The sequence below is a fragment of the Castor canadensis genome, chromosome 10, assembly GCF_047511655.1.
Source record: "Castor canadensis chromosome 10, mCasCan1.hap1v2, whole genome shotgun sequence".
Classification (NCBI taxonomy): Eukaryota; Metazoa; Chordata; class Mammalia; order Rodentia; family Castoridae; genus Castor; species Castor canadensis.
The window spans coordinates 43,552,912-43,625,000 of NC_133395.1; positions in this window are offsets into that span (position 1 = coordinate 43,552,912).

Here is a 72,089-nt window from a genome sequence, read left to right on the forward strand (position 1 = left end):
AATACATTAAAATTACTTTTAATTAAAAGTGACATGATTAAATATCTGAAAATTAGGCATTTACCTGCCAACAGACATATAAAAAGTATGATTAAATATTATGATTAACATGATTCAGAACATAAAAGAATAAAAGATAATGTAAATGAAATTAAGATTCAATCAGAGAGCACCATAAGAGTTTAAGAGGAAAAGTAAACAAGAAGGAAAGAATAAAAGGAAAGAGGGAAGAAAAGAAGGAGAGTAGGGATGAGAAGGAAGGAAAACATAGGAAAAAAAGGAAAGAAGGAAGAAAGGGAGGGAAAGAAAAAGAACTTATACATACTAGAGAAGAATACATACAAAGAAACAAAAGTCTAGAAGTAATAAGAGAGAAAAACCCATTACCTTTAAAGGAGCACTAAGACTGACAACGATGTTTCAGCACAGACAAGGAAAGAGTATAAAATAAATGACTTAAACAACTACTTGATGATTTGAAAGAACCATTGTTGTGAATGTCCTACCTAAATGAAAATAAGTTTTGAAAAAATAGAGAAAAATATTAACAAAAGTAAGAATATATCATAACTTTAAAAATATGAGAGGAAATTTTTCAGGCAAAATAAAGGGAACCCAGGTAGAAGCACAGGAACCTAGACAGGTTGGAAGAAAAATGGAAATAGTAACCAAGAGCCTTGCTTTTTTTCTATGGCTACATGCATTCACCTTTGTTATACTTACTGGATTATCTATATGGCACACAGGAATTAACCTCCATTAATAACAGAGGCTTTCCATGTTTCACTGTTCCTCCAATAATATGTGTAACCATTTAGTGATCTTTATAATTTTTATATTAATGCTTTTTTGTCACAGATTTCCTTATTTAAAGTCATAGTATGGCAAATATACAGCTAAAACTTACCAAATACCCATGTGATTCTTCTCCCTGTTAACCTCTCTTGCCCTTCCTTATACTAAATCTTGTAGCTAGTGTTGATCAGTGCAACATGAGTATATGATTATGTTCCAACTTCTCACCTAAGGCAATCAGCCCTCTCTGCACATCTTCTCTAGCTGAAAATATGAAGGCTATGGATTCAAGATGGCGTAGATATATGCATTTGTGAGAAATCAAATATTAATATGTTAAACTACTATGATTTGGAATTTATAAACAACGTAGTATAACTTAATGTACTGATATATATGCATTTAAGGTATTCTCTCTTCTCTTTCTCTCTCTCCAAACCATCATATCCAAGCCATAAATAGTAGCATTGGAATAATTTCTGAAAATAGGAGAATGTATACTCAAACTAGAAAAGTGTAGTATTCCCAAATTTTGTAAATTATGATGTAATGGAGGTAAAAACAGCCATAAGCAAACTAAAGTGTTATTAGAACTCACTCCAAGATTTTGACATTCTGATCTGCTCTTAAGGTTTATTGTGTTCCAACACATTTTCCAATGCAATATTTTGGTAAAATAAATAGACATTTTTATTGCACAATGTTGAAAGTTTCCCTTCTACAACAGAACGAAGATAATTTATGTACAATGCCATTATAGTGGTGCCATTTTAGTCATATAAATAAGTAAAAATGAATGTTAGGTATAAGTACCACATTATAGTTTCAGAGATATGGCTGTGTTGTAATGGCACTTACTGTATATGTTGCTGTGGAAGCAAAGCTAGTGATTATTATATTTTTGTACGTTATCTATCAATTTATAAATAATTATACATATACTAAATATTATAATTAATCAAATGCAAAATGTTATACACTATTATCCTAGGCGTAATTACAACTTACCAGAAGGGACAGAGAAATTTAACCAAGTGTAACAATGGTAAGTGCATCTTGAGAACTCCAAATGCTCAACCCTGAAGCAACAAATCAGCCCACAGCCCTTTATATATTCAATAAGTATGAAGTGACTTAAGGGTCAGCAGTGCTACAGACTTCAAAGATCATTTATTTAGAACATATTAATCTTGTCAGATATATGTTAAACTTTGTCCCTGACACTGAAGCTGATGTAAATGAGAAAAATATGCAGTCTGTATAATTCAAGAAAATGAAACAATGTCAAGAATACAAATACAGAAAAATATTGATAGCTTTCACTTTAACCTCAAAGATATGTATGATTTAAGAAATTAAAACTGCCAATATTTAAAAAGGAAAAAGATTTTCCTACCATGACTGACACTGCATATCAATGCAATGTCAATGATAAATGCTGCTTATCATTTAGTATATTTTTTCAGATATTTTGCATGGATTTTGAAGCCTGAACAAGCACATATTTAATAAGGAAAACTATACTCAATGTTGCACATTATTTTTATTTCTAAAATATCATGAACATCCTTATCAATTTTAAAAATAGAACTACTTTATATTTGATAAACATTGCATATTATTTCATAGCTTGGGATCATTATAATTTAAGGAATCACAAGTTGATGAATATTTAAAAATCCTATAATTAATCTCTCTTGAAAATGATGCAGGAATTTATATGGTTATATACATTTCCTTGCCTACTAGCATAGTTCTGGACAGTTTTTGAGATCACAATAATATGGAATTTAAGTTTTGATAAGTACTAATAAAACACCTTCACAAAGTTTCCATTATATGTAATTCTGTCTAGAGTCTTCCACTGGTCCTTTGCCCTATCTGCAGGATGTTTGTGTATCTTCAAACCATTATATCAGCTAGCTGTAAAGTTTTGGGACCTTGTAGGAAAGTACTTATTTTTGTTTTCCCTGTCAAACATTAGAATAAGCTTATCAACAAAATTATCATAATTGGAATCTCAGTTTTAAAGTAATTATCTTGTGGAAAAGAAAATTTGTTTTGCATGTTATCCACGATTACTACCTTTGGATTACTGTTTCCTCTGTTGAACTATTGCACTTGCTCTCACTCTCTGACATTTGTTTTATGTCTATAGAAAAGAAGTTTTCTTAGTTTTATAATGACAATCTTCCAAGTTTTCTAATACACCAGGGATCATATATTTATTTTATAAACATCTTTCATAATTCAATGATGAATTAAGGAGAAAAGTGAGCAAATATGCATAGAAACTCATCTTTTATTAGCCTAAGAATGTCCATAAAATGTAAGCACTTCCAAAACCTTAAATACTTCTCATGAAATATTAAAAAATATGTATTAACTATCTCTAATACATAATAAGCTTGTCTTTGAAGAATATAGAAAATATCTTCAGAATTTCCAAGATTTTCAAAGTAGGACAAATAGTATAATATGCATATTCAATGTGAGTATTCTCATGATTTAAACATCTATGGTTATACTAAATGGTGAATTTCTGATTTAGTGCTTAGATATTAAATTATTACTTTCTATATTCTCTAGAAATATGCATATATCTGAATATATGTAGAAATTTATAGATGACGTATATTTTCTGAATATAACAGATAATAACGATTTTTTTCTTTAAGCATTAAATCAATGTCATAACTTAAGTTTCTATGTTTTTTCTCATATGTTTATACCAATGATAAATTTTAACATAATTTAGATGAAGTAAGTTGTTAAAAATATACATAGTAATATAACAATTACAACAATATGCTATAGAGAAATCTGTGTAAATGTAGTTTGTTCTTTCTCTTTCCATATCTCTCAAAATAATCTCATTGTATTTTATTTTTACTTGTCATGACATGAAATGTTATAATGCCTACTTGATAAGGTGAAATAAGTCGAATAACAGGCATTGTGATTTCATGTTAAGCTACAACCTAAGATTATCTGAACATAACACTGTAATATCATTACACAACTTGGTAACAGTGATGGCTACTAAAAAATGGAAGGATAACATATACAACATGGACTTAGTGATAAAGGGTATGACTCACATTCTGGACAGGACAGAGTAGAACAGTACAAGATTTCAGTATTCTACTCAGATGGGACTCAAATTAAAACTTGTTTATTTTTGAAATTTTCTATTTAATATTTTTGGATCACAATGGATCATCTTTAAATTGAAAGCACAGAAGCCGAACCACAAGTAAGGGGGACTACTGTATAATAGATTAGTCACATTTTTCCACCTAGTATATTTGAGGTAACAGAAACTCAGAGGTATATGTCTCTTTCAACTTCACATAGTTAACTAAAAGGAGAAGTTAGATTGAATCCTTAGTGTAAAGTGTGTTTCTGCCTATCCACCAACAGGCACTGCAGTATTTTTTCACTAACTATGATGTGTTATAGAGAAATTGTTTTTATAGAGCATTAAAATAAAATTAAAAAGTAGGTAAAGAATGATAAAGCATGACTCCCTCAAAAATACATGCTCAAAAATAAATGACAAAAACCAAATTTGTTCAACTGTTCAATAAAATAGAACATAGTGCTTTAAAGAGAAATTTAAAAAGCATGACATTAACAGAAAGCATTACTAACTCTTTGCTTTAGAACTTTATATTAGATAACTTGTGTAAATTTGCAGTCTTGTTTTTTGATGTTTGCATAAGAGACTCATCTTTGTGAATTTTAATATTAATTCTATTCATTTAAACTACTGAGCACCTACTTGTATAAGAAATTATTCTAAATGCTGACCATATTGATGATGAAAGCACTTAATAATAAGAGAGACAGACAATATACAAGTAATAAAATATCAAATTATTGTCTTTCAAATATAGAAATATGAATGAGAAAATGAAGCAAGATGTGCATGTGGTGGCATATGGGCAAGCTGATGATTGTAATCAACAGCCATTCTCAGTTATTGTTGCCATTGTTTACTAGAGCCTGACAAATATATGTGCTCACTTTGTCAGATTTCTCTTTCTCTATCAATGAGAATTTGATATATAATATCTCCATGGTCACCAAGTAATATGAATGTAATTGGCTGAATTGGTTTATAGACTTGATTTTTCCCACACTCTTTTCTTTCTTTATTCATTTATTCATATGTGCATACAATATTTCCCACGTTCTTAACATAAACATGGACATGATATCTAAAGGCAGATACCTTGTCTGCTTAACATAGGAAAACATGATGATAGAAGTCAATATAAGATTGGAGGCGAAAAACACAAATAATTTTAGTCTCTGATAGCATCACTACTTGACAATTACCTTTTATTGTTTAAAACCATACGTGCACAGGTATCCAAATCTAAAACTAGTTTGACTTTATCATTGTCAATATCATGAGAAAATATTGCTCTATTTTATACAGATATAAAACTGTCTAGAACATTCATGCCTTTGGTAAGGTCATTTGTAATTACCATTGTTGGCATTTTTAATCAAATTTAGTAGCATGACAGGTAAATATAGCCTTTGTATTTATGGCAAGGATTTCTATCCTTGCCTACAATGGACATCTGTGATCATGTAGCAAAATAAACCTCTTACAGACTGTGTGTTGGAGAGTGAGTCCTTTATTTCTATTCTTTCTGTAACTTTATTTTTTTATACTTTTAATAGGAACTTTCAGCATACCAAGTGTTAAGTTTTTAAAACTCTTATTTTTCACATAAACTTGAGATAAAGCTAATGAAATTATTTCTCACACAGTTGTGTAATAAATTTCTAGCACAGTGAACTTTAAAATGTTAATTATGGCTCTTTGCTCCTTTGAGCAGTCGCCCACCATTCTGTCCCCTTTTAATGGCCTCCTAATAAATCTGTTTTCTCTTACAGAATCTCAGCAAATCCTGCTGGGAACTTGTGGCTCCCCAAATCCATGGCATAAGTAGTGGTATTAATGTGGGGAGTCCTGTACCCCAAAAAGGAGTTTGGAGAGCTCCTTTATTTTTGTATCAAGAACTTTGGTAATACTGCACAGGGGCTTGGAGACAATTGCAGGTCTCTGACCAGGGTGATTTCCTAGGGAGAACCAAAGGATACCTCTTCCTGGATGTCTGGAACCCATTTCCTTTAAGGGTGAAAAGCCTGTCTGACCTTTCTACTTTCTAATCCCCACTTCCAACATGGGGAGCACATGGCAGTGGAAGCTCACTAGACCATGGGATCCTGACTTCTCTCCTCACACTTTAACTTTCACATTCTTTCATGACAACATTATCTTTGATGTTGAAGGAATTTTTGTCCTGTCAAAGGAGCTCCAGAAAATTTAACAAATAGTGAAAATTGCTAAGTTATTCTTACTCATCTTTTTAGATGACCTAAACTAAACTTTCCTTTTGAATAATATCTTTACCCAAGAGATGTTACCAACCACTTTTTCTTTGAACATGTGATGTTTGACCTTGAACTGTGCATGCTTAGGAATGTGCCTGCATCTGGTGGTGATAATGACTCCTTTTTACAAGGACATGTGTACATTTCACATATAAAAAGCCTTTTCTTTAGTTTAGGGAGACACTGCTTTCAGCATTATCTCCAGTGCTGTCATTACTTAATAATAGTAATAATAATAATAATAAATATTTTTAACTCAAAAAAAGAAAATAGTTAATTACCAGTATGTCCTCAATTATATGCTGCTGCTTTTGATTCCTCTAATTATTAAATAAACTGCATGTTGACTGAGAAGATAAAAAAACCCATGACTATACAAGTGTTGACAACACTTCTTATTGTCTTTATTTAAAAGTAGCAATAACATATTGCAATTTTTTTAAACAAAATTTTAAGCTAAACATTTAATACATGTGGAATACAAAGTCATTTCATTAACTAGAATTTTCTCATTCAGAAGAAAATTTGGAATTCATTTTAGTAGAGAAATGCTTTCTATCTAATTATAGGAAATATTTTAGAATATGTGGTTTTTGAGAATTTATGATATTTGAAAAGTTTTAACCCATTTGCTTTCAGTTGTCAGGGTCACTAAATAAAAGCTATCATCAATTTAGCATATGAAGTAATTTTGACATAATTAACAATTTGACTAATCCATTTTAAAGGGTATGTGTGACCGGCCCTACATCTACATAATAGCTGCCATGTTGCTATCCTACACATGATGGACCTCAGCACTTCCAATGGTACTTCATCATATATGTTGCCAATTATGTGCAGCAAAGTAGTATAGCAAACAATGGCATAGAGTTCACAGATGCTTATCACTCTAAATAAAGCAGATTTTATGGCAAAAGTCCCCTCAGAAGGCAATGAAAACCACTGGAGGTGTCAAACATATATATTGTACAACAATGAAATATTCCTTTGCAATCACTTTATGTGAAAGAAATCCCTAAAAAGGCAACAATTTAAAGGGAAGAGTGCGTTATGGAGATGTAAAGCTGCTTCAGCTCAGATATATATGATATATTAGAGAATTTAACTGTAACTGAGGGAATGAGTCTTATAGAACATGATCTCCAAGTATTTCCATATATCCTAACCGGGTCTCCTCCTATCAAGCCAAACTATATCATATATTTTCATAGGCAATATTCTTTACACACCCACAGTGATATCTCTTTGTTTCTGAGAGTTTGGTGTGTTATAACTTTTTAAAACTGAAATTAAGTCTATATCATTGTGGAATACTTGTTACTTCCCTAAGGGTGAGGTGGTAGCCATTGCACTGTGCAGAAACGAATTTGTACCTCTGTGAGGAACCATACCTGGTTAGGTAGTCAGTCCAGGTTAAACAGATTTTGCCTCAGGGAAGAGAGTTGTCTAGTTGTTAAATCAGTTCCCACTGTTTGAATCTGAATCTCAATCAGGGAACTAATAAGGTCAACTGGGAATATGTGAGGAATAACTCACTTAGATCCTTTTTCTATAGAAACCAGGCCTACCGTGGGACTACAGGCTTATACGGGCATTTAAAATGAGCATACACATAGTAGAATCTGCTATATGTGGCACATTTTTATCAGTATTTTTTTCAGTTACAACTATATTTACAGACAAGTTTCTCTTTTCTATAGGATTCTAGTTTTTTTTATTTTTCAATGATTTTACTAGCACATATTAGTTATACAGAGGGATACATTGTGATATTGTCATATATGCTTACCAATCCTCACCTTTCTTAGAACATTTCAACAGGTTTCATTCTTCTATTTCCATGTATGGATTCAAAACACATCCATCATATGCACCTTCATTCCCCCTTTCGTTGTGCCTATCACACTTCCACTGGCACCACTCCTGAAAAGATTTATTTTCCCTCCGGCCCTTCATTTTTTTAAAATTAAATGTATGTTGATAGGCCAAGGGAGTTTTGCCTTGGTACTGCAGGTCTGTATATATCGTGCTTTTATCAAACTATCCCCCTCCCTCTGTTACTTGCTCATTCTCTATCATTATGCTTTCTTAATATTCAACACCTTACCGTGCAGTGCATTATATTTTATTCGTGTATAGATGGGTTGTTTCAATATTTTTCATTTTCTAATATTTTCTTTCTCTCTCCTACCTCCTGTAGCCACCTCAGACAGATTCATGCTGGGACGCTCCAAGTTTTTCCTTCTTTCTCAATTCTGATATTATACTAAGTTGTCCAAAAATGACACCATTTTTGACATCAATAAGAGATTGTGTGTATGAAGTTAATTTATAAATACAAATCTTTCAGTAAGAATTCTCTGTTTTCCCATGTCAAATAAAAACAAATCCCGGACACAAGCTAGGAGAAACTTTATTCAAAAAAACAATTTAAAAAGGGTAATATGGAGGCTGACATGTAGTTCAGTTGTAGAAACCAGGCCTACTCTGGGAGGCTTTGGGCTCAATTCTCAGCATTGGGGGGAATAAAATAGAGTAAATAAAAAGAGAAGTATGAGATTTTGAGAAAGTTGAAAGGAAGGTATCACAGTACAACCACCATTGACAATGAGATCCACATTTTCTCAAAGGCCAGACACAGAAGTGATTTTCTTTGATAAGGAAAATAAACAAAGTGAAAAAGAGCCAGTATCAGTCAGTTTGTCAGAAGTCTTTCCACAACTTATTCTGGGGAGAGGGTTATGAAGGAAGGTGACTCCGCATTCCAGGCTTGCTCAAAATAAGAATAGGCCTAAGTTCAGGGGCCTAAAGTGAAAAAGAGAAGTCTGACTAAAAACCGTTCAAGTCATATACTAGTAGGAATATTTTTTCTGATGGATCAGTGAGGATAGCAATTTGGGTAATCATTTATGAGGCAAAAAAAAAAAATAACGAAATAAGAACTTAATGGGCCTGCGTTTGGTTTTGTGATAGATTAAAAAAAAATGGGGAAGAATCCACTAGTCTTCTCTAACTAATACAGAAAAAAGACTTTCTCCATTTCAGTTAACAGTTACAAGCCCCAGATTATGAACTGTATTTCCTGGCAATAGGCTGCAAATCAGGGTTTTCTTGAACCCTACTGATACGTGGGAATTTTCAGGTATTCTGGGTTCTTGGGTCCACTCTCAGTGAAAGAACAGGCGACTCCAGCAGCAGAGGTCAGAAAGATTTTATATGTGGAGAAGAGAAAGGCTCACGCAGCGTGCAGCGGGACCCGGAAACCCGGTGGTCCTCTGAATCAGGTTGGAAATTGGGTTTTACAGCCTTTTTGTATGCCCGAGGAAAGAGATGTCTCTGATGTGCAGGCAGATATTTCCTGGGAAGGAGAAGTGTCTCCTTGGCCAATTATCACCTTTTGGGACCTCCTGCAGTCAGTACTTCATTACTCAGGTTTGACTGATTTTCTAGAATGGCTCACAGAACTCATGGAAATATTTATACTTATTATAATGTCTATTGCAGAGAATACAAATGAACCAACAGATCAAAGAGTTACCTTGGGCAAAGTATGTAGGAAGGACCACAGAACTTCCATTTCTTCTCTGCTAGGCACCTCCATGCATTCAGTATCTCCAAGCTCCTAGAATCTGGTTGCTCAAGTTTTTACATAGCTCTTTGTGTATCCTCACTCCTACAGCACACACAATTCCCAGACGTCAGTTGATGGGGTTGAAACTTCCAACCCTTTAATCACATAGCTCGTTCCCCAGGCAACCAACCCCCTTCCTGAGGCAACTAGGAACTCATCAAATGTTTCCTCATTAGAACAAATATTGTTCAAGAAATTTAGGACCTCTCTGTCAGATGCTTCCATCCCTTAGGAAATTATAAATATCTTAAAAGCCTTTCAGGAATAAGAGTCAAAGAACAAATATTGGATGAAAGGTTTTCTTAGTGCCCTTGTCTGAAAGGGTTTTAGGAGCCCTGTGCCAGAAAACACATTTCATATTTTCACTTCAGATGTGTTTCACACATCTGAAGACCATATACATATATGTGTATATATTACCTCATATTCTTTAATGATATAATGGCTTTTAAGCATATATGGGTAAAATTGAATTATATGTTGACACTGCCAGATGTGGCCCAACTCAAGCTTTCTTATTTCTACTGCATTAAAACCTGCCACCTGCATCCATGGTAAATACAATGATACACTACACAATTATGAACATTGCAAATCTTTTTGTTATTTTGCATGTAGTAGTCATTTGTCTTAAAATCATTTCCTATCTTATGGCAAATTCTTGTACTTTTAAAAATAGGCTTCACTTCATCTCATTTGCAAAACCCCTTTTTTTGGGAATTCAATGAGATTTACAGACACCTTCTGTTCTTTCATATAATTTGAGATACATTACCATTAAATAATATTATACTTGTATTGTAATGTCTCCAAAAATATAATAAGCATTTACATTTCAGAAGTCATGTCTTCTTATCTATGCCTGTATCCTAAAATATTTGCCAATGCATAACTGAAAAAAAATATGTATATATTTCATGGGACTGGGATTTGAGCTCAGGACATCATGTTTGCAAAGCTGGTTCTCTACTGCTTGAGCCATAACCTAAGTCCATCTTGCTCTATTTATTTTGGAGATGGGGGTCTCAGGAAGTATTTGCCAGAGCTAATCTTGAACTGCAATCCTCCCAATCTAAACCTCCCGAGTAACTAGGATTACATGTGTAATTCCAGTTTTCAATTTGTATATTTTTAAATGACAGAAAATATATTAACCTCTCTTCTTTAATTAGGCAAAAAAACATCATCAAGAAGAAATGTCATTATCTATATGGGTGTGTGTGTAGATATATATATATAGAGAGAGAGATAAATATTGATAAAGATCCACACACATACCCTGAAATATTACTTAGTCATAAAGAAAATGGAATTATGTCACACACTGAAAAATGCATAAGAATGGATGTTGAGTGAGATAAGCTGAGGTCAAAAATCCAAATATCATATGTTATCACTCATTTGTGGTACTTAGACACAAAATGATGATGATGATGATGATAATACTGATAATGAGACATGAATTTGAAAGGCAATGGTGTGATGGGGGATCAGCAGGAGAAAGAAAGGGTGAACTAAAGGATACCAAGGGAGAAAAGGATCAAAATATGCTACACGTATATGTTCAAGACAGGATAATGAAACCCCCAAACACTGTGCAATAAGGGTGCAGGAGGGAGAGAGGAATGGGAATATAATCCATGGGGGAACTTGTTCAGAGCTCATTGTACACATGTATGGAATTAACACCATAAAAAAATTAAAAAAAAGAAATATCTTTCTTGTTGAAGATATCTCTTAATTTCCTAAAATAGAATCTTTATAATTGAGAAACCAACATGAAAAATGATCTTCATATGTACAACAGTTATTTTTCCTTAATTTTCTAGTGCTCTCATATATGAAAATGGAGAACAATAACATGATCAATTTGCTAAAAATAGAATAAACTAATATTAAATTTTTATTATGCACTAAATGTCCATTTTCATCCTTGTACTGACAAATATATTCACTACTACTTTACACTTTTGGGGATCTATATGCTTAAAGCAGCATTTTTTAGTATTTAGTAGAATTTTAAAAATATTACTCAAACCTTGATGGAACACATTTGTATGCTTTTGACTAAAGACGAATGATTTAGAAAGTTTAGTGTCAGATATACACTTCTCTCTCTCTCTCTCTCTCTCTTTCTCTCTGAATGTTTAATTATAATAGATTTTTCTCACAACGTGGAAAACCAGAGAAACCTGTAGTGTGGCTCAGTCTACTTAGTAAAAACTGAGAACTAGGAGGATTGATGATGCAACTTTCATTCTGACATTGAAGGCCGGATAAATTTGTAGTCTACTGGAACAAATTACAGAGTTCAAAAGCAGAGAACCTAAAGTTCTCATGTTGATGGGTAAGAGAAGATGGTGTCCCAGTTTCAAAATAAGGACAGAATGGATTTGCTTTCCTTGTGTTGTTTGGTTTGTTTCAGGTCCTCAGAGGATTGGATGGTGTCCACCCACACCAAGTGAGGTGATGGCAGATCTTCTTTACTCAAAATGATTCAAATGTCTATGTCTTCCATAAACAGCCTCACTGACATGTCCAGATGTAATGATTTACCAACTATCTGGTATCCCTTAGTCTAGTCAAGTTGACACATGAAAATAACACAAAGAAAAAACTTGTTATTTGTTTGGACTATAATATGATGTTTTTTCTCCCCATCTTTATAATTTACATTTTTATCCATTCTATTTAAATAGGACATGTGTGTCTTTAAAGTCACATACAGATAATATTTTTCTTCTGAAGTCTATCAATTTTCACTTTTGTTGAAATTTCATACTAACCTGGGTACTTCTTTCATGATATTTATTTTCCAGACCTAGAATTTCATTTTATGACACAGATTCCAATTAAACTTAATTTATAGCCATATACAAATTTGAAAAAAATGCTTATGTTTAACAAGTATGATAAAGAAAATGAACATTTATTAAGAAGAGCTCACAAATAAAAATCCCTTATATGTAAGACTATATTAATTGCACCATATTTTAGTATTGAAAATGTGACTGACATATAAATTGATAAAAATGCCACATGTCTCATAAAATTTAGAAAATTATATTGTCTCTTTACCAGGACTATTGTATTATATTAGTTAGTTTCATGTAATATGTAAGTTTCCACGTTTTTGTTCAGAAGAGAAAATCCATCGCTATTGACATGTCACATTTCAGAATAACAACTGCTAGGCCAGGCACCAATGGTTCCCACCTGTAATCCTAGTCACTTGGGATGCTGAGTTTGCAGTTTGAGTTGTCTGGGTAAATAGTTCTTGAGACCACCATCTTTAAAATAACCAGAGAAAAATGAACTGGAGATGTGCCTGAAGTGGTAGTGTCTGCTTTGTAAGTAAAAATCTGAGTTCAAATTCCAGTCCCCCCCTCCACACACAGAAAAATTAACTGATAGCAAATAAGAAAAATATCTCCTCTAGTCTTTATTTGTCTTTCATTGCAAATTCAAATACATTATCATTATTTATATAAGCTATTTTGTGGTGCCAAATATTAAATTTAAGCTTACTCATAAAACTAGCAATATAGTATAATGTTCTCTCTATACAATTTTAAACTAGTCTAAAATATGTGCACAATAAAATAAGTTATTTAGGAAGATGTTACACTTTCTGAAATAATAAACATTTTGACATTTAAAAATATACAAAAAATTTTTATTAAAAAATGGAATGCTATGTATACAACCAAATGTAGTCAAAATTTTATACTGAATAATTTCATACTCACAGTGTCATTTATTTTATTTGGTATTTATCTTCAATGCAGATTGGGGTATTTTCCTATATGAACACAGTTCAACTAGAGATATACAAAGTAGGGGCTATAAATTGCTTTTTAAAATAGCAGCATATGTGTGACATACACAAAAGCTAAGAACTAATCAAGGAAGTAAAACATTCATCCATATTGTCATGTATTCAACATACAATTTTGAGTGCCTTCCATGTTCTGAGTAGTGTATTGGACAGCTGGAACCAATGTTAAACAATGCAAGGAATAATCTACACAAGTTGCTATGGTAACAAAATAAATATTCTACCCTATTGGGAGGTCAAAGAACAGTTCACCAAAGCTAGGTTTTTGCAACTCAGTTATGAAGTATCAGAGGGCAATTATATATGAGGATAGAAAATAGTTCAGAGCAAAGAGAACAGAATGTACAAAATCTTTTATGTGAAATATTCCGGTACAGTTTAGGACATCAGTCGTTGTCAGATCCTGGCATACAGTATGAAGCAACAATGTAAAATATACCTAAGGAAGAGAATGTGAAGAATATTAATAGCTAAGCTAAGATTTTCAAAGTGTTTCTGTCATTACTACATATTAAGCAAAAGAATCTCACAGATAAACATTTTAGAAGAAGCATATGTCATTATTAGAAGACAGACTTGAGACAGGATAAAGTGAAGGAAGGGAGATACGTCAGGAAGCTATTACAATGATATATGTGATAAAGAATGGGCACATGAAGTCATCGTTCTACATGGGAACAGAAAAGGAGAAAGTTTACAAGAGATCTTGATGTAGTAAAACCTGTGGAAGATGACTGACTGGTTCAGAGTTTATGGTGAGATAGAGAAGCATATTCATAACAACTTCTTTCTGGAGCCAGTGACTGGAAATAAATAAATGTGATTCACAAGGATTTAGAATGAAGAATGGGCAATAGGAGGTGAGGAAAAGATGATTTTAGATTGAAGCACTTTTGAGATATGTAGGTGGAAACACTCATATACACAAAGCTATCATATTACAAGATACAGGTATAATGAAATGCATATTATCACTCAATTCAGATATAAAAATTTCTTGTTCTTGATAACATTTTAAACAATCATGGACGTAAATAAAATTTCAAGCATTTAAAAAACTTTTTGAAGTTCATGTACATTTCATGAGGGAGAGAAGGAAAGAGAGAGAGAGAAAAAAGAGAGAGAGAGATTGAGAGATGAGAAATTTTAGTAGCATGAAGTATTCACATTTCCATTCAGGAAATTCTTCCAGATAATGATTACCTCTCATTTGACCTAGAAAGCCAAAATTATTTTGGATCAAAAGTTTGCATAGGTTATAATTTACCCATTAAGTTGGTCAGTTGGTACTTGACCTAAGCATTGAAAATGTCACAAAATATTTAGTGCTTTATTGCCATTAAGGGCTGAAGGTATGACTAGGACTTAGGAAATTGGAAGTATTGCTTAGTGTCATTACATTTTCAGAGGGTAATGAAAGAGTGTGTAAAACTTAAGTCTGCATAATTTTTCTGTAATGCATATGACTTAGATGATAATTATGGAGTATATTTCCTATAATAAGAATTCTGGCTACTGAACAATATTTTCACTATGTACTCTTCTTCCCTTAGAATCAAGACCTTTGTCTTCACTCTGTGGGAATGGATGACACAACTAATAGCAGTACAGCTCTAAACAAAAAGATGAAGAAAGGAATCTTTGCCTTTGTTTGTGTTTCTTTGCATGCTGCATAATTTTCTTTTCTTTCTGAAGTTCCCCAGCCATCTCCTGCTCTGTGTTTCAGATTCATCTCAAATACATAGCATTAGGGTTCATGGCTCCATTGAGGACACATGGAGGCTTGGCACTGGGGACAACAGAGAATAATCTACTGAAGCACTAAACTTGAACAAATCTTGGGTTATAAATAAAATAAGTAAAAATGACTGATTAGATGGCAAACAAATGTGTCTGCCATACCTCGCTATATTGAAATTTATTTGAATATTAATTTTAGTAATTGTACATGTTGTTTGGACAAAATTTCTCTTAAAACACTAAAAATATTCAGAGGAAACATCTTGTTCTCTTCAGTTTCAGGTTCACTGGAATTTTAACACAGGACCTGACTTATAAAAAGTACTGACAACATGTTTTTTAGTGGCACAAAGGTTTGAATTCAGGGCTTTTCACATGCTGGGTAAGTGTTTTGTCACTTGAGCTACACTCCAGCCCTTTTTGCTCATCTTATTTTGGAGATAAGATCTCTGTTTTTGCTTGTTTTATACTTCACCACTGGGATGACAGGTACACTTATCCAAGATCAGATTTTTCCACTGAAGAGGTCTCACAAATGTTTGCCCAGGCTGGCCTGGAACTGCAATCCTGCAAAGTAGCTAGGATTACAGGCATGACCCATTAGTGCTGGGCTGTAATAACTTTTTAAAACAGTGAATAAGTATATCTATTCCTTCGTTTCCTTCTTGGTGATGTATGATTATTTTATACGATATTTGATTCTATACTCCTCCTACTAAATATAGGAAGATAACCAGAATATTTTCATTGAAAATAATCAGAGCATTTCTGAAAACATTATTGCAAATTTACCATTGTCAACTTCTAATCTTTTAAAATTCAAACTTAGCAGACACCATTCTCAAAAATATTTGAGATTTCTTGTTAAGATAGAAAGACTTAGATTGCATTTGCCCTCTCACCCGAACAAATCAAAGAACATAGAAATAATACAAGAAAAAAGAGCTTACAAGATACTGGACATCAGTTAACAAAGAATAATGATCCCTAAGAGATAAGCCCAAAATAAGGTAAGCTGTAACATTGGTTCAGAAAACAAAGAACTATTTCTAATAACTGGGTCTTACCATTTTTAAAAAAAATTTAATTTCTTTTCTGATCTCTGCTTATCCAGCCAGAACTCCATGGCCAACAGTTTTATAATTCTTTAGCATATTACTCAGATTTTATTTCTTTTGCTACTCTGACTTCACTTAAAAGAAACATAGCTCTGTTGTTACAAGTTGAAATATGTTCCCTTCCCACAATTTATATATCAAAGTGATAAAATCAATACTTAAGAATTTCACATTATTTCAAAATGGCTTTTGAGGATGCAATTGGCCAAGCTGAAATCTTTACAATGGGTTTTTAAGTACTATGGTTAATATCATTATGAAAAGGGGAAATCTGTACACAGACAATTTGCAGATGTAGAGATAGCAGCAGACGTCAGGCAGTTGCTTCACAGCTCCTTCAAAAAGTGACAAAGGATCTGGCATGGTGGTATACACTGAGATTCCTAGCACTTAGGAGGGTGGGGCTGGTGGATAGTAAGTTGAAGGGCAGATTAGGCTACATACAAAGATCCAAGATAGCCAGGTCATAGATTAAGAAACACAACAAAGAAAACTAAAAACAGAAAAGAAAAAAGGAAAAAAATGAAAGATATGTTAGATCAGAAAGTAGGTAAAAGATATGTAATAGATTCTCTAAACTCCTGAGAATGAACCACCCGTGTCCTTATCAAGATCCTGATTTCTAGCTTCCTGAACTCAGACATATTATATTTCCATGCCTTCAGCCACCTGAGAATGCTGCTTTATTATACCAGGTCTAGAAAATTAATACACCTTGATGCACATAACAACTTGTCATTTTATTCTTGTAATGATACGGCTAAATACATATGAAGGAAACAGTATTGCTTATTACATTACGACATATATAATAATCATATATATACATTATATATCTATACTATTTGTAATTGAAGGTCATCAAAATTTATTAATTAATAATAACAGAAAGTCTATAGAAAAACATTATGGAATATTGCATTGAATAATTATTTCAACTTCCCACTTTCCAAGCAATCCCATTCTCTTCATTCGCTTATTTTTAGTTTCTGAAATTTTTTGTACTCTGTTCATGGAATATAATTTTTAATTAATAAATATTTATGGATTTTTCTAATGGATGCTAGACCTATGAGAGCTGATGAAAAAGTACTTATTAATGAATTTTTATTTAGCAAACATTCCAGAAGGGGTGTTGACGAGTGATAGATAAATGGATAACTGGTAGAATAATTATTAATTACATTAAATTTTCAACAATACATCTAGAGAATAATCATGTAGAGAATAATGTGGATATACAAACTTACAGACAGGCTTTCAGGGAAGTCACTCTGAAGAGTTAATATGTGTTTGATCACATGATAAAGCGAGAACACACAAGGGAGGTATGAGGATAGGTAAGACACCCAAAAAACTAGATAGCATTTGTTGCCCTTAACGCAGAGAAACCAAAGTAGATACCTTAAAAGCAACTGAGGCCAATAGGAGAAGGGGACCAGGAACTAGAGAAAAGGTTAGATCAAGAAGAATTAACCTAGAAGGTAACACACACGCACAGGAAATCAATGCGAGTCAACTCCCTGTATAGCTATCCTTATCTCAACCAGCAAAAAACCTTGTTCCTTCCTATTATTGCTTATACTCTCTCTTCAACAAAATTAGAAATAAGGGCAAAATAGTTTCTGCCAGGTATGGAGGGGTAGGGGGGAAGAGGGAAGGGGCAGGGGGATAAGGGAGATGGTGGGGGAAGGGAGGAGAAATTACCCAAATATTGTATGCACATATGAATAAAATAAAAATTAAAAACAAAGAGTTAATATGTAAGCAGAGCTAAGGGTGAAATAGTATGAAAATCTTGGCAAAAGAACATGTAAAGAATGAATACTGTTTGATAGTTCAAGGAACAAAATTTAATCTTTCTAAAGAAAAACTGGGTGCTAAAGAAAAAGGTTGAATGAGAGAAAGAATGATGAACATTTGACTAAAGCAGAAACATTTTATTAAAAGGCCTTATAGAACAGAGTATGGGTTTTATTATTAGCATAAGGGTAAGTTATTGAAGTCTTTTTTTTATGAACATGACTTAATATAGTTACATTCATGGTCACCTTTGTTGATATGTGAAAATTTTTACAGTTAGTAAATAGTAGGAAAAAAGAAGAAATTTGCAAAGTTTTCAATAAAGTGGAATAGGAATGATGACTTCGTATACTAACATGATGAAAGTAGGGATGATGAAGACTGAAAGTCAATATTTATTTTGGAGTTACTATTCCTATGGATAGATGGTGGGTTTTACAGAGAAGGACAAGAAAATGAATGAAGACTGTCTTCTAAGTTTTGTTTTATACCATGTGAAATTTTGGGAAAGACCTTTGAGGCATGAAAAGTATGCAATGGTATATTGATGTTTTTATGGTGAGATTCCAAGAGTATTATATGAAATGCTATGTCCAGAGCCTAGACAAATTTCTTAAATTTAGGGATTAATAGATGCATACTCACTCCTATTTCCTTTTCCTTTTTTTCTGTCACATTTTTTGTTTAGAACCTTATCCATATTTTCTTTCTTGACTTTCTTACTTTTTGTTTGTTTTGCTAACACAGATGCTCACTATACAGTTCAGAGTGGACTTGAATTTGCAAGCATCCAAAGTTGGCCTCCAACTAAGTACCTTCCTGCCGGAGACTCCCTAGTCTAGAATTACAAGTATGATCCACCATGCCCAGATACCTTCTTACACATTAATACTTCTTTAGGGAAGCATTGATCATTTATCACCCAATGAAACATCAATCATTCTATATTTATATACAGAGAAAATATATATTCTATATACTAATATAGTAAATTATCTGTTTATTTTAAATTTGCCTCATACACTATATTATTCCTTTGTATATTTTATCTTCAGTCTTTCCTCTACTGGATAATTTTCGTCACTGTTAAATCATACTTTAATTCAGGGATTCATATTGATTGTTTTTGTCTTCTTACAATGATTATTTGAAAGCCTAATAGGTTGATATATCAATCATATGTCATTTATTCTCAAATTCATGTTTCTCATAAGATACTATAGTTGCCTAACTAAAATTACCATTTCAATGATGCACAAGAAATCTTCAACTTCGATCTAAAATAATGATTTTCTTAAATAATTTTCCTAAATTTGCATGTCAAAGTTTGAAAAATATCATCTACCCACAAATTTAATCAAGTTTGTTGATCATGCATGGCATAACTTCCCAAAGCCACACCTGGCCTTGATTACATATGAGACACGTGACTCATTGTTCTGCTCCTTAGAACCTGGGAGGTACTTATGATATTATAATTATGTCAAGATTATGTTGTCTGGTGCTGAGATATCTCTTTTACTGAAGGCATCACACATATGGAGTGCTAGACTCAAGAATTTTTTTGAGTATTATAGCCACAAATTCTCAGAAGTACACAAAACAAAGATTATTATGCACTTTTATATTTTTTGTAGTTGTCTATCACTTCTTGTTATTTTTTTTTTTACTCTGGAATATATGTAGAAGTAGTGTCTGTCATGGAATTATGCTTGTAAAGAAGAGGGATAAAATGATGGAAGAATTTAAAGTTGACTTTTAAAGTGTCTTCTTGAAAGAGAAACATATTTCTACTCAATTTTCATTGGCCAAAAGTTGTTTCTGAAAATACTAAGGCCAGATGTACAGTCTCTCCACAGAAATGAGCTTGGCAGTAACAGTGATATGGAAGAAATGAAGTTTTATTATTGTATAAAATTCAAAGCTCAGAAAAGACAATTTTACAGTGAACAGCCACAAATTCACTGTCAGTCTTCTTGGGCTGCCATAATAAAATACCATAGTCTCTGCAGCTTTAACAACAGCAGTTTTTTTCCCATTTTCCTCTGTCCTTCCAATTTTGTTGGTTGGGAAGTCCATGAACAAGGTGCCAGCCAATTCATTTCCTGATGATGGCTGGCTTCTTGGTTTGCCAAAACTATATTATTTCCTATCATTTTAGTAACAAAATAGATGATGAAATCAACATGGAGGAGGAAAGATTTATTTTGGCTCAAGTTTCAGAGGTTTCTGACCAAGAATACTTGGATCTAATGCTTTTGTGACATGGTGAGGCAGACCATTACATTGGGAAGCACACAGAATAGTACAGATACTCATCTCAAGATGGCTGGGAGGCATAAATTGAATGAGAAGGACCAGAAACAAGGCAGACACTTCATTGGCAGGCCCCAGTAGCCTACTTGCTATAATTAGGCCTTACCTACTAGTTTCTACCACTTTCCTGCAATATCATCAAACTATTAACCCATCAATGCAAATATCAATTGTTTAGATCATGGTACTTATGATCCAATCACTTCCCCAAACCCCAAATTGAATGTTGCTTTGGGGACTAAGCCTTCAACACATTAATTAGGTTTTGGGGACTTTCTATACACAAACCATAACAGCTTTCTGTGTCCTCACATTGTGATGAAAAATCTCTGGTATCTTTTCTTGTTGTTATAAATGTACCAGCTCTATTACAGGAGAAGCTTCCCTTTATGACATCATTCAAGATTTATTACCTCCTGCCAGACACCATCTCCAGTCACATTGAGTGTTAACACTGTAATATAAAAATTTTGAGGGACATTCAGTCTATAATACCTATTACTGGGATCTTCCGTTAACATTTTACTTCATTTGTTTGATAACATAACTATCTCTTACTGATCTCTCATTATTGATATTTCTCAAAGTAAATCATATATATCTACACACTTCATGGTAAAATTTTTTTGCATGCAGATCATTGACTAGAGTTAAATATTTTTATAATTTTTATTTTTCTATATAATTTACATGTGAGGAAATGCAAAAATCTTAAATGTATATGCATTTTTAACAAATGTATATGCCTATGCACCATGAATCCATATCAAATTATACATCACAAGAATTTCACCAGAATCTTCATGCTCCTTTGCAGTCAATCCCCACCACTGCTGTTAGGACTTTTCCAGCAAATATTAAATTTATTTATTGTATAATTAATGTCAAAAATGTTTACTCTTTGCTATACACTTCATGTAGAAAAATGAATTTGAGACAATCCCTCTTTCCTTTCATAGCTGTTATTCTTCACTGTAGAGTGGAATTCTATTGTGTGGGTATACAACTATTTCAACATTTTTCTATTAATATATACTTGGGCCTTTTCATCAATTTCAGTATTTTTGTCTAACATTTATAAACATTCTTGTATAAAGTTTATTGTAAAGAAAAATTCATTACTCTTGGTTTGTACTTAGGATTTGAATTGCATATGTTAAGTATAGGTTTTTTAGAAGAGTAATTTCAAAACCTTGTCCAAAAATTTGTGTCATTTTATTCTTCTTTCACTTCTGTTTGGATCTTTGTATTGCTATATCTTCTTGCTGTATCTGGTATCTCACCTCTATCTAATTTAGCCATTTCAGTGTGTATAGTGATTATTATTGTGACTTAAATTTCATTTTATAGCATAACTAGTTGATATTGAGCCCGTTTTTCTACGGTTAATGGGCTTTTATTTTTCTTCTTTTCTTAAATGACTTTTCAAACATTTTGCTTACTTTACTGGACTCTTTCCCTTTCTTTTCACCTTCTACTTCTTTTATTTATTTATTTGTTCATTAATTAACATGTGCATACATTGTTTGGGTCATTTCTCCATCCTGCCCCCACCCTCTCCTCTTCCTCCCCTCCCCACCCTCAGTTCCAGGGAGGTCCTGTTCTGCCCTTATCACTGATTTTGTTGAAGAAAAGACATAAGCATAATAATGAAGATAAAGCATTTTTGCTAGCTGAGTTAAGTATAGCTATACAGAAGATTCCTACTATTGCTTTTGTGTACCCATGTGTTATGACCCATGCTGATTCAACTCTAACTGATCTTTATGTTGGTTCCTGATCCCCTGCTCATGATATCCTCTCATTTTAAGGTTTCTATATTAGTTCCTCTGGAGTGGGGACATCAAACGCTTTCATGTTTTGGGTTTTCTACCTATTCCTATATCTCCTATATGTGCTCTCCCCTTTTCTTGTAATCCAAGTCCAACTACATTGCTGCATTTGCCCTAGATCTAAAGTCCTTATATGAGGGAGAACATACAATTTTTGGTTTTCTGAGCCTGGCTGACCTCGCTCAGAATGATGTTCTCCAGTTCCATCTATTTACCTGAAAATGATAAGATTTCATTTTTCTTCTAGAATAGGTGTTATAGATTCATGATTTGATAATCCTTTTTCCAGGTATGTAGATTTTGATTCATTTTTTCCAGTATATTTTGATGAGAAGTCATTGATATTTATGAAACCTGTTATATGTGTTCATTTCAAGGATATCAATTTCTATTTGTCTAAAAATAAATTGCCAACCTTAATTTATGAGGATTTCATCCTAAATAATCATTTAAAATCTTTTTAATTTTACCTGCTAGGCTTCTTGATCTCCTGCATATTAACTTTTATAAGTAACAGATAGTATAAGTAAAGGCTTAGTTTTGTAATATGGATATACACTTCTATCAGCATTATTTATCAAACACACAATTTATTTTTTCCAATAGGGATGCTTCTGAAGAAGCAATGCTAATGTTTCTTTTCCCACTGTCCTCAAGTGAAAGTCAGACTGTCTTTAAACAACCATTGAAAGTCTAAGGAACTATTTAAACAATGGGAACTGCTCACAGACTTTGTTTTGGAAGAAATCCTAACACCAAGTACTCCAAAGAAAGGCTTTGGGTTTGTCCTAACTGGTACTTCAGAGAAGGTAGATACAGTCAAATTGATTCGCAGTAGATGGAAGTGTTGTAGAGCCAAAGTGGGCTGTCTCAAAAAGGTATTTAAAGAAAAAGTCCCCACATATCGGGGAAGATGATCTTTGCTGGTGTTATTAAAGTCACTAAACAACATCACTTGAGAGATTCTTTTAAACAGTTTAGGATAATTGAAGTGATTGAAATTATGACTGATTAAAGCAATGACAAGAAGAGGGGCTTTGGATTTTTAAACTTTGACAGCCATTATTCTATGGATAAGGTGGTCATTCAAAAACACTTTTTTAAAAATTTTTATTTTATTCATATGTGCATACATTGTTTTGGTCATTTCTCCCCACTTCCCCAGCCCCCTCCTTTACCCTCCTTCCCCCCACTCCCTCCCTTACCCCCCACCCCCAGCCCCTCGATACCCAGCAGAAACTATTTTGCCCTTATCTCTAATTTTGTTGAAGAGAGAATATAAGCAATAATAGGAAGGAACAAGTGTTCCTGGTTGAGATAAGGATAGCTATACAGGGAGTTGACTCACATTGATTTCCTGTAGATGTGTGTTATCTTCTAAGTTAATTCTTCTCAAACTAACCTTTTCTCTAGTTCCTGGTCCCCTTTTCCCATTGGCCTCAGTTGGTTAAAAGTATCTGCTTTAGTTTTTCTGGATTGAGGGCAACAAATGCTATCTAGTTTTTTGGGTGTCTTACCTATCCTCATACCTCCCTTGTGTGTTCTCGCTTTACCATGTGATCAAAGTCCACTTCCCTTGTGTTTGCCCTTGATCTAATGTCTGCATATGAGGGAGAACATACGATTTTTGGTCTTTTGGCTCAGAAACACTTTTAATGGAGCCTGGTGTGATGATATCTGTTTGCAATCCCAGTACTTTGGAGAGGGATTGAGACAGGAAGATCACAAGTTCAAGGCCAGCTTGGCTACACAGGGAGACTCTGTCCAAAAACTAAAAATAAAAAACAAAACCACCAACCAAACAATCAAACAAAATAAATGCTTTGAATTGCCAAAGATATAAAGTAAGGAAGCCCTTTCTATGGAGAGGTGAATAGTGGTTTGCCTAGCCAAAAAGTTCAGCTTGTATCTGGTAACTTTGGTGGTGGTTTTGGAAGTCATTTTGGTGAAAATGAAAACAGGTTGTGGAGGAAAGTGTGGTGGCTTTGGAGGCAGTTGAAATGGTAGTGAACATGGTGACTGGGGATAGCTATAATAGAGTTGGTGTTGATTTGAGTGATTTTGGAGGTGCTAAAAGCTTAACTTTTTGTGGCAATAACAATAAATCTTCAAATTTTGAACCTGCAGAGAGGAAACTTTGGAGGCAAAATTTCTGATCCTTATGGTGGTAAAGTCCAATCCTTGGACAAATCAGAAAATATGATGCTCCCAGAAGCAGCAGTAGCTATGGCAGTGGCAGAGGATTTTAATTACTGTAAAAATACAAAGCTCAACAGAAGAGGAGAGCCAGAGAAATCCAGGAAATCTATAGATTCCAATAAATTTGTGAACTCAGTCAAGCACACTGGTAGTAGTGCCCAGTAGCTACAAAAAACATTTATTTTAGATAGCACTCATTTGCATGGGTAAAAAACTAAAGAACTGTGTTAGTGACTAATTGTAGATAGATCATTTTAATTTCTGCTCTGTGGAATGTCTAAAGTTCCCATAGTGTTGATTTATAAATGTAGTAGTCTTATGTGATGTTGTATAAATGTATTTATACACAAAGAAAACCCAACAACAAAAAATACATCCCCTCCTTGAATGGACTAAATACCATCATTTTGAACATGTAATAAAGAGAGGCTTGGGTCTATAAGTGTTATTGCTCTGTGTTTTGTTATGTTGAGCTATTTGCTATTCCCTTTGCTTGTGTAACATGTTTATATTTTTTTTCATATAAGTCTTAAATTCAGGTGGATAATTACTCCAATTTTATCTGTTTCAACACCACATTTTTTGCCTTATTACACTATTTAACAGGTTCTATCATCAGGTACAAACAGGAATACTCACGATCACCACTTTTTAAAAAAATTAACAGGAAAAAATTGAGTGAATTAAAAATACAATATATCTCAAGCTTATAAGGAAAACACAAGTGTATGCTTGATAGTAGCCATCTTTGATGCCAGTGGAAGAGAGGCAACATGTAGACAGTAGAATACATAGTAAGAAAAAAATCTCCATGTACTTCAAAAAATATTTAATAATTCCTATATCCAAGTTGTATGTTTAAAAATATTAACCTATTAACATGTTAATAAGTATAAAATAGGCACAGTATATATGCAGGGGTGTTACTACTGGGAGGTGGAGGTTAAAGGAAGGAGATTAAGGTGATGGTATATGGTTGATGGACCTTCGCATACCTATTTGAAACAGAACTGAAAAACCTCTCACAATTGCTTTAAGTGGAGTGGGGAAAGGGTTGAGGGGGAGAGACAATGAGGACAATGTAAATAATGTGAAATACAAGACTGATCAGAATTGTCACTGTGAATCCCCTCATATAAGGAGTATATCCTAATAAAATTATCATAAAAAATAAAATATTTTGGTATCTGTTCATGCTTTTAAAAATCTATTCATCTTTTACATTTAAAATGATATGATCTGGATAAAGTTTGATATATTTCAATGTAGAAAAGCAACTAATAGTTGATCATGCATAGTGTCCCATATAACTGATACCCTCTGAGAGTATCTTTTATAACTGATGAACCTGCACTAGCACATCATTACTACACAAAGCTCATAGCTTAAATTACAGTTCACTTCTCATGCTATTCATCAATGAATTTCAACAAATGTATAATGCGCTACAGTTTCATAGGGAAATATTTTAAACTATTTTTGAAATCTTTAGTGGTTCTCAAGCACAACCACTAGAAAATTCTTTCTTTACTTACTCCTTATAATTGGAATCATAAGGCATCTAGAATTTTCAGATTGTCTTCTTTCTCTTAGCAACACACTTTGAAGATTACAGTATGCCTTTTTATGACTTGATATCTTTTTAACAATGTTCAAAGGTTGAGTATACTTCAGCTACTTAGGGTGCATCCCGTTTGGTTGTGTTGCACAATTCTTGTACATGTTGTATTTGATTTACTAATATTTTACTGAGAATATTTTCATATGTGTTCATGAGTATGGATAAAGAGTGATAGTTTTCTTAATATCTTTGTCTGGATTTGACTTTAGGATAATACAACCTCCTAGAACGAGTTTAGGAAATACTCTTTCTCTCTATTCTGAAAGAGATTGCAGAGAATTAGTGTAACTTCTTTCTTAAAAACTTTGTAAAACAAGACAGTAAGGCCTATCTAGTCCTCATGATGCTTTTCTTAAGTTTATGAAATATTGATTCAATATCTTTAATATATGTAGGCTTATTCAAATTATTTGTAGTGTGAAAAATTTAGCATATCTCTTTATATTTGAATCTTAATTTTTTCTCACTTTTATTAATGGTAAATTAATCTATTTATCATACTAATATACAAATACTTAATTCTGTGTTTCAATGCTTATGCTCTAAGTACTTAAAAGTGTTTTTCTTTTTAATTTGAAAAAGAATTTTCCATAGGATTATTTGTCAAAATATCAAAAAGAGAACACATTCTAAAACTTGGGGTAAAAGACAGTGTATAAGAAATTTTACTTAAAAACATGATTTTGTTATATAGAAAAGAAATGAATGTTGTTTAATCAGACTTCATAGCAGTGGTTTTTGAAAAACATTTTCAAAAACTATTTCTCTCTCCTGAAAGGATTTTGTGAATTATAGTTGAATATTTTATTTTGACGATGATGTTATTCTTGATATTTAGGACATGAAATATTCTTCAATTTGCATGACATTTTCCCACAATGAAAACACTCTCTGGGTCATTAAAAATTTACTTAAATTTGTAAAACTATGTAGAAGTGATTGAGCGTATAACCTAAGTTCATTTTCAAAAATAATCATAAAGTACTCTGAGACAATTTAACATATGCTGAATTTTTTACCATTCAACTTCATGATAAATTAAGAGTAACACACTATAATTTGGATCATTCTAAAATTTACCTAGAGTTATTCATCAATTGGGAAAATTTCCTCATCAAAAATTATACTGAGTACCCATCAGCAGAACAATGGAAATAGAAAATATGATGTAGATACATGATGCTGACATAAAAAAGAATGCTGTTTGCAGGAAAATGGGTGGAGCTGAAGATACACATGTTAAGTGAAAAAAGTCAGCACATAAATTACAAGTATTGCATGTTTTATCTCATACATGAAGTCTAGGAGGAAAAAAAGACATGAAAGGAAAAGGGGAAATTATTTTGAGTATGGAAAGAGAAGGGATAAAGAGGGACAGGAAAAAGAAATAATTATAGTGGAGATGAATATAACCAAAGTACATGTTCCACATACAGGTGAGGAAATTGTATGATGAAACTCCTTACATTGTACAATTAATATACACTAATAAAAAGTGAAAAATGGTGTCATTCATTGTTTATGGTGTTCAAGAAAATATTTCGTTATTCTGTGACTAAGGATGTCATATTTCTCATATTTCTTCATATTTAATAAATCCACATGGAATTATCCATTACGTGTTACTTTATTGAATTTATAAAGAAAATAAAATTAGATATAAAATTAAATATATCACATTGAAATGTATACATTTATCTTCAAGTAAACAGATACAATATGTCAACTCTTACAATGTATTTTTCCTAATAATGTAATTCACATGGATATGGCTAGAACAGTTCAGACTAACAAAGATGATTGTAGTAAATGTTAAAATGTAATTTAAAAAATAACTTTAACACTGTTGCTGGCTGTTGTAGAAGTAATTTAATCAAAATGAGATTTTTTCCAATTAAATATTTGAAACAATTGCAAAAATTTAGTAAGCCATTCAATATTGAAGAAAATTAATACGAATTATTACATAAGAGATTGATAATACTAATACGAAATGTAAATAAAATAATTTAGCTCTTCTTTTTGAGATATGTGACTGTGTCCACTGGAATCAATATGCTAAAGATGTCTAAATTCAACTATAAACAAGTACACTTCAACATCAGTGTGTGAAAGCGTTGTATGTAATATGAGCTTTATATATTTCCTACATGATTATCATATGGACTTAAAAACAACCAGATAAAATATAATTTCTGTATGGAAAGATTTTCTCAGTATTTTGAGATCAATAAAATGTATTTTACACAAAAGACATATGCTTTTCCCTTTCCATTACCTTGAAGTATGTAGCAAAAGGTACTGTTGGTTGCTATAGAAAGTATAGCCAAACCAAAACACATTACTTGTGTTCTAATGAATTCATTATTTCATTTTCTATGTCACCTATGATGTCTATTTAGAAAGTCAAATATATTAAGTAAATATTCAAATATTAGGTTACTAACTTAGATTTTAAAATATTTTCTTGTTTTTGAAAACATGCATGCCTTGAAAGTGTTTGCCTGCACACAAGGGAGGTGTGATGATAGGCAAGAAACCCCAAAAAAACAAGATAGCATTTCATGTCCTCAGTGCAAAGGAATTAATGCAGATACTTTAAAGCAAGCGAGGCCAATAGGAGAAGGGGACCAGGAACTAGAGAAAAGTTTAGTTTGAGAATAATTAATTTAGAATGTAACACATATGTACAGGAAAGCAATGAGAGTAAACTCCCTGTATAGCTATCCCTATCTCAACTAGAAAAAACCCTTGCTTATACTCTCTCTTCAACAAAATTACAGATAAGGGCAAAATAGTTTCTGCCTGGTAGCAAGGGGGTGGGGGACATGAAAGGGAGGGGGTGGGGGAAGGGGGGAGAAATGACCCAAATATTGTATGCACATATGAATGAAAGAAATTTTTAAAAAAAGAAATTGTTCTATAAACTTGTCAGATGATTGTTACCAAAATATATTAAGAACGGAATTCAAAAAATACCATTACCCTTTACCATTAAATTCAGACTTTAAGAAGCGAAATATACAGGAGATAGGTTGCATCTATTACTTAAAATATTATAGAAAAATTATTTTTAATAGGCTGGACATTAAAATATGTTAAAAAAATTAGTGTCTCTAAAATTCTCTTGAATGAATTTTCCCAATTGGTTATGCAAAATATTTAAAGAAAAGCTTGATATACACTCTCTAAAAAATCTATATTTAACTTAATTTATTTGGTATTAACAATAAAAGCCAATACAAGACTTATTTCCACAATAAACTTTTTATTTATAAAAATTGTCTGATATAAATGGCATTCATTTCACTTTAATATTAAGTTCATTTCAGTGTCTTTCTAAATTACTAGATGCTCAAAGCATGTCACTATTACTTTGCTGAAGTCCTAACACCTCTACACACATATAGAGAGTCTGTCATCTTAATATATGTTTAAATTTATAACATAGCCTACTCACCCATATGTGCAATGCTATACATCAATCTTTTAGAACTTACTAATCTTTGTATAACTGAAACTTTTCCTCTGTGAAACAGTATTTGCCGAGTTTCAGATCCCAGACCCAAGACACTACCATTTTCTTCTGCACTTCCATTAGTTTGATTAATTTAAATACTGCATTTAAATAGAGTCATAGAGTATTTGTCCTTCTGTTACTGGTTTATATCACTTAGCACACTCATCCAACGTAATTTTGGGATGATTATAAAATCTTACAATTCCAATAGGAGATATGTTTCATCCTCAATTCCATTTTTCAAAATATGTGCAATGAATGCATTATGACATGAATCTAATGAGAAGCGTATAATCAAATTAAGACTGGGAAGAATTTCTTTAATTGAATATACAAAAAGTAATTGCATTAATATTCTCTGTTGTGTGCAGAGACTTTGACATTGGCAGAATTTAATATCTCTGAAGAAAAAACATTAAATGAAAGTAAAATATCTAATGTAGTAGTAAGTGTGTTTTATAACTATGTAAGATAGTTTTATAAAACAATAAAATGATATATACATTTAGTAAAATAATAACATTAAGGAAAATGGATGAAAATATTAATAAATACAACTGTTATAGAAATTTAAAATGTTCTTTTATAGATCTCATAACATTTATCATTTCATTTTAATGAGAACATAACTTAATTTATTTTAATGAAATGTTAGAGAATAAATTAAACAAAATGAGACTTGTAATGACTGAATTTAGTAGGGAACACATAGAACATTGTGATGAGTTGCTAAATGCTTAGAAAGTAATTATTGAAATTACTTGATAGTAGATCTAAATTTCAGTATAAATCTAGCAATATTACAAAGACCAAAAGCACCTTCTGAATGTTTCCTCATTCATCAAGACTAACACTTGGTCGACATTTAGTATCAATGGAAGTTTGTTATTGCTACACTGTGTGTGTTCTACCAATTTCCCTTAATCTGAACTCAAACTCTCAGTTAGATGCTGAGATCCATCTGCTCTGTCTCATCAAACACTTCTCCTGGGTGTTTGTCGAGGTTTGAAAGCCTGGAGAGAGTTCAGATGAGTTGACACAACTTTATTAGAAGACATTTCCAAATAAAAGGCAATTGGAGACAAACAGCAAAACTTCAGATTCACATGTCCTGCTCACTGTACTATACTTGTACATTAAAGTGTGCTGCATTCTGAACCAAACCCCAAAATTTAATTATCCTCCCAAACAGGATAACAGATGTGAAGAATAAGAGTGAGTATGAAGATTGATGAAGAATAAAAATCAGGGTACAAAAGTTCCCATTTTCAATATGTCCAATGTGATATTTTAAATTGACTTGTGGTAAAAGAGAAAAAAATTAGTTTGGCTATCATACACTTCTTTGTGCATGTTTTTGACCATATGAATTTAGACATAGACCACATTCTAAATTTAGTAACTAGATATTACATACAAAAGAGAAAAGAGGTTGTATAGCACATATTTTATTTGCTTAACCATTCTGTGGGAAGAATCCTGATACATCTAGGATAATAATTCTTCACTTTTTAGACAAAGATAGTGAATTATGCAGCAAATGTTTTAAGTGATTCAGAGGCAGAAATCACAAATATTATTTACTATGTTTCTTCATTTCTTGTATTGTGTCTACTGTAAGTCACAATGACATCTCTAGAAATAAAGAAATGTCAGTTTTCTAATGCACTGGATTAGACACAAAATGAGGAAATGAAGTATTGAATTGAGATGAGTTAGTAGGGTAGGCATAGCCAAATATTCAAAAATCTAAACCTTTTAATAAAAAATGAAATATTTTAGTAACATGTTGTTGTACATCTGTCATCTTATCACTTTTTCTCCTTTACAAATATCTGCTTGTTTTCCCAGCATTAAATTACTTTAGAATATTTTGAAGTTCTTTTTATTTATTAACTTCTCCAATAAAAAAGAACTTTTTCTAAAGTTACCAATAAATATTAACTCAGTAAATTCATTAAAGAGTTATTAATTATTGCCTACACTCCAAATCCTTTTCTTGCCTGACTTCTGGCCTCCTCTCCATAATTCTTGAGTATTAATTTAAAGCATTTGTTCCAAACATTCTTTCTCTCCCTCCCTCCCTCTCTCTCTCTCTCTCTCTCTGCTTTCTCAGTGATCGTATACATTTCCAAACACTCAGATAAATGAATTATCCTTAATGCCTCCTTTCCTTCAACTTATGTTTCAAATGCAATCATAAAGTCCTTTTTAATCTTCATTACAGATAATAAATACTCTATATATCCATCACCATCACTACTGAAATATTAGTTCATTACACCATCTTCTGGTACTTGGACTAGTAGTATAGCTTCTTATATGAAGCCAGAAGTGACATTGATCCTGAAAGGGCTTACTTTCTTTCTGCTGAGGAATGTGTTATCACTGGTAAACAAGTTCCAGAAAATAATCAGTCAGCAAGACAGACATTGTAAACCAACTTCAAATATTGTAATGATAATGCTGTTACCAAAATATAATTTTCTTTAATAATAAATTTGAAGCATTTATATGGCTAATAATATGCCATCGAAACCGATAACCTCACATAACAAAAAATGCAGATAGAACAAGACCTAATGGCAATCATTATAAGATAGAATATTATATCTATATTTATTAACTAGACAATATGAATGGAAGTGTAATTGACAATAATATATATGCATATATTAATATATATAAATATATATTCACATATTTTTGTATATTTTCTCCTTACATGTCATTTTAAATGAAATCAACATCATTTTTTAATTGCTACATTTTATCACATTGGCCAGAGGTTGGCAAAATCATCTCTAAATGAGCAAATAGTATTTTAAGCTATGCTGATAAAGAGGTAACTTTGAGAATATTATGAAAGTATCATAATTCTCATGATTTGTAATAGTTATGTTCTCTATAGATTTCATGAAAATTGAATGACAAATAACGAACTACTGCTCCTAGGGGAAACCCAAAAACTAGATCCCTTTTACCCTCTAATCACGTCATGTTAATCAACCAAACAATGCATAAACTTGTTTTTGTGTTTTTCTGTGTTGACAGTCAATTGATTCTATATTTTATTGAACTCATACATGAAGAATGGTTAACATAGAACACCTGACATCCTTTGCGTAGAACTTCAGACAGTACTCTTATGGCTTTTATTATTATTATTTTTAATAGTACTAGAGTTTAAACCAGGGCCTCTATACCACTTGAGTCACATGTTTCCATCCCTTTTTGCTTTAGGTTATTTTTCAGGTAGGGCCTTGCATTTTTGCCCAGGGCCTGCCTCAGATCAGGATCTTCCTACCTATACCTCCTAAATATATGGGATTAAAGGTGTAACCCTCTACTCCAAGCCTATTCTAGGCCAATTTTAACAGCAAAATCATCAAAATTCCACAAAAATATAACACTAAACAGACTTGGAAGAAAACACTTACTTTTGGCATAAAGAGATGAAAGGGAAGATAGGCTTCTGCCTCATTAGATTGTGGTTGAGAATCTGCCTATCAAGCAACTCAAATCTATTTCTCTAAACATGTGTTTCTCTTCCATGTATATATCTTCTCATGATTGTGAAAGCAATCTATGGATTATGAGATTTTAAATACATATAAAAATATAGTATCCATAAACAATGAACATTGACTCTACTTATATACCTGACATATTTTGAAATATAAAAACAATTCTTAACTATGCAAAAACAAGTTGTGGGGCTACATTTGGTTAGTTGTCCATAGTTTGATGAACCATGATGTAAACTATTTGTGGGATGAAACAATTACTTTAAATGTGAAAAATACCTCCTTCACCAATATAAATCAAATCCCTTCTTTGTGGAATAAGCATAGTGACTCTTCATGCACAAATCTTAATTTCCAGGATTACTACAATATCATTTGAAGAAGTACCTAAAATCAGCAAAATAAAATTGAACATCCCTTTTTTTCTAATGTTCATATGTAACTATTTCTAATAGTTATACATATGAACATAATTATTCTCTAGTTGTTTGGCTAATGTTTTGACTCTAAACCAGCTAGATTGGAAAAGATAAATGATTTGTCATTGTTTTATCATTTGTCAACATAAGTTTGAGTAAAATAGAAAAAGAAACTTCAAGTTAGGAAACCCAAAACTTGAAAGTGTTTGATGTCCCCACTGCAGAGGAGCTAATACAGCCACCTTAAAGTGGCAGAGGTCAATATGTGAATGTGACAGGGAAATAGTGAAGAGGTCAGGTAGAGCTGAATCAATTCAGGTTATAATACACTTGTGCGTGGAAGCAATGCTAGGAATCTCTCTGTATAGATATCCTTATCTCAACTAGCAAAATCGCTTTGTCTTTCTTTTTATTGCTTATGTTTTCTCTTCAACAAAATTAGAGAAAGGGGCAGAACAGGTTCTGCCTGGAAGCGAGGGGGGTGGTGTGGAAAGGGAGGGGGCGGGGGTCAGGGGGTAGAAATGACCCAAACAATGTATGCACATATGAATATATGAATAAAGAGGGAAAAAAAGGAAACATTCAAGCTGTATCAAAGTATTCAAATTTATACTATCTACTCATGGTATGTCAGATTCTATAAACTACAGAAATTGTTTTAATTATTAAAAATTCTAAACACATGAATGTTTATCTCAAAAAAAAAAGAAATTTAATATGTTCTACTTTTGATACATATTATATATATGTCCAACAATCAATATATTATCATTATCCATATTTAAATACATGGCTCATACTTTTGATTTTTTCTTAGAGAACTTTTCAGCCAATATAAAAATGTCCATTGTACCATAACATATTTTCAAATACTTTCAGTATAGAAATCAAATGAAATTAAAAATAGCTATATTCCTTATTCCAACATTTCCTTTTTAAGATACATGATGTTGAAGACATTTTATTATACTTATGTCAATAAAGATACTTCAGGATTTAATGTCTTTTTAAGTCTTCTGAGTATATTATTTTGCTTAAAATAGGGAAAATGAAGAAAGTTGTCGCTGAGAATTACAGAAATAAATTATTAGATAGCTGTGTTTGTGACTTGACCTTGGATTGTACAATGCTCTGTGATATAAATTGACTAGATTTTAATAAAATTCATGTGCCAAAGTTCATTCTCCTTCAGGACACAGAAAAAATACCCCCCTGGTTTAGCATATCTTTATTGTCTCAAATATAAAAATGACCAGAAGTCACTATTCCAATTTCAATAATTATGTTTAATTACTTTAGTAAATGTTAGCTAACAAGTACATTTAGAAATAAGTAACTATTTATGTAATAAATTTGTGACAACAATTTCTTACCTACAAGCTGTAATATTTACCAATATTTCAAAATCAATTCTTACTAGAGAAAAGTGCCTATAACAAGTAGAGTGTTACAATTTTTATTGGATTTTCTTGGACTATAATCAGGCTTGCAAGTAACAACTCAGGCTTCAATCCACATTTGAGGAAAGATTTTGATATATACTCATGTCAAATACATAGTTGCAGTTCATATTTTTCATCTAGAAAATAGATTGCTATTGCAGAAACTGTTTTCTTTCCTCTAATACTTTTATTGCTTCGCTCCTACTTTAGATTAGAGTTATATAGATATATGGACACCATCACAAGTGCTTTACTGGAAATAAGTTATAGCATATAAAATTAATGGAATAATCAGATCTTAAAAAGGATGTGGGTGATTTCACAATATTTTACATATTATTTTACATGCAATTGATTCATTTATTTTCTGTTTATTAATTATTTCATTTTTGAAATGGGATTTTTTTTCCATTTATTAGTCTCACATATGCCTAACAAGCATGCTTTATTACTAGCTGACATTTAAAGCACAATTTGTCTCTGTATTTCTATTTGGAAAAAATGTTACCTAATATGATAACAGATTGTTTTTTCAATCTCAACCTTGTTGATTTTCATTGCGTATATACAGAAACTGTCAAAAAGTGAAAGTAGGGAAAATAGCACTTAGCAGATTGTAGGATAAGTGGTGAGAAGCATGTTCATGGATGAGACAAAATATTTAAAAATTCTTTGGATAAAAACTATCAGACTGGCTTTTTACTGAGTTATGTGATTCTCAAAATAGTTGAAGGTTACAATAAGAAATAAATTATATCAGCCCTGTGATTTTTTTAATATTCTAATTATGACTTTAAAGTGTAATTGTATAAACATGATAAAAGAAAGAAAAGCCTATATATTTATGCATATCTATGTAGTTTCTATTATTTAAGAGGATAAAATCTAAGATAACTTGAAAATGAAAACTTTTAACTGTACTTATTGATTGCAAAGTGATAAAAACATGAATATGAAAAACCTATGGTATAGTTAGTTCTATGAGCAACATCTCCTAATATTGAATTGAAGTGCTTGAGAAATGATTACACTAATGAGTATATAGAGAGAGCCATTCTTTTCAAAATTTTATACAGAAAATAAATTGGTGTTTCTATCAGTGTGTTGATTGAGAAGTAAAGGAGAGGGAAAGAAATGTGAAGTGCGTGCCAGAATCAAGAAAGAGCAAAGCTCAGTTTTTGGTAGGATGGAAAGGCGTCAACAGATGATAAGGAAAGGGCAGTGCTCTTAATATCCCAGAGATCCATATAAAATGCTTAGTTATTTCAGGCTTCACACGAGGTGGCTTATTTCAGAAGAGTTGCAGAGCATAATCCTCAGTAATCCTTAAGTGCAGCCTGCTCTCTGTATGGCTTTAGTGTCCTAAAAAGTAGAATGTCAGATATGCTTCTTTTTTTTCCATTTTCCCCCTGTATAGACAGCATGTTGTTTTTCTCTATGAAAGTGAACCATACTTTTTTTCATATTCAGTACTACTTTGCTGATTATGGGTCCATTTTCTTTTTCTTTTTATTCTGACCTAGAACTATGATTTCTTAATCTTCAAATTCAAGTCCTTGGTCCCTGGATTCTTTGTGCTACAGATTTAATTATATCCCAAAATACATTTTTTGCTTTGAAAAACTTTTAGATTTACATGATAACCAACAGTTAACAGTCATAGAGTCCACTATGCTTTAAATCCAAAGTTTGTTTTAGAAATTACCACATTTTTTGTTCTCTCCAGTGCTCCAACTTGATTCTATTGGTTTTTACCCATCCTATAGAAGAGAAAGTGTTTATGAGTTTTCTTTCTCTTCACTTGTTCCAAATAACCAAAGGTATATGGTAGGGGCAGGGACTTACACACAGAGGCTTGAAAATTGAGAGAAAAAAGAAACAAAGAATTTTGTTACTGTTCTAGAGATAATGTTAGAATAAAATATTCAACTATTAAGACCCAATTTCAATCTTTTTTTCTACAGACTTTGCTGTTTTACAACAGAAATGTTCACAGCATATCTACTGTCTCAAACTAGCTAAATTTCTCAGCTGAAACAATCAATAGTGATCATTCCAATTTTTAGTAGCAAGAGAATTGGAGCAAATTATATATGCCATGGTACTTCCTGCTTGCCTATTTCTCCAATCCTCTTTCTGTCTCTCTTTTTCTGTCTTCCTTCTTTTTGTCCTACTTTCTTTACAAAGCATGCACAAAGAATTAAAAAATCTGTTTATATGATAGATGAAATGTATAAATTTGGACATTACCATTTCAATATCTTCTTCAGTTTTTAGATTTCAAATTATTTTCTCAATTTCTTGTTCTTCCAACAGACAAGCTAAATTTTGCAATTAATATTTAAATTTCCCTTGGGGGTTGAACAATATAGACTCTGACTAAACAGCCACTTTATGCCAACAAATTTAAATTGAAAATGAATGTTATTTAATTTTCTCTTTGTTATAATGAAAGCACCAAGAAGGATAATAAAAAAATTTTAAACTACATTTCTCATTATTCTTCACCTAAATTGATCTTTTCCTTAAGCACAAATTTGTTAGGTTGTGTAACAGGTCATTAGTCTCTAAAAATTGAAAATATATCTTAGATATGAAACTGAAAATGGGGAAACTGATTTTAAATATGAGATGGTATTTTTATTGATTTCATCCTTATATTTTGGAAACCAAGAAGCTGTAGATTTTGAGTGTACTTCATTTTCTTTTAAAAGGACAGTGCAATCTGAATACATTTTAAGACTTATTTGTTAGAGCTTACTTCCTATTTGGCTACTGTGCAAAAGGAAGGGAAATACTTATTTTCTGCATTATACAGGGATTTCAAAACTCTCAGGATCTCCTCCTTTCTTGCTGTCCTAGCCTTTTCTATCTACACCAGGACCACTAGGAAGTGTATTCAGTATTCTTTATCCATGGACACAAGAATCATATATCAAAAAGACTCTTTATAAAAAAATCTTACATCTATACTGTACATGTCCATACATTTTTGTCATTATGCCACAAATATTTACATATCTGTTTCGTTATAACACATATCAAATAATCAAGATACATTTTAAATTATAGAGGATAATGTGTATATAGGGTATATGTAAATACTGTACCATTTATTTAAGCATCTGTGGATTTTGGTATTTACAGGAAGTCTTAGAAGCAATCTCCTTCAGATACTAAGGGATAGCTATATTGTGCAAAAGAATCCTGAAACAAGTTTATATGATTTATGTAGCATGGAGACAAATGCCAACCCTTTAGTTTTTTCTCAAGTTCTCATTTCTCTTTTGATACCAAATTTCCTTTTGACCCTAGAGAAAGATTTGAAAACATGTTACATACTACCACTTCCTTATTTCAGTTTCATTACAAGCAACACTATGCATAAAGAGCATTCTTATGAAGTAGAAACATTATTTCACATTCCTTCCAGCACAGCAATGTAGGCAAATACTACGGATTTATAACAATTAAAGTGATACAATTATTTTCCCACTCTATTCTTCAGTTGGCACACATTATTTCACCACACACACATGCACATACATACATGTACACACACTCTCTCTTTCACACTCACCATATTCAGTTACCTAACTTTCTGTCTTTGTTAGTAATTTCAAAAATGTTATTGGTAAGCATAATTTCTTAGGAAATATGTAGCTATTTTTAATGTATACTAATGTACTTTCAAGATGGCTATGATATAAATAAGAAATTTACTCTTCACCCTAGATGAGAGGATTCTATAGGGCAACTCATTTGCTTAAAGATTTTAGGGAATCAAGCTGAATAGTTGTCTCTAATTTCCTCAGCATTTACTTAATCACTAATCTTTTTCCTTTTTGGGGGGTATTGGAGTTTGAATTCTGGGCATTGTGCCTGCTAGGCAGGCATTCTGCCACTTGAGCTGCTTCCTCAACCCTTTTTGCTTTAGTTATTTTTTTAATATCATGAAGTGATTTTATCTGTACTGGGCTAGACTGCCATCCTCCTTTTTACATCACCTGCATAACTGTGACCTCATGCTTCTACCATCACATCTGGCTTATTTTGTTGAGATTGGGTCTCATAAACTTTTGCCTGGACTGTGCTGGATCTGTGACCCTCCCAATGTCTGCTCATAGAGTACTTGGGTTTACAGGTGTGATCCACCATGCCCAGGATTTTGCCATATTTTTGCCAGGAGAAATAATAGTCCTGGGTATATATTTATAAGTTTATCTTTAAAAAGATGACTCAGAAGTTTCATATCTCACTGTAGGAGAGGTGGTAAACTGAGTTTTGGGTGGACAATAATGTGCCCAAATGAAGTTGGGAATTCCATTACTAAGAATATGAAAATATTAATGTCTACTTGGACTAGAGATAATTAAAATTTTCTGTCCAATGCTGGGAATAATGTGTCATGATTATTAGGTGAGAGGATTTTGACTTTTATGTTTTTCTTTTATGCCATCAATTTTCATCATTGATTTTTCTAGAAAAAGAGTGATGTGTCTTTACCATACAAGAAGAAATTGATAAACTTAACTGGAGAGCCATACAACTTGTCCAAGCACATCAAGGTTTATTTATTTATCTTTCTCCAATTAAGGAAATGGAGAAAATGTTTACAGAAACAAACATCCAAGTGTTCAAAGAAGCAAAAACCAAGGAAAAAAGAGAGAGAAAACCCTAAAAATCATTATCATTTCTTCCACTTTTCTCTTTCTTTAAGTCCCACTCCTTGAAAAGTCCTTTGAGATGTATTTCTAAAAGTCATCCTAAATTTGCTCCCATTTCCTATTGTAGTCCCAATGATTTTAGCAATAATCTATGAACCATTCACATTGGTTCTTGTATTTTATCTTTCTAATGATTCCCAGTTATATACCAATACCAGTATTTTAAGAATACACATGTAGTATTTTCATTCTACTAGTAATAATCGTCTTAAAATTTTACCTTGAAATTTAAGTATTTCTTAAATGTCTAATCATGACTGAACTCTTCAGATCCTTAGCTCCAATTCCATTTGGATCAGTTACGTCACTTGTTTAAAGTATTCTATGAAAATTGTCTTTCTTTTTAGTGACTACCATGCAATTAATGCTAGCATTCTGATCTTTGTGATTTTTCTTACTGCATCATTCTTCCCTGACAAATGTCCATGAACAGGCTATGTTTATTTTTCAGGGTTCACAAAACTGTCATCTCTTCGACAAGAATTTCTTGATAACCATTCTACTTATTATAATCCTTGTCCTAGCATGACTTTGTCACGTGCATATGGAACTAATGACTATGTGAAAATTTTATTGTATATTGATTATTGCCCTCACAGAATGTAAGTTTTAAGGAAATACACTATTTGGCTTTTGAAAAACACTAAATATTCAGAATATATAACCTTATTTAGGACATGGTAGATTTTCATGATATCTTCTTTAGTAACTTGACATATCACCTTCAGTGTCTACTTATTCATATAAATAACTCTGTGAGGCTTATCAACATTTTCAGAACTGGGTTTCATTTTCTCATCTGAAAGTCTATCAAGGTAGCAATTGGTGTCAGCTAGCCAGTGACCTCAGCTCCAGATGTTTCTTAACTTTCTTTCTTGTTTCATTTCATCAAAAAAAGTATGCTATTTATTCCATTTCTTTAGTAATATACTCCAGTGTACAAGTTTATTTGCAAAAGTACTTCATAAAAAATCATTACCATATTATTGTATGAATTCACTATAATAGCATATTTAGACATTACACAGAGGAATGACTAAAATTGTTAATTAAAATTTCCCTTACAATTTGTTCATATTTATATTAAATATGAACACTCAATGTTGCCTTTTTTTTTTCTTTTGGTGGTACTGGGGTTTGAACTCAAGGCTTTTCACTTTCTAGGCAAGTGTTCTACCTCTTGAGCCATGCTTCCAGACCTCAATGTTAACTTATTAATCTAAAAAATCTCTAGTCAGTACTTGTCAGTAAATAACTATGACTTTAATATCTTCACGTTAATATTATTGTTAAGATTTTCTTTGTTTTTCCAATAATAAATCTGTGTTACTAATTTCAAGAAATATTTACATTTATACTTGGGAACTAGAGCTTATAAAATGTACTCATGAATTTTTAGAAATAGTAGAAAAATCATTTCCTTGAGATTTATTCAACTTCAACAAATATAAATTATATTGCATAAGATATTTTTAGTCACCAGTAAAAGAGTCCACAGTTCAGATTTGTTTAAGCAATAAGGAAGTTTGTTTGCTTGCATGCAAAGGCATTCAGAAGGTCAACTCTAGAAATGATAAATCAGAGTTTTCATATTCCACAATGTCTTTGTTGGTATTCTCTCATGAACTGACATCATCCTGGAATTAGTAAAAAGAGAGACATAACAGTGCAGGCATACATAACACTTACTTTTTAAAATATCCAGACAAAAAAAAGATATCACTTATTTATTTGTATTTTATTGATGAGCAACAAATCCATTTCTGAAAATTACTCAGAAGACATCTTTGAATATTTGTTGGCAAAATCTCAACAGCTAGCATGGTAAGTGGTATTTCTATGCTGTGAGCGGCTTACATAAACCATTATGGAATGGGTCATATGGTGTGAAAGTGTATCTTTTGATATTACAATTTTAAAAACCAAATTTCACATGAAAATATGAAATATAACATTAGCATTTAAGACCTGTAACACAAAAAAAAAAGAACAAAATTAAAATCTAAACTATTACTTACAGTAAAAAAAAAAAAAATAAGACCTGTAACACAATGATGATATTTTCATTACAATGATTTTCACCTATAATTAGAGAAGTTTGATAAGGGACATTTGGAAATGGGTGAGGAAGAAGTTATAATTATTTTCATAATACACTAGACTACAGTGTATTATGTACACCAAGAATGATAAATATTGCATAGAATATATGTTTCTCTCTCACAAATAGGCATGTTAAGAGATAATAATATGATTATATTTATGTAGAAACACATATAAGTAGCATTATCAATATCAAACTGCATAATAAAGATATAGTTCATATGTCGATTTATACATATGTATTTCACATTAACTGCCACATAAGCATGTGATACCAAGCATGCATTTAATTACTGGGCAATGTTAAACTCTACATGAGACTGTGGTTTTGAAAAGGAATAAGCACCGGCATTTTGTGTTCTGGAAAATGACTTACCATAAGATTGAATTCTTTTCCATAAGACTCAGAGAAGTCTTAAGAATTCCTCCTTTGTTTACCTATGACAATATCAGGTATATCCTTACAAAATTCCTATTCTGTGCTGATAAATGATTTGGTTGATTGTACCAACCAAAGATTTCAAAGTACTGCTAACTTGACTAGACCAACCTTTAATTAAATTTCTCTTTTTGTGCCATATATATCTAGGAATTGTTAATCACACATAGCCTGTGTTTAGCATTGTAGTGTAGAAAAACTCTTCCCCTTTAGTCCCTCATGACCATCTGGTAACCTGAGAGAAAATCATTAGCTTTTCAACTACATATCAGGTCACCATTCACCAACCCACCCCATATCCAGTACTTTCCATCTTCTTTACACCTCACTATGAAGCATAATTCCCTTGTGCTTGATGGATCAGATGTTCCTTTTTGTATGATTTGAGGCTTTCCCCTGCCCTACTCTTTTAAATAAAGTCTTTCCTTACCTGAGTGAAGATTCATTCTTATTTTAAAATTTATTCATTCCCCTATTAATAAATATTTATTAGTGTTTATCATGTGCAAGACAATAAGTAGAAAAGGTTTGCCAAAGTGACTTGATTAACCTTACATTTGACAAATTGCAATAGGACTATATTAAGTCAAATGACTGAGGAAGATCCGTCCTTTGAAAAGATGATAATAATATTAAGTCCTAGAAGAAAATAAAAATGAGTGAATTTTGAAAACAGAGGCAGGTGGAATGTTTCAGGTGAAGGGAACAACAGCAGTGAAGGCTCTTGTATCTGAAACAATGACATGTTCGCATTTAAAATTCAATTCGTGATGTTATCTAAAGCCCCTGATTATTTGTATGTTATTTAAATATTGTTTAAATGTAAATCCTCATAGAAAATTATCAAATAGATTTTCAAAAGTGATCGATATTAATGCTTATTTGAAAACAAACAACATGCCATCTTTGAATACATGCTTTATTCTTTCTGTAAAAAAATAAAGGTTTCTAAATTGATATTGATTACTTAATGTAACAAGTTTTGAAACATTATATTATGCCCCAAATAATTCCAAAATTGGGGTATATACTAGGTACAGAGTGCAGACTTCTGTTCTGTTATATTCTTGCTCAGATTATTATTTTTTGTACATGGTTTAAGCTGAACTCCTCAAATAACATTTATAATGAATTGAAATTAATATGTTAAATGTTTTTGACTATTTATTGACATTTCACTATTAATTTTCCTTGAAGAGCTATGATTTTTATAATAAAATTACAACTGGTGTTGCTATCAGTTGTACAACTGGTATTGCCTCACCACCCTTCTTCCTCTCCAATGCAATGGCAGTTGGCTCATTACAAAGTACAAAACCTGTAATTTCAAATTCTGCTGGTATACAGAGATTTCTACTTTCCTTATGTAAAATAGGTTATATACTCAATAATATCCACATGTTCATTGAAAATTAGATATCTAATTAATGAATGCTAATGTAGATAGAAATATTTATTCACATTTAAAATGAATTGTACTCATGATAGGCATTAAGAAAGATCAGCTACTCAAATGAAGCTTTACAGATTATCACAGACTTATGAAGAAAACTCAAAGTGCCTCCTTTAATAAGCATTTAAACATTGAATGTGACAACCATCCACGTTTTAAATTATTGTTGTGCTGGGAGTACATTGTGACACTTACAGCTCTTACAATATATCAAATATATCATAGTTAAATTTACCCCCTCCATCATTTTCCTTTATCTCCCTCTCCGCCGTCCCAGGAAAAGTTTCAACACATCTCATTTTTTCATGTATACACATGTGTACACAGTATTTGCACCATATTAACCCTCCTACAACCTTTCCCCACATCCTCCCCTCTCCCACTGGTACCAGCCCCCGAGACAGGACCTGTTCTGCCCACCAATTTTGATTATGTCTTTTGGCTCTCATAATTTTTTTCCACTTCCATTTACAACAGGGTATATACAGTGGTATATCTTTCCACTTATGCATAGATTATCAATGAATTTTAATGATTATGCTACATAAAAGTTTTATGTAAAATTGTTTTACTAATGTAGTTTTTGATATACTTTAATATTCTAAATATTCTAAACTCATTAAGACCAGATTTCCTGAATTTAGATTCCTCAACTTTTTTTGAGCTTCAGGTTATTAGAGTCTTAGACAGAGAATATGAAAGAGGGCAGTAAACTTGACAGACCCTCAGGGTACAACTAAAAAATGTGCTGCTTTTAACTCCTCAAATTTCCTTACAAATGAAATTTCTTCTCTGCTGTTTTATATTTGTGCAAACTTTGCTTGGGAGAGATAGAGATGTGCTATCCAAAAAAACTGAATGGATAGTGTCGCTCTTTTTAGTGCAAGGTTTTCATGTCCTATCAACTTTTGAAAATATTTTCTTGTCATAATTAGTTAAAAAATTTAAATCATTATTCTAACACTTTAGTGTTTCTATATAAGAACACTTAATTCCATATAGTTCCCCTTTTTTGTTTCTTAAATGTCTTCATGAAGATATTAAATTGTGCTAAGTATGCCAAAGAGTCAACAAATTAAATACGATGAAGAATATTCTTCACATATAAAAGGAAAATGAAATTTAAAATGTAATAAATGTGATGACTAAAAGTTATATAACTAACAATTGAAGTAATGAATTTATCATGTATTGCCATGGAAAATTTTCAAGAAAAACAGCACAGTCTAAATTAAAAATGTAAAGTATGTTCAAAATGCTAAATGTTCCGTCAGTATTTACGTACCCAAATTCAGACCCTTGTGTTGAAAGGCATTGATTGACTTTTAACCTTAAATCATTTTTTCTGTAATAAAGTAGGGTAAATATAAATAACATAAGTGATTAAAGACCTTCCAATTATGTAGCAATATGTTTTTCTTTCTCACTTAAGGAATTTATGATAAGAATTAACTACAGTAATCACAGCCTCTAAGAAAAAAAAGTTAAAAGAAACGTCTGTTAATATTAATTAATGAAATAATGCTGAGTGTGAACATATTCAAGTTTGCACATCTGTATATATATTGTTTTTTCTTTTTGTGGGTGTGTGTAGAGTGGCAGCATGGAAAAGAATTCCCTGATTTTATTATATTAACTCTCTCTTGAAGTTTACCATATGCTTAATGGTGATAATTATTCAGTAAGAACATGTTCCATGAATTTAAACAAAAATGTAATTTATCATAATACTTTTGAGTATTATGATAATATACTCAAATAATTTGATATAGTGATCATGATACTTCACAGCTATTATATTACAGAGAGATCAAATCGGTATTTGTAATAGCTGAATACAGCCATTGTACTGGAGTACTCACTTAGGAAACCATCATGAACTCATCATGATACACTTTCTCTGAAAGGAGGGCAGAATCTTCAGGTTGTCCTCTTGTCAAAGAAATTGAATTTTGAGCCATGCCGTTTACATGTAGTTACTTTGAAATTTTCCTCAGTTTGTATTTTTGTATTGAAGTAAGATTACTTTCAGCCAAGAGTCCTTTTCCTGTGCTTATTTTAAAACATATATATTTGAAACAAGGAAATAAATTAAATAAAAATTGTAAAGATAAACATAAGAACCATTACAGAAAAAATAGCATACATACAACTATGTGTGCATATAATTGTGTAGACATAATGCTACTAACATTTATATATGATGTTTCTTTCCTTCAAATTTTCTATTGCCACATTACAATATTTTCCTACCATTGATTATATAGAGAAAAGTAAATGACATGGCAATTCAAAAATATTAACCATCACTACTATGTGGCCTTAAGATATGTGCCAAGAGAATAAATGAGTAGAATAGGACAGTGAAAAGTCACATTCAACATTATTAATATCAAGGAAAAAATCTTGGAGTTAATACATTACTAAAGATGCATTAAGCCTATGTGTCAACCATGTGGGTACATATATTTGATTTTAATATTTCCTTTTAATTTATAATAAAATTCATATGTAATTCCTTGCTTACCTGCAACAATACACATATGATAACTTATCATTGCTTATCTTTTCAGTGCCTACCTTGTATTAAACAAAATTTTGAGGGTAAAATCCACCTAAGGGTATAATTCAAAGTAATGATAAGCAAGATGTTTACCCAAAGTGCTTAATTTAAACAGAATGATTCTTGTGAAAACACCAGACTAAATGACATTTGGTTGACACTTTCACATCCCCATTATATGCAATCAGAGTGAGTGAATTTCCTTCGTGTTCCTCAAATAAAGACTTCTGCTGCCTTGTCTGATCCACTTAGTCTTTAATTCAAAAAAAGCTTATTGAAATATCCTCTATGATCACATAAAATTCTTTCCAGTCTAGATGTAAAGATACTGATTTTAGCCCAAAATACTAGTGTTCTTGTATTGGCTTTCATTACTATTGTTATGTCAATTTCTTAATAATACTACTTAACTGATGCCTCTCAAATATTAAAGATTGGTTTATAAAATGCATAATTTAGTTTTGAAGTTTATTGTTGCATTATTCTAGATACATACTTCATATATATCCAAATGCAAGTTGTGACTCTACAGTGTCTGATTGCTATAACGCACTATTTTTGGAAAATGAAAAGATGTTGCCGAAGAGAATAGTATAGATAAACAGAACAAACTGTTAGACACATAACACAGGTAATTTGTATTTGGAATTGATTATGCTACAGACCACTCACTTACACCAGTGATCATAAATGGGGTGATTTTTCTAGCCCCACTAACTCCACAAAACATTTAGTTTGACAGCTCTGAAATTTTTCTGTTCTCTTTTTATTGATTTCCAATGGAATTGCCATCTAAATTGATGAATGTGTAACTACACTAAGGAAAAATGTTCGTTTATCTTCACCTTTCAAGGTGAATCTAAAAATAGAATTTTACTCTTAAAATGTAGGTCAAAGAAGAAAAGAGGAATTATGCTAAAATTAAATAAAGTTAATGCAATAAAACAAGATAATTGAATCTATTTGTTGATTGTTACAACAGCAATAACAAAAGAACTAGTTCCACCAAAAAGAAAAAAAAAGAAACATGAATGTTCAAGGTAACTATCACTTATGACTCATGTTACTCCCTGTATCAGTCAAGTATTTACAAAGAAGACAATGAGATGGAGGGGAGATGAATTGAAAGGAATCCATATTTTCTTTTCCTTTCAGCTCCTCCTTACTTATCTGTAAGCCTAGTATCCAGTGCTAGTATATATTGGGCAACCCTAACTTGAAAATCCAAAATCCATGCTCCAATATCTGTAATTTGAGCATGAACATGACATTAAAAGTGGATAATTTCACATCTGACTATATGTGATAGTGTTCAGTCAAAATGTAGGCACACCAAAAATAGTGTATAAGATTACCTTCAGAATGTATGAGGTATATATGAAACCTAACTGAATTTTTGTTTCAACTCCATCCACATAGTCAATATATCTCTGTGATTATAAAAATACTTCCACATTTTTAAAAAAATGAAATTCAAAACTTGTCTGGTTCCTAATATTTCAGATAAGCCATACTTAAACTGTAAGATATGCAAATGTCAAGAAGTAAAAATCAACTGAGTTTGTCAGCCTTCTGCTATATTGTCAATACCAAAATAGAATTCCATGCATGTGTTACAAAATATCAGTTGTATACATTCAGTTATTTCACATATGATTTAGTTCTCTTATATTTGTACTTTAAATTGGCATTTTATACCTGAGAGAAAACATGCAGAAAAAGGAGGATGTGATTTAGGAGACAAAGAAAGGAATTCCTGAATCTGTGTCCAGGAGTAATTGAGAGGAGATAATACCTATTATGTACGAAGAAAAGCTAATCTTTACTAGAGAAAGGGGAAATGTTTCTCTGAAAATAAGAAATAAACCTGTAGTAGGTGGTCATAGATACAGGAAGGTAGATACCCTATACATTGTGAAAGTATCAGGTAAGCGGGCAAAGAATGGTGATAACTCAAACAGAGGAAACTTGAGCTTAGCAAAACACTCCCGCTGGATACATGGGCTCCAGATAACTAGTGGTTTGTTCTTAACTTTAGCTTTCGCAATACTAACAACTCTCTTGATGTGGTCACAGACATCTTGGAAACTGTTTTTCTCTAAGCATTTGAGATTCCCACTGTCACTGACAATCTGTGTTCAATTAAAGGTGTGTACTACAAAGTTGGCAAGACCCATGGAAAAATGAAAATACTAGACCCCTTTGTACAAAAAGAATAAAAAATGTTAGTGCTGAATGACAACCTTTGATTAGGCCTTTATGCAAAAAATATACATGATTTTATACAAATTTTTAAAAAGATGCAGCATCCTAAAAAAATCCCCAAATTAACTACTGACATTAATTCCTACGAAATTTGTTATGCTACCATAGGCGAAATTAAAGAAACCACTAAATACTTAGGAACATTCAACATCAAAAACTTTAAGTTCTACCTGTATGTATGCAGTAGCCCCTCAAAAAGCTAAAACGTGCATTTTAGAAAAGAATTTTTTCTAAAAAGCATTTTATCATCTGTACAAGTCTGTACAGTTTTTATACTGAAGGTAATGTTAACTGGCACTTGAATTCACATTCTCAACAAAACAGTTGACTGAGACACGTGCACATTACACGCACATCATTTTTGGATAGCCATTGAATCTTCATCTTCCTCTTCTTCCTCAACAGTTGCATAATCTTCCTCCCCTTCCTCCTCTTCTTAATCTCCTGGTTCATTCTGTTGTGCTGGTGGGCAGTACATTGTGGCATTTACAAAGGCTCTTACAGTGTACCAACTATATCACACTTGAATGCACCTCCTCCACTGCTATCCTTCATCCCTCTCTCCCCCAATTACTGAAATGGTTTCAGCAGTTATCATTTTTGCATTTACATCCATCTGTGCACAGTATTTGAACCATATTCATCCTCCTTGTTCACTCTTCTGTGAGTCTGTTGTTCCACCAAGGACTTTCTTTCTTGCTTCACTTTTGGCATTGACACAATATGCAGCAATATCCTTTTCATGCTTCTTTAGATTAGCTGCTTTCTGCTCATTTGGTTGTTTATGTTTGGCTGATTGTTTAGACCACATTTCACCCAGTTTCTTTACATTATCTGCAATAGAGAGGACTGGTGCTCACTTTTGATCTTTGGCAGATGGTGGTCTTTTCAGGAGTATAAGAAACTTCCTTCTTTCCTTTGTTATCATCCTTGGGAGGGACCTAGATTTTTATCTCTCTGTCACAGTGGGACTTGTCATTTTTTGCCATATCTTTGAACTTGACTTTTCCTTTGCAGATATGGTCATCCATCTCTCTGAGCACTTCTTAAAGATCTCAGCAAAGTGGGCCAAGGAGTCCAGAGAGACAAGGACATCATGCCCCATGGCTTGTGGGGTGTCTTTTGCCCATGGCAGGGAAGCGTGGTGCACAGTAGTTGGAAATGACCCAGCCCCTGCTTCCCAGGGCTCTAGCATTATTTGTATTCCCTGAAATTCGTGTAGGTGCTGTGGCACCTTCTATATGTGGTCAGTGGTTTGCTACCACATCTTGTCAATATCGAGTAATAAACAGGCCCAGAGATTTTTCAATCTTAAGACAAGTTTCTTCTTTCAGCTCCACTGAATCCTGTGACAGATGTACAAAACTGTGGACAATGGTGCCAGATCCTCTGCAATCACCATATCAACAAAATTGGAGGTGGTGAGATAGAAGTGAGAGGTTCAGCTTTGCCTCGTCTCAATGTAAGTTTAACCAGTCATCAAGTAATTCCATGAACACTCACTTACCACTGAAGTTATATCATTAGTCTATGCCTAGCTTAAAAAAAATTAACACTGCTGGCTATGAAATCATGTTTGAAAGGAAGGAAATTGTAATGTGTGTGTACATGTGGATATATGCTTGTATGTGTGTATGTACAAATGCATGTGCACACATTTCTCTCCATGTCTATGTTTTTGTCCCGCCCAATATTTCTACTTTAATAGACAATACAGTGAATTTGGGTCAGTAGAACAATTTTGTTGTTAATTAATATACCATGGCATTATACAAATCTTAAGATAACTATCTATTCTTCTTAACAAAGAGTAACAACATTTAATCACTCAGGTACACTTGTGTGTACTGAGACATGCACCATCACATCTTCCCTTATTATTATTGGGAAATCAATGCATTTTTGTGTATTTGTACAATTGAATTCAATGAGAATACTATTTATAGAAGGACAATGTTTGTTATTTTATTCTCAATAGTGTGTTTCTTTTTGCTGAAAATAATGAAGCTCTAAATTTTAGCTTATTATTTCAGTGTTACATGTTATAGAGATATGAGTTCATTTTATTTTGAATTAGTTAAAATATATAAACAGTTTTCTATATACATTTGGTACAGTTTTAAAACAAACATACTTAAATACTTTAAAAGATTCAAAGAAAAGAGAAATCTCTAGAGAGAAAGTAAATATTTTGGACTTAGTTAAAATTTAGCCTATTATAAAAATTTTAACCAAGTAATATTCACATTATAACATGGGATGATTTCTGTACATAAAGGAAATGAAATTGAATAGTCATTAAAGACAAATTATAAAGCAAATGTTCATGTTTGAGTATAAGACTCTCATTTGGAATTCTTTGTTAACTTAGGAAAATGCACAGATTTTACTTTCCAATTAAGCAGTGTACATATAGCCAAGCCTTAGGCCACGATCTCCTTAGCAGCTCATCCCACTCAGAGCAGCAAGAAAACAGACCAACTGCTCATTCTCTTCCATGTCTCTTGTACAGTTGGGAGCAGCTACTACCAAGACAGGCTGTCTATCATGTCATTTCCTTATGAATATTATTACAACTGCAAACAAAATATGTTCTTGTAAGAATTTGCATGTAAGTGCCATCTTAATAAACTAGACTGCAAACATTTATATTACTCTATAGTTTAATAAGAAATGTTTATATCCCTTATAACACTTATAAAAAAGTGTCCTCATTTTGTGAAAAACAAAATATTGACAAAGTTAACCAAATAAAATAGTAATTATCAAACATTTCCTACAATTACATGTTACTCAAAAAGATACACATTAAATATGTATTATCAATGTCTATAATACATTAAACATAGGGCACTTAGGGAAGACAATCAAAGCCTGATTTTTGCCTCATTGAAAGAACATGGAGAAAGTGCAGAAAATCACTAATAAAGACTTACATTCATTATGAAGAAAAAGAACAATTAAAGACATAGTAACTGTGTTAATGTGTTCTAATTCTCACCTAAGGGAAGATTTCCATTACTAATGCAAGCAAATCCCTAGTGATACACAATGAAACATCTTCATTATAGCATGAATGCAATGAAAACACAGGCAATGATCACCATCCTGTAGTATGATATTGTGAGAAGAAATGTCATGAATATGTTAACTTTGAAGAAATTATCAGAGGTGTATGTGAATTTTTTTATTCTACTGTCTTATTTTTTTTTATTTTAACATTTTTATATTTATTCACATGTGTATACATTGTTTGAGCCACCCCTGGCTTCCCACTTTTGGGCAGAACCTGTTCTGCCCCCTTGTTCTCCAATTTTGTTGAAGAGAAAACATTAGAGATAATAAGAAAGACAGTGTTTTTGCTAGTTGAGATAAGGATACCTATACAGAGAGATTCCTACTATTGCTTCCATGCACATGTGTATTATAACCCTCATTGGATCATCTCTACCATGTCTCTTCACTACTTCTTTGTCTCCTTCCCAGAGTGGCCTGTCAGTTTAAGATTACTACAGTCATTCCCTTACAGTAAGCACATCAACCCATTCAAATTTTAACGTTTCTTTCCCTTTCTCTATTCCTCTTGTATGCATTCTCCCCTTAGTATGTGACCCATGGGAAATAATATTATTGCATTTGTTTTATGTCTATAATCTGCATATGAGGGAGAACATGAGATTTTTGGCCTTCTGAGACTGACTAACTTCTTTTAAGATGTTGTTTTCCAGTTCCATCCATTTACTTGTGAATGACAAAATTTCATTCTTCTTTGTGGCTGAATAAAATTCCGTTGTGCATAAAGACATCCAAGTAAAATTCATCCAAAGGCAAAATGCTGCTGTAAAAAAAAATACACTTCAAAGCATTTGGGTCTGCAACCTGCCACTTCATGTGTCAGGTTCAGAGTTCTGAGAGTTGTGCAACCTCATCCAAGAAACATTGCATTTCAAGGCAGCAGAACATGTGTTCCTGTGAACTTTGGGGCTAAGCATTTTTATCCAAGAAAAATGGCATAGTGTCATCACATTTTGTGGTCATTTTCAAAATAATTACCAAATTTTATTTAATATGCAGTATTCAATTTTAAAATGGAAAGGAACAGAAATTATTTAATCCACTCTTTGTTAGTGAGGAGAAACTGTATATAAATTCATGTTATTAGTTGGATGAGTACTGGAGGATCCAGGATGTGAGGCAGAAAAATATTCAGTTCAAATGTTTCCAACCTGATCCTACAGAACTCACAGGTTTATGTAATTCTTTTAGTATTACATTCTGTAGTTTAGAAGTTACTGTCTTCAATTAAAGAAGCAAAGATTATGGAAGATCACTGAAGATGAACAATAACCTGTTAAAAGTCTATGTTTAAGATATGTAAGCTAAATCCTAAATAGCTTACAACTTTAGATTCATTAGTTATAAAATTTGACAAAAATTAAACTGGAAGAGATACATTACTAAATTCAAAAGAAAGTAAAAATCTGTAAGAATCAAAATAGCATGGTATTTGTTTTAACACACACACATAGAACAGAGAAATTAGAAGTAAACACATCTGCAGCCAACTGGTTTTATTTTGTTTTTTGTTGACAATGATCAAGGATCATGCATTTTCTTTTTGTTGTTGTTTAATTATATGTGCATACAAAATTTGGGTCATTTTTCTCCCCTACCCTGTGCTCCTTCCCTTTCCCCTCACCCCCTTCTTCCCCACCTCCCCACCCCCTCACTTCCAGGCAGAAGCTATTTTGCCCTTATCACTAATTTTGTTGAAGAAAGAGTAAAAACAATAATAAGAAGGACAAAGGATTTTTGCTAGTTGAGATAGGATAGCTATACAGGGAGATTCCTTGCATTGCTTCCATGTACATATGTGTTACATTCTAAGTTGATTCTTCTTGAACTGACCTTCTCTCTAGTTCCTGGTCTCCTTCTCCTATTGGCCTCTGTCACTTTAAAGTTTCTGCACTTGTTCCTTTGCATTGAGGACATCAAATACTATCATGTTTTTTTGGGTTTCTTACCTATCCCCATATATCCCTTATGTGCTTTTCCCTTATCAATCCCCGTGCTATATTTGCCCTACTCTAAAGTCCACATATTAGGGGAAACATATGATTATTGGTCTTCTGAGCCTGCTCAGAATGATGTTCTCCAGTTCCATCCATTTACTTGTGAATGATAAGATTTAATTCTTCTTCATGGCTGAGTAGAATTTAATTTTGTATAAATACCACATTTTCCTAATCCATTCGTCAGTAGTGGGGCATCTTGGCTGTTTCCATATTACTTGGCTATTGTGAATAGTACTGCAATAAACATGGGTGTGCAAGTACCTCTGGAGTAACTTGTGTCACATTTCTTTGGGTATATCCCCAGGAGTGGGATTGCTAGATCATATGCCAGATCTATGTTTAGATCTTTAAGAATCCTCCAAATTTTTTTCCAGAGTGATTGTACTAGTTTGCATTCCCACCAGCAGTGTATGAGGGTTCCTTTTTCACCACATCCTCTCCAACACCTGTTGGTGGTGCTGTTTCTAATGATGGTTATTCTAACAAGGGTGAGGTGGAATCTTAGTTGGTTTTGAGTTGCATTTCCTTTATGGCTAGAGATGGTGAGCATTTTTTCATGTGCTTTTGGCCATTTGAATTTCTTCTTTTCAGAAAGTTCTGTTTAGTTCACTTGCCCATTTCATTATTGGTTCATTAATTTTGGGACAGTTTAGTTTTTTGAGTTCCCTGTATATTCTGGTTATCAGTCCTTTGATGTGTAGCCCTCCCATTTTCTCTGGTGGAGAGCCCTACAAGCCTGCTACAGTTGCAGGCCTTGTTCATTTATAGTTTGTGTGGGGAACTGCCCTTCCCCCACTCTCCTGTGGAGTGTCCCACACATCAGCCACTGTTGCAAGCCTTGTCTACCCAAAGCTGGCAGGGGGAGCCACCAAACCCACCTTCTCTGGTAAGCTTGTTTATTTACAGTTAGCACGGGTGCCTGCCCCTCCCCCTTTCTCTGGAGTTCAAGATGCCCTGCACTCTTTGCTACATGTCCTTTTCAGTTCCTTGTTTATCATTCAGTTTTTTTGTTTTTTCCCCCAGGGCAGGGGTCAGACTGTCCAGGGGGCTATGCTGGTTTATCCCAGGGTGATTGTGGGGATACCTCGTGCTGCTTATTTGCTCACCTGTTGGTCTGTGTCTTCAAAGCAGGTTAGGAGCCAGTATCTGGTGGCGTAGGAGCCCTCCTGGTTTTTCTATATAATATGGCATGGAAAGGCTATGTTTGGCTTGGGGGTTCAGGGTGTAGGAGTTTTGCTTCTTCTTGGTGGTTTTCCTGCCAGGTGTGTCTCCAGCATCTCAGCAAAATTTTTGGTTTATGGAGCTCATGCTTTCTGCTTCCTCCCTCTAGTCACCATCTTGGAACCTCTGTATTGGTTCCATGCATTTTCATAAATGGCACTGGGGAAATTGGGGATCCACATACAGGAAAATGAAAGTAGGACACTATCTCTCAATAGTCACAAACGTAAACTGAAAATGGATGAAAGATTTGCACGTGACATATGAAACTAAGAATCTACTAGAAGAAAACAGAGGGAAAATATTTTACAATATTGGAAGATACAAGAAGTTTTTGAACAAGACCCAAAAAGCACAGGAAACATAAGCAAAAATAGACAAATGAGATTGGAGCTAAACTAAAAAGCTTCTGCTCAGCAAATGAAACAAACATACGTGAAGAGATGACCTACAAAATGGGAGGAAAAGTGTAAACTACTTTTGACAAGAGGTCAATGTTTAGAATATATAAGGAACCTAAACAAATCAAGCAAAAAATAAATAACCTCATTAAGAACTGGCAATAGACAAATAGAAATTTCTGAGAAGATTTAGAAATAGCCAAGAGGTGTATGAAGAAAGGCTCAATGTCACTGATCATCAGAGAAATACAAATAAAACCAAAGTGTGATATTACCTCACCACACTAAGAAAGGCTGTTATGAAAAAATAAATGATTAACAAGTGCTAGTGATAATGTGTAGAAAACAGATCCCTTGCACACTGTTGGTGGGAATATCAAATAGTACAGCCATTATGGAAACAGTATTGAGGTTTCTCAAATAATTAGAAAGAGCTACCATACACTCCAGCAAACCCACAACTGAGTATACAAATAACAGAAATGAAATCTTTATGTTGAAGGGAAATTTGCAGTCCCATGTTTATTTCAGCACTATTTACAAGGGCCAAGAGAAGGAAAACATCTAAGTGTTCATCAGTTAATGAATACATAATGATGATGTAGTACATATACAAAATAGGATACTTTTTTTTAGGTCATAAAAAGTGAAAACCTTTCATTTGTAACATTTATGGAACTGGATATCATTCTGTTAAAAGAAATAAATCAGGCACAAAAACACAATTACTACATAATCTCATTAACATGAGGAATCTAAAAAAATGATCTCAAGAAAATATGAATAGAAATGGTTGGGCTTGAAGAAAATAAGGGAGATAGAGTTAGAAGGAAGGTTCATCAAATGAATGCTAATGTACAGTTACATAGGAGTAAGATGTTCTGGTGTGCTATTGCACAGTACATGATCATTGCTCATAGCAAAGTATTATATATTTCTGGAAACTTGAAGGAAGAAGTTTAAATGTATCAACTATAGAGAAATGATGAGTGTGTGAGGAGCCAGACACATTTAACCTGTTTTAACATTACAGAATGTAGGCATACATTGAAACAAATCACTTAATATTCTATTAATATGTACAATTTTTGTTCTTATACTTTAAAATACTTCATTTAAATTTACAAATGCCAATAATTATGATACCCGAGTTCTGAAATAGCCATTCTTATTGATTGCAGTTTGTGTATAATTGATGCAGTTGATATTGAAACATTGTAATAATTTTTTTTCAAAATGTACACATATTAATACTATAAAGAATGAAATTAATAATCTTTTATATTGAGTGAAAATTATAAAGATAAAGCCTCCTCCATGACACAATGGTATGCAATCAAAATATAAAGCCATCCCTGAAAAGCTAAATGTTTACAGGATTCAATAGCTATATTGAAGAATTTTTCTAAATTAAATTGATGATGTAATACCTATAAGTAGCAGTGTCTCAAATGTTATTAAAATGACATCTGTCTAAGGCAACCCAACTAGACAGTTACACTGTAATAATGATACTAAATATTGTCAGAAAATGCATATAATATGAAATTAATGCAGCATCAATAAAAGTGACTATCATACCAGTTCATCTCTGGTATCATGATATGTGATTAGTTCATATCTTCCTGATTGTAAAGAAAAGGGCATAAAATAAGTATATACTATTTTTGACCAGAGACTAGTTTTTACCATTTGTACTTAAAAACACAATCAAACTATCAAGTACATATGAAATATTTGTTATGATCAGTAATTTGCAATCATGTGCTTAATTTGGAATTGAAGATTAGAAGTTTCTTAAATATTGTAAGTTTATTTCATGCTTAAACATACACTTTTTTAAAGATAGAAACTTATATTTTAGAAAATGTAAGACTTTTACCAAATTAGCTATAATATGTCCTCAGATATCTTTACCTGATCCAGAGTGAGCAGTAGAAACAAGTTGGGCAAGTTGTGCTCTGCATAGGGATGGTTGTCCAAAAAGGTCAGAAGTAGTTCTGAAATTATATAGTGCTCTAGCTGCATAGAGAGGCCGCATCTTGCAAAGATATATATAAATCAAGTTAGAATGTTCAGAAGGATTTAATTTTTTAGTGTTTTACTGTGGCACCATAGATCATAAAAATAAATCCAATGAAAAATAGTATTGTGGCTTAGCTCTTTTTATAAAGCATTGGGGAGTTGTGGAATCTGAAAATGGAGAGACTTCCTCTGAAAGTCATTGTTGCATATGCAAGAAATTGTGACTGTTCTCATCTTGTTTTAGGCTCCTGATATGTCTTTCACTAGCTAAGTCAAAATGACGATAAAATGAATGATAAAAACATTTTGCTAAAACTCTGAGAAAGCAAGAAAATCCAAGGGCAAAATTTGAAGGAACGTGTTAATCTAGAGAGGAAACAAATACTCACAACTGTGTTGACACTGGAGTCCTGTTCTAGCTCTGGCACTACTGACATTCTCTTTGGATGCCCAGAGTGAAGGAGAGAAAGACAACACATTTTGATTACCCAAGTAGCAACTTCTGAAGAGATAGACTCCCAATATAAAGCAAGGACTAAAAGCACCCTTGTGTGAGAATGATGAGTGACAAAGAAGTCTGAGATTTTCAGTCTTTCCGTTCAGTTAGGCTCAAAAACAAACAAACAATCAATCATGCAATAAAAGCAAAAGCAAACAAAACCCAGTGACAACCACATCCCAGACTATATGAACATGTTTGAAGCAGGTTGACACTTTCAATGGTATTAACTGAATTCAGCTTGAAATTTTACCTTCAGTTATTCACACTTACTTGCCTGAAATGCAAATTGCCTATAGATTTATATGCTTTCAATTTAGTGTTTTAAAAACAATAACTTCCAAGAAAACTTTTTGTTAAATCACAGAGAAGGATGACAAAAAGAATGCAATCACAGTGAGTATACTTTTCAATGTTTAAATATCAGAAAATAAAATCATAGAAATGTTTTCTTAAGACACCCCTGAATAGCAGCTTCAACATCAAATATTTGCATCTAAAAATGACTCCATGTCAACAATCTTGAGCCTGTGCAATTGTCCTAAAATAGACATAACTGAACCGTTAGTCATGGACTTACTATTGTGCCTATGTAGTCACTTCCCAAAGGCAACTCCATTTCTACTCTCCTATTTTATCACAATTATTTTAGCTTTTTCTTGCATGTCATATTAGAGTTCTTTTTAATGGTCAGATACCATTCACAGTTCTCTTAACTTTAGGAGACATTTCAATCTCTCCAAGGAAGAAGCTGAAAATCCCTAAAGTTGATGTGAAGGAGTTAGCATGTACTACAGCTCATCTCTGACCTACTCTGAATGGAAGAGTTGTGAACCTCACCATGTATTACACACATGCACACCTCTAAATTGCCCCTCTCATAACTCTCAGGAGATTGGAGAGTCCTTGACATGGCTTGAGAACAAGTTCTTCATCAATTCTGCTTAACGTCTTCTGTCACATACTCACTTGTTAGCTGTCATGTTATTAACAAAATTGAAATTGAAGCAGGTAGATTCACAAGGATAAAATTGAGTCTATTCCACTAACCAATAAGTCAAGAAGACATTTCTTCCTATGTACAGAGTGCTCTTCTATCATAAAATAAAAGAGAAATTAATTGTATGTAGGGTATTGAGAAAAGTTTCACAGAGAATAAATTGCAAATATACCTTGGAAAAAAACAGTTTTCCAAGTTGAAGTGAGAGGGGACATTTGAGACACCAAAAAAAATGTTACAAAACCATGATATGATTCTCACAAAAGCAAATAGCTACAGAAAGTTGGAAAGCAATGTTGTGGAGAAATTCAAATAGTATAAAGAAATAATTTAAAAGAGATGAGCTCTTAAAGTATGTTTATTGCTTTTGTAGAAATTTTATGTTATGTAATATAAATAATAGTGGCTCATAGACAATACATAGATGACATTTAGAATGTTGGCTTCATGTTGTAAGTACTAAAATATATGAGAATTATTGTGACAATAATTAATAAAATTTTTAATTGCTACATTTCTACTTTGAATGTGTTTTGAAACATAAATATGACAGCAATGTGAAATATGAATTGAAGAAACCATAGACAGAAATGTCAGTTAAAAAAAATATTTTGATGTATTATATAAAAAGATGAGAAATTTTATTAGGGCAGTTCCCTAAATACAGAGATGCATTTACTGTACTCCAAAGTCTTCCAGAAGGCAATAATCATTAATATTGTCTTTCTTTCATTCTTTCTCTCTCTTTTCTCTTTCCTCTTTCTCCCTCTCTCCTTCTCTCTCCTTTCTCATTTTCTCTCTTCTTTCTTTCCTTCTCTCTCTCTCTCTCTCTCTCTCTTTCTCTCTGTTTCTTTCTTCTTTCATTTCTTATCATTATTTTTACTTGCTCCTTGTAGCAATTATGTGCTATGCCTATGAGATCTATGAGATTAATAGCAGGACATAGAACATAGAAAACAGGATTAAAAACATACAAAAAGAGTGAAATTAGAGAGAGCATTGAAAAGAGTATTGATGTGCCTACTTGATTTTTATTCTATGCTTTCCAAATACATAGATTTCTATGTGTGCACCCACCCATGAGTTTGTATGTATACACTTACACACATTCTGTGTACACACTCTTACAAATTTTATTCTCTACTACTCAACATTAGGATTTGTAAAAATAGTATATACATATAAGCACATATGCATACATGATTTTTTTATTTGATATTTTGCCACAGGCAAAATGTGTTTCCTTAAATGTATACTTGCTACACTTTCATAGTCATTCATAAATAGGCAGATAAGTGAAAATTTTGGATAACTTGATGAAATCTAGCCACAGGCATGGCTGTAGGGTACAGACAGTACAGGCAGTAAACTGTAGTGTAAGGGGTTCTACATAGAGTTGGAATGGTTTGGGACTTCATTTTATCTTTGATAAAAAGAAAGCATATAGCATCCACTATAATGTACTGTGTTTTAGGATATAAGATTATAATCTGAGAGAGACAGAATGTGGGATGTTAAAAGGTTTGATTTCAAGTATAAGACTAATAAAGCCTTACAATTTTATACAAATCTGATTCAAGACTAAAAAATTAGTACTGTAGAGATTAGTTATTAGTGTTCTTTTAAAGAATACTTTCCATTGAATTTAATCTGTTTTTTATAGATAGAGGTTAAGAAAATATAAGCAGTGTCCACAGACTATCTGTTCAAGATATTTCATGATGAAGAGAAGGAAATAAAGTCAACATGTAAAGGAAAAATAATAATTTAGCACTGAAATGAGTAAACTGAAATTTTGTTAGAAAGATAGGACTCAGGAGAATGGTTGAAAATTAAACATTGAAAGAGGTGACCCAAAGGGCCAAGTGCAAAAAAAAAAAGTTAGCAAGACCTTACCTCAATAATAAGCTGAGCATGGCAAAGTAACCTTGTAATACCAGGTACATGGGAGGCAGACATAGAAAGATCTGATCAAGATGGGAGACCCTATCTGAAAAATAACAAAAGGCAAAAAGGGCTGGAGTATGGCTCAAGTGGTATAGGCCTTGCCCAGCAAGCATGAGACTCTTTAAGTTCAAAACCCAGTATAACCAAAACAAAGAAAGAAAAGGTGACACAAGGCATCATGGAGGTATTAAGAAAAGCCATTGCTGAATGTCTTTATTTTGACTTTTTTATGAAGTAAACGATCTATTAAAATGTAGTAGTTTAGACAGAATGAAGTTTTGGTGTTTCACAACACCTACTTCACAGAAAGCATACTAAGTAAACTAAGTAATATAATTGGAGAACATTGTTGAAGTCACCAGAAGTTTGGAGTTTAGAATAGTCAATACACTTTGGCACTAATCAGACCAGTTATGTAATTTTCTCTGACCTGCATGTTTTCAAGAGCTTGAGGAAGGAACAGAGAAATCAGATGTTCATGTTTACTTAATGAGGCATTGTAACTAGACACTGGAAACACATGAAATTTCAGGGAATTAAAGGAAGAACTCTTTTTTTTAAAATAGGCAAAATACTTGAATTTTCACTTTGCAAAGATATATGGATGTTAATGTGCATGTATGAACTGCTTATCATAATTAATTTTTAGAAAGATGAATATCAAAATAACAATTGTAGAGATAGAGTTGCTAAAATTCTATTAATAGCAAATGCTGACAAGGAGATAGTAAAAAAATTTCATGCATTGTTGATGATACTGCAAAATGGTATAGCCACTTTGAAAAGGGAACTTTTTAGGTTTATTATGAATTTAAATGTAAACTTAACATATAACCTATAAAAGAAACTCCCAGACATTTCAGAAATAAATTGAAGATATCTGTTCACAAAAAAACAGTATATGAATGCTAACACAGACTTCATTATTAATTTCTACAAAAATGAAAAAATCCTAATGGAGGAAATGATTCACAATGCTGTGGCACCTTCATGAAATGAGATAAGTCTCAGGAATAAAATATAAACTCTATGTACCACAAAAGGACCTCAAGAAGGACTAATTACAAATGCATTATGAAAACTGAAATGCAGATTCCAAGATGGCAGCTAGAAGGAGGAAGCAGAAACTGTGCCTCCTATAATGAAATCTTGATGAGACGCTGGAGACACACCTTGCAGGCAAAACCACCGAGAAGAAGCAAAACTTTGACCCCTCCACACCTCCACCCGGCGCAGAGAATCTCCACTTCACGTTAAACGGAGAAATCAGGAGGGCCCCGGAGCCACCAGCCACACACGCCCAGATGGCTTGGGAAGACATGGACAAGGTGAGCAGTTCATGGCACTCCCACAGACAACCCTGGGCCAGAGCAGCATAGCCTCCTGGACAGACCAACCTCCACCCAGGGAAAAAGGAGAAACTGAGTAATAAGCAATAAGAACAATAAAGACATGTGGGAAAGAGGGTGGGGTGCACTGAGTGCCAAAGATTGGGGGAAGGGAATCCTTTCCGGGACTGTAAATAAACAAGCCACATGGGCCAGAGAGGCTCCTGCAGAAGCAGGGGTGCACACCAAGCAACCAGGAGTGGGAAAGCTTGTGAGAGTGGCAGAGAGAGAAAAACTCCACAAAAAAGGAGGGAAGACCCACTTCCCATGTGAACTGTAAACAAACACGCAGGCCTGAGAAAGTGGGTGCAATGTCACCTCCCCCAGTGTGCTTGGAAAGGGGAAAGCTTGTAGCATAGGCTTGTGCACAGGAAAACTCTGAGTAAACAAAGCCTGCAGGGCCAGGTGAGTGCTAAGCTCACCCCAGAGATCTGCATAAATAACGCCACCAGCAACAGCAGGCTGACAGCAGCAGGCAGGCAAGCCACAGCCGCAGATACCATTCACAGAATTGTCTCCAGACTCTTTTATTTTCTCTCTCCCTACCTTTGATGAGAAAACAACTGAACTACACCTGCATGCTGAAAAACTTACTGAAACTGTATTGCTTTTGAACTTGGGACACTTTGTGAGGTTTTTTTATTTTTTTGTTTTATGTTTTGTGCAGTTTTGTTCTACTTTATGCATCCCCTTTGATGAGACAACTACAGAACAACATCTGAGGCACCATCTCCAGGATTGCAGACTGAGATGGACACCAAAATTATTAAGACTGAAACTTCATTGCATTTGTACTTGGAGGGTTTTTTTGTTGTTGTTTTTATTTTCTATTTTTCATATTGTTTCATTTTATTTTTATATATATATTACTTTCATTTACTTATTTTTTAGTTTCATTCTTATCTTTATTCTTTTTATTTTTTATTTTCAATCCTCTCTCTGTCTCCCTAAGGTCTGTTCAGCTTACTCTTAATTAGTACACTAACACTCCCTGTTTATACATTTGAAACTTTCTTCTTTGATTCCTTGTTTTGTTATTTTCTACTTATCTGTTTTTCCCTTTTCTTTAACTTCTTGCTTTCCATCTCCTCTCACCCTTCCATTCTAAATATTACCATTGTTATTATTACAAGCTAGAAAATACTCAATTGCACGCAGTACAGGGAAAGTAACAACACAAAAGACAATGACAGGAAGAAAGAAAAAACAGGGAAACCAGTTTCCCACATCAAAAAATTAGTACATGAACCAGAGGGGAATGAAGAAAACAGACACTCAAATCCAGACTCCAACAAAATGAAGATAAACTATGCCAAAGAACCCAATGAAGCCCACAAGAAAAATTTAAAAGAAGATATACTACAGGTACTCAATGAGAATTTTATAGAGATGATACTGGATAGGGTCAACCAAAATGTACAGGAGACACTCAAGAAATTCCAACACAACAAAAATAGAGAATTTGAAAAAGTAAAAGAAGAAATAAAAGAAACCATAGAAGCACTGTATAAGCACCAAAGTGAAACAAAGAACATGATGAATAAACAGGTAAATGAACTCAGGACAAAAATAGACAACATTAAAGAGGAAACCACCCAGGATATGGAAAACCTCAGAAAAAAGAATGAAACAGAACTGCAAAAAAAAAATGGAAGGCCAATCCAGCAGAACAGAACAAACAAAAGACAGAATCTCAGAAATTGAAGATGAAATGGTAATTAAAGGAAAAACCGAAGACCTATTAATTAAACAACTCAAGACCTGTGAAAAGAAAATGCAAGAACTCACCGACTCCATCAAAAGACCAAACTTGAGAATCATGGGCATTGAAGAAGGAGAAGAGGTGCAAGCGAAGGGAATGCGTAATATATTCAATAAAATAATAACAGAAAATTTCCCAAATCTAGAGAAAGATATTCCCATACAGATGCAAGAGGCCTCCAGGACACCAAACAGACCAGATCAAAATAGAACCACCCCATGACATATCATTATTAAAACAACAAGTTCAGAAACAAGGGAAAGAACATTGAAGGCTGTAAGAGAAAAAACAAGTAACATACAAAGGTAAACCCATCAAAATCACAGCAGACTTTTCAACAGAAACATTAAAAGCAAGAAGAGCGTGGGGTGAGATCTGGGAATTGAATGAAAATAATTTCAACCCCAGGATACTCTACCCAGCAAAACTATCATTCAAAATAGATGGAGCAATAAAAGTCTTCCATGATGAGCAGAAACTAAAACAATATGTGACCACAAAGCCACCACTACAAGATTATTCAAGGGATCCTGCACACAGAAAGTGAAACCCAACTTAACCATGAAAAGGCAGGCAGCACCAAACCACAGGAAAACAAAAAGCAAGAAAGTAGAGAGTAACCTCAACTTAGGTACACACAATCAAACTTCAAACAACTAAGACAACTAAATGACAGGAATCACCCATACCTATCAGTACTAACACTTAATGTGAACAGACTTAATTCACCCATCAAAAGGCACCGCTTGACAAAATGGATTAAAAAGGAAGATCCAACAATTTGTTGCTTACAGGAGACCCATCTCACCAACAGAAATAAGCATAGGCTTAGGATGAAAGTCTGGAAGAAGATTTACCAAGCCAATGGCCCCCGAAAACAAGCAGGAGTAGCAACACTTATCTCTGACAAAGTAGACTTCAAACCTACATTGATCAAACGAGAAAGAAGGACATTCCATACTAATAAAAGGGGAAATAGACCAAAAGGAAATAATAATCATCAACCTATATGCACCCAATGTGAATGCACCCAATTTCATCAAACATAACCCGAAAGACCTAAAAGCATATATTAACACCAACACAGTGGTTGTGGGAGACTTTAACACCCCATTATCATCAATAGATAGGTCATCCAAACAAAAAATCAATAAAGATATCCAAGATCTAAAATATACAATAGATCAAATGGACCTACTTGATGTCTACAGAACATTTTATCCAACTTCTACACAATATACCTTCTTCTCAGCAGCCCATGGAACCTTCTCCAAAATAGATCATATACTAGAGCACAAAGCAAGCCTCAGCAAATATAAGAAAAGAGAAATTATGCTGTGCATACTATCTGATCACAATGTACTAAAAGTAGAACTTAACAACAAAAGTAAAGACAAAAAACATGCAAACAGCTGGAAACTAAATAACTCACTATTTAATGAACAATGGATCATTGATGAAATAAAACAGGAAATTAAAAAGTTCCTGGAAGTAAATGAAAATGAAAAAACAACCACCGGAACCTATGGGACACAGCTAAGGCAGTCCTGAGAGGAAAGTTTATAGCAAGGAGTTCATATATTAAAAAGACTAAAAGATCCCAAATCAATGACCTAATGATACATCTCAAACTCTTAGAAAAACAAGAACAAGCAAATCCCAACACAAATAGAAGGAGAGAAATAATAAAAATAAGAGCTGAAATCAATGAAATAGAAACCAAAAAAAACACACAAAGAATTAATGAAACAAAAAGTTGGTTCTTTGAAAAAATAAACAAGATCGACAGACCCCTGGCAAACCTGACTAAAATGAGGAGAGTATAAACCCAAATTAGTAGAATCAGGAATGCAAAAGGGGAGATAACAACAAACACCATGGAAATCCAGGAAATCATCAGAGACTACTTCAAGAACCTATATTCAAATAAAATGGACAAATTTCTAGATACATATGATCATCCAAAACTGAACCAAGAGGAAATTAATCACCTGAATAGACCTATAACACAAAATGAAATTGAGGCTTTAATCAAGAGTCTCCCCAAAAAGAAAAGTCCAGGTGCTGATGGATTCTCTGCTGAATTCTATCTGACCTTTAAAGAAGAACTGATATCAACCCTCCTTAAACTGTTCCATGAAATAGATGGAAGGAAAACTGCCAAACACCTTTTATGAAGCCTGTATTACACTTATACCAAAACCAGGCAAAGACACCTCCAAAAAGGAGAACTATAGGCCAATCTCCTTAATGAACATTGATGCAAAAATCCTCAACAAAATAATGGCAAACCGAATTCAACAACACATCAAAAAGACTATTCACCACAACCAAGTAGGCTTCATCCCATGAATGCAGGGGTGGTTCAACATACGAAAATCAATAAACGTAATAAACCACATTAACAGAAGCAAAGACAAAAACCACTTGATCATCTCAATAGATGCAGAAAAAGCCTTTGATAAGATCCAACACCATTTCATGATAAAAGCTCTAAGAAAACTAGGAATAGAAGGAATGTACCTCAACATTATAAAAGCTATATATGACAAACCTACAGCCAGCATCATACTTAATGGTGAAAAACTGAAACCATTCCTTCTAAAATCAGGAACCAGACAAGGATGCCCACTATCTCCATTCCTATTCAACATAGTACTGGAATTCCTAGCCAGAGCAATTAGGCAAGAAGAAGGAATAAAAGGAATATAAAAAGGTAAAAACCTGTCAAAATATACCTATTTGCAGATGACATGATCCCATACCTTAAAGACCCAAAAAACTCTACTCAGAATCTTCTAGACACCATCAATAGGTACAACAAGGTAGCAGGATATAAAATCAACATAGAAAAATCATTAGCATTTCTATACACTAATAATGAGCAAACTGAAAAAGAATGTATGAAAACAATTCCATTTACAATAGCCTCAAAAAAAATCAAATACCTAGGTGTAAACCTAACAAACTTCTGAAGAAAGAGATTGAGGAAGAGTATAGAAAGTGGAGAGATCTCCCATGCTCATGGATTAGTAGAATCAACATAGTATAAATGTCTATACTCCCAGAAGTAATCTACATGTTTAATGCAATTTCCATCAAAATTCCAATGACATTCATTAAAGTGATTGAAAAATCTACTGTGAAATTTACATGGAAACACAAGAGGCCACGAATAGCCAAGGCAATAATCAGTCAAAAGAACAATGCTGGAGGTATCATGATACCTGATTTCAAACTATATTACAAAGCAATAATGATAAAAATAGCATGGTACTGGCACAAAACAGATATGAAGACCAGTGGAACAGAACAGAGGACCCAGATATGAAGCCACACAACTATAACCAACTTGTTTTTCACAAAGGAGCTAAAAATATACGATGGAGAAATAGCAGCCTCTTCAACAAAAATTGCTAGGAAAACTGGTTAGCAGTCTGCAAAAAACTGAAACTAGATCCATGTATATCACCCTATACCAAGATTAACTCAAAATGGATCAAGGATCTTAATATCAGACCACAAACTCTAAAGTTGATATAGGAAAGAGTAAGAACTACTCTGGAGTTAGTAGGTATAGATAAGAACTTTCTCAACGAAATCCCAGCAGCACAGCAACTAACAGATAGCATAGATAAATGGGACCTCATGAAACTAAAAAGCTTCTTTTCATCAAAAGAAATGGTCTCTAAACTGAAGAGAATACCCACAGAGTGGGAGAAAATATTTTCCAGCCACACATCAGACAAAGGACTGATAACCAGAATATATAGGGAACTTAAAAAACTAAATTCTCCCAAAACTAATGAACCAATAAAGAAATGGGCATGTGAACTAAACAGAACTTTCTCAAAAGAAGAAATTCAAATGGCCAACACATGAAAAAATGCTCACCATCTCTAGCAATAAAGGAAATGTAAATTAAAACCACACTAAGATTCCACCTCACCCCTGTTAAAATAGCCATCATTAGCAACACCACCAACAACAGATGTTGGCAAGGATGCTGGGAAAAAGGAACCCTCTTACACTGTTGGTGGGAATGTAAACTAGTACAACCACTCTGGAAAAAAATTTGGAGGCTACTTAAAAAGCTAAACATTGATCTACCATTTGATCTAGCAATACCACTCTTGGGGATATACCGAAAAGACTGTGACACAGGTTACTCCAGAGGCACCTGCACACCCATGTTTATTGAGGCACTATTCACAATAGCCAAGTTATGGAAACAGCCAAGATGCCCTACCACTGATGAATGGATTAAGAAAATGTGGTATCTATACACAATGGAATTCTATGCAGCCATGAAGAAGAACGAAATGTTATTCGCCGGTAAGTGGATGGAATTGGAGAACATCATTCTGAGTGAGGTTAGCCTGGCCAAAAGACCAAAAATCATATGTTCTCCCTCATGTGTGGACATTAGATCAAGGTCAAACACAACAATGGGATTTGACTATGAGCACATGATAAAAGCTTTAGCACACAAGGAAGGGGTGAGGATAGGTAAGACACCTAAAAAATTAGCCAACATTTGTTGCCCTTAACGCAGAGAAACTAAAGCAGATACCTTAAAAGCAACTGAGGCCAATAGGAAAAGGGGACCAGGAACTACAGAGAAGGTTAGATCAAAAAGAATTAACCTAGAAGGTAGCAAACATGCACAGGAAATTTACGTGAGTCAACTCCCTGTTTTGCTATCCTTATCTCAACCAGGAAAAACAGTTGTTCCTTCCTATTATTGCTTATATTGTCTCTTCAACAAAATTAGAGATAAGAGCAAAATAGTTTCTGGGGTGTATTGAGGGGTTGGGGGGAGAGGCAGGGGGCGGAGTGGGTGGTAAGGGAGGGGGTGGGGGCAGGGGGGAGAAATGACCCAAGCCTTGTATGCACATATGAATAAAAAAGCAATAAAAAAAAAGAAAACTGAAAACCAGACTCAGTAGCTATATGTTTCTGGTCTATTTATGTGATACAATGGAAAAACCTAAATTACAAAACAGATCAGTTTTCCCCAGGGACTAGGTTTTAGAATGGAATTGACAACAAAAAAAAAATGGGAATTTTTGATGGCATTAGAGTATTAGTTACTCTCCTTTTGCAATGTTTCTCAAAACTTGTAATGTCAATCAAATGATATAAATTATATCATCAAGCTTGGAAAAAAATCACTTCACAGAAAAATCATTGAATGCTATTCAATTTATAATTTCAATAACTTTATTAGAGACATAGAAGAACAGAGACATAAGTATTTTTCAAGTGATGGAGTGCTATTTTAATTTTAAAAAGTAATGCCTATTTCAGCCATCAATTTGAGGAGAAGATACTCCTGGCAGAAAGAAACCGAAAGATGAGATAAGAGATTAGTGCAAGTTAACTTGGAGGGAAAGTACAATGCACATTACATGTGACCTTTGTAATTAGAAATGATGTGTTGCTCTAACTCAGAATACAGGTTAAAAAATTGAGAGAAGTATTGATGGTTAAACAGAAACAAGACCATGTATTTATTTCAGTACCTTACGATATTTTGTAGGGTTAGGAGTATAGCAAACACAGTAGAGTGCTTACCTAACAAGTGCCAGTCCCTGGGTTCAATCCTTAGTACCACTAAAAAAAAAAAAAAAAGGTATTTTATTCTGTCACTACTTGGAAGACAGCAAAAGAGCATAAATATTAAATTATTTGATTATGTATTTTTGAAAATAATTCTTCCCTCTTTTGTTGATTTCTTTCCTTTTTACTTTCATTCTTTCTTTTTTACATATGTCTATCAATATCGACTATCCTTTAAGGATAAAGAAGCCAACGACATAGCAAAGGTCCATTTGCTAATGTAGATTATGCTGCAGAGCAGGTGACAAAAAATATACCTTCTAATGCATCATCTAATGATTAATATGTTACAATATGATATAATATCAGGTAGTGACACATGCAAAATGCAATAAAAAAATAATGGAATTTAAAGGTGTCATTTTGTCATTTTGGTTAGGTGAACAATGAAGACCTCTTTGGAAAATAACATTATCAGCTATGATAAAGAAAGATGAAACATGTAAATATTGTTGGAAGAATATTTTAGGAAAAGAAAATATATTGTAAAGGCACCAAGATGAAATTGTGTTTGACCTGTGTAAGTAACAACCGAAGGGGCAGTAGATCAAAGGAAGCTAAGAGAATAGTGATAAGAAGTTTGAAAATTGTATACTAGCTCTGTGACAAGGTCTTTATATCTGTGCATAGTATGTCAAATTTTATGACAGTCCTCAAAATTCCTACCTACTGAGTACATGCCCTAGATGATCTCCTCCAGTTAGATGTTACTCCCATTATTACGTCACAGGGTAAAAGTGAAGAGATTTTGTGCAGATAAAATTAAAGGCCAGATTGAACTAAATTTGAATTCATCAAAAGAGAGATAATCTTTATGGAGGCTTGACCTGAACTATCAAGGTTTTTTGTAAGAAGGTCCAGAGGGAAGAATGAAGCAGCTGACATCCTCTCTTGGGAAAATCAGCTGCTATGAGTTCTACAGGCATAAGAAAATGAATTCTGCACAAGGTCAATGTGAATTTGAAAGAGAACTCTGAGAATATAAAGAGACCAGAGCCCTACTTGACACAGTATCCTGAGATCCTAAGTAGAACAGAAACCACTAAATTATATCTTGGGTCCTGAATCACAGAAAGTATTAAATAGATGTTTAAGTCACTGGATTGATGGTTATTTGTTATGCAGCAATAGAGAACTATCCACCATGTCTCTGTCTGGTGAAAAGTGACTATAGGCTTATAAGCAGGAGTGCTATACTCAGAGCTATTCTTATGTGTTAAGAATAAAGATAAGATACTCTGGTGGTTAAAATGTGTGGAGTGAAAAATAAGAGAAATCCAAGCTGATTTCAAATATTTTCTCTTGTCTTCTGCTGAAATGAGGAAAACTGAAGTAAAAATGGGTTTGGTTGGGTTGCAGAATGAAGAATTTTCTTTTATACACCTTGCATTTCAAATGCTATTTAGACATCAAACTCGACACATGTTAGGTAGACATTTGTAAATAAAATTCTGGCACTTTGAAAGAAAAGTTTTAAAAATTAAATTATGTGTCTTTTTGATAAGTGGGAGGTATATGAGACATGAGAATAAATAAGACTGCCTAGGATGTGAGAGAATAGTGACAGGAACCTAAGGTCAGGGTTCAAAATTGAGAGAATATTTACAGGTTACCCAGGGGAGGAGGAACAGAGACAGACAGAGGAGAACCCAGAGAACGAGAGAGAACACCAGGAGCATATAATTTCTCTGCAATGAAAAATGCTTTTGCAGGAGAAAGAGCAATCAACCATGCTAAATGCTTCAAAGAAATTAAATAAAATGCAGACAATGAACAAATCATCAAAACCTGCATGATGGAACTCATTGCCATAGGGTGATGCTGAGATGAGATATTTGCTTCTTATTGCACATTTCTGAGTTAATCATCTTTGAGTGGGATGGCTGATAGAGTTTGGGAGAAGGAAAAAATGTGAATGAATCATCTCAGAAAATGAAGGAACAAATTGACTTGGAAGTAGTAAATTTCTAAGATTGTCAGACAGTGCTAAATTGGGCTGCTTCATTTTAGGGACTGAGCAAATAAGGCTTTGGTGTAAAGTTCTGTTTTATTTCAATCAATTTGATTATGGGGAAAAAGGAACCAAGTCATCAAAGCTTTTTAATGGAGAGGTTTTATTCATGGATCATGAACTTAAGCTGTTTTTCTCAAATCTTAATATTTTCTTTAATGTTGAGGGACAATTATTAATATAATATTCCTAGATTCTACTTATTCAAACACTGTCCAAGGGTAGTAGTTGCAGTGAGTTTAGAAAGAGAGTAGTGAAAGGAATGCTTCCTATGCCTTTTTCAATTTTTTTTGAGAGGGTCTCAGTGTAGTAGAGGAACATAAATTTATTTATGATATTCCCTTGAATGACAAGGTGAGTAAAAGAAAC